The sequence below is a fragment of the Galeopterus variegatus genome, unplaced genomic scaffold (assembly GCF_000696425.1).
Source record: "Galeopterus variegatus unplaced genomic scaffold, G_variegatus-3.0.2 Scaffold1791, whole genome shotgun sequence".
Taxonomy (NCBI): domain Eukaryota; kingdom Metazoa; phylum Chordata; class Mammalia; order Dermoptera; family Cynocephalidae; genus Galeopterus; species Galeopterus variegatus.
In genome coordinates, this window is record NW_007727902.1 from 51,993 (window position 1) to 124,081 (window position 72,089).

Genomic DNA, 72,089 nt, shown 5'->3' on the forward strand with positions numbered 1-72,089 from the left:
TCAGTATCTCAGGTAATTATTATGTAATTATTACAACTTTTTCTATGAGAGTGGGTGACTGTTCATGCCTTGGGCTTAGTCCTGTAAAGAGGAACCAAGGCTGTTGAGAGGAATAAAGTTCCTGCTTGGGACTCCACAGTGATCATTTATATAGGGGAAATTCCAAGTGTTGCAAATAGGATGTGTTTTAGAAATTAATGTATGTTTGGAAACCACGGGTAGGAAGTGAGATTTGAGGTAATTCTGGAAAAGGAAGGTATTTGGCTGATGCAGAGACTGAGGGTACTAATGCAGACATAGAGAAGGAATGAAGGATAAGGAAAAAAGTTAGCTTTACTCAATAGGAAAGGAATACACAGTTTAGGGCGGTGTAAACCATCCTTATCTAGAGGCATACTGGCATTTGAGTGTTTTTTGAATATTGATTAATGTGCTTCCTCATAATACATATGCCAATATTGAAGTGGATAAATGACACAAAACTCCAAATTCAGTAAATCACTCTAAGGAGGCAGATAGACATGTTTCTAACCATGCATTTGGCTTAATTCAGGCTCCACTTAAAAATATTACCCGGATTTAAGATAATCCTTAGGGGATTTTGATTCCATTAAAAAGTTTGAGCACAGGATAGATGTAATCCTTGATTCCTCACTTAATAAAATAGAAAGGGAAATGGGTGCACACACACCAGCACCCTGAAATGTCAGATGGTTAGAAGTAACTCATGATTGGAGTGCATTCAGGCAAACAGGAATGCGTTTGGAATCACTGGGTGATGTTTCAAGTGGTTTGAGGAAATGTAGCTCCCCCTTTGCTTTTCAGTCTAATGCAAAAAACAAAAACAAAAACAAAGATTTCTCTTCTACAAAGCATTAGAGAAGCATCTGCACTTATAGTTGTCGCAAGGTGCCAAGGCACAGTATTACTCATTGATTCCTGCCTTGCAAGTCAGGAAAAAGGTTGTAAGTATCTACCAAGTGGCAAACACTGCACTAGTTGCTTTGAAGATAAAGGAAATAGAAAAGAGGAAACCTGTGGTGGTAAAGGAGACAAGGCTACCCTCTGAAAAAATGTAAACTGTTATTATGTGTTAAATATATTGTGTTGTAATCATAATTGCTGGCATTTTTGTAGCACATTAGAGTTTTCAGTCATTTGACAAGCATCTTCTCATTTGATATCAGTCATATATGGAGTGTTTACTACATGCCAGATATTGTAATATATTATCTCATTTAGTCTTTCTAAGAATCCCATGAAGTAGGTGCTGTTATCTTTACAGGGAAGAGTCATGAAAGTCCTGAGGAGTCATGAAGAGGCCAGAACAAGCTTTTTAAATAGATTAGGAAACAGGCTCATAGAGGTTAAATGACTTCCATAGGGTCATTCGACCTCAATGACCTAGTTTTCTTAACCCTTTCTCACGGACAAGTCTACGCTGATACCAGCACGTGAACTTTCCAACTTTAAAATGTCCTTAACTTACTATCTTTATTGGCGCTTTGTGTTGGAAGAAGCAGGATTTTTTGCAAAGACTTTATTCAATAACACATGTGACCGCACAGATTCAGAATGAGGCATGGATGGAGGATTGCCCACCTAGATTTTGAGAGGATGGGTAGATTTGGTTAAATGGGTATCTTAAGGAGATAAATCCAAGACAGGAAACTCTCCTGATGTCTTCTCCAGTGCCATCTGCCTAGTCTCTGTGGTGATGTGTGTGAGCGCGGCTGTCTTAGATTGTGTACTGGGAAGTAGACCTTGAGACAGAGTTTCATGCAGAAAGTATATTGGGAATGTTTTCAGGAGATCCGTCTGTAAGGTAGTGGGGAAGGCAAGATTGGGCAGAGGAAGAAACTGACCTGCATTCCTGTGGCAAAGGAGGTCTCAGCTGATTCTATAGGGAGCTCTGATGCTGGGATGTCCCCTCAGAGTTATCCCATATTGAAGCATGGGGACCAGGTCTTTGTATCCCTTCATAAGCCATTGGCCATAGGCAGTCCCCTAAGAGGGGCCAACATTCTGAACGAGGCAGTTCTCTGCAGCTGAGGGTAATTCCCAGCGAGTAACTCAGCTATGAGTCACCAGAACTCAGTATTCTTAGCAGCTGGGGGTTGAGTGTCAGTCCTGAAGAGGGGATCTGGGTGGACAGCTTAGTGTGCATCACAGTCCATCCCTTGTGTCACTTAAATCCACTTACTTTTTATAAACTTATTACCCTATTTGGGACCATCTTCTATTGAATTTTGGTTGGTCTTGTTTCCTGAAAACTTACAAGTGAAGGGTTAGTAGGAAATGCTACAGCTCTTGCTGCTAAAGTTGATCTCAAGACTGCACAGTTGATTTCAAGCTTCACTATTGCCTTCTTTACCACTCATTCTATATTCCTCTCAACTCTGGCTAGCCGCTGTGCTGGTCTAGGTGGCTTACTTGCTGGAGGTAACCAAACCCTTATCCCAGAGGGTACTGAGCCCCTGGTTACTGCAACCTTCTCAGGCTATCGCTGCTATTTTTATCCATTTACCATTAAATGGTGAGCATGGGAACAGCAAGAGACTCCCCAGTGGACCACCTATTTGCCAAACACATTCTTCCCTACTTCCATTGTTTAACAGAAGCGAAGCCCCTCGTGTTGACCAGCATCAATTACCCTTGCCAGATGGTTGATTCCTTTACTTGCCTGCTGTTCTCTTGGCATAAGGATCCCAAAGCAACTGGGTGGCAGCTGCAGGTTAAAGTTCAAAGGGACTCTTAACTTGTTTCCAAGTAAAAGTATTTCTGCTTTGGGAATTAGGATCTTTGGGCCCACAAAACCTAAACTTGCTGTCCACTGCATATTCTACCTACTAGGGACACAGAATCATATAGGTCACTTAGAGTATATACTGGGTCCTGGATGATAATGCACCATCAATGCAGGGTATTATGTCCAAAATGGCCCCTCAGCTGTATCATCAAGAAGCCATTATACTGCTCTTTCAGGCCAGAGGCTTCTCAGTAGTTCAGTATGTAATAGGACCAGTGGATCCCATGGTCATATGTCCCCTGCCACACCACCTCTGCTGTAAAGTATGTCACTTGGTCTGAGATCATGTTTTGGAGAATCCCATGTTGGCATATTAAACACTTTGTAAGTCTTTGGACAGTGGTACTGTCCAGACCACTAGGCAAGAAAGGCAAACACATACCTGGAATAAGTATTTATCCCAGCCATGATGAATTGTTGACTTTTTCAGGGTAGAAGAGGTCCAATTAACTTTTTGCCAAAAGGCTGGTTGATTTCTTTGAGGGATGGTGCCATACAGGGGGCTTAGCATTGGTCTCTGTTGCTGGTAGGCTGGATATTTAATGATGACAGTAGCAGTTAGCAATAGCAAGTAGCCTTGGTTAGTGGGCTCCCATTCTGTTGGGCTCATGCATAGACTACATCCCTGTGATCATGGCTACCATGCTCACTTATGCAATGTCTCAGCACTGGGCTGGCTGATGACAAAGGCTGAAGTCAGTTGGCCAATGCATTCTTTCAACTTAGTTCTTTCATGTCTTCCACCAGAGATGCTCTCTGGTGAAAATTAACATGTAATAAATGCAAAGATTTTCATCCTTCATGTTTTCTTCTAAAGGTTATTCACATACCTCTTCTCAGACCTCCTTGTCTTCAGTCTTCCAAATTATCTCCTGCCAGGTCCTTGACCAACCAGTTAGGCCACTGCCCATGAGTTAACGTATTTTCTAGCCTTTGACTACTTCCCACATAAGGTGGATGATGGGGCATCGTCCGAAGCTCGGTCCTCTGGAAAGGTTTTCCTTCATTGCTGTCTTCTGGGCCATCCACGAATGGGTTGTAGTGCACCTGCAACTCTACATTGACTGGTAATGAGGGACTCCCTCATTCTTATGGGAATGGTGCTGACACAACAGTACCGAAGAACATGTGAGTCTGGACCACCTGCTCATGTACTTACCTGTGCTCTCTGAACCTGCTCGTGCCTGATCGCTGTTATTTCATTTCCATCTTTTAATAATTTTTAAAAAATTTTTATTTTGTCAATATACAATGTAGTTGATTATTATGTCCCATCACCGAAACCTCCCTCCCTCCTCCCTCTCCCCCCTCCCACCCAAGAATGTCCTTTCCATTTGCTTGTTGTAAGAACTTCAAAAAAAAATTGTAGTTGTTATATCTTCCTCTCCTCCCCCCCCGGTTTTTTGTTTTTGTTTTTGTGTGTGTGTGTGTGTGTATGTATGTGTGTGAATTTATTTATTTATTTTTAGCTCCCAATGGATATCCAGTTATCCCAGCACACTTTAATGAAGAGTGAGTCCCGACCCCAGTGAATAGACTTGATGCCTTTGCTGAAGATCAAATGGCAGTGAGTGCGTGGGTTGATTTCTGGGTATTCTATTCTATTCCATTGATCAGTGTCTCTGTTTTTATACCAGTACCATGCTGTTTTGGTTATTGTGGCTTTGTAGTATAGTTTAAAGTCAGGTAGAGTAATACCTTCAGCTTTATTTTTTTTTGCTCAGCGTTGCTTTGGCTATTCTTGGTCTTTTGTTATTCCAGATAAATGACTGTATAGTTCTTTCCATTTCTGAGAGAAATGTCATTGGAATTTTGATGGGGATTGCATTGAATTTGTATATTACTTTGGGTAGTATAGTCATTTTCACTATATTGATTCTTCCAATCCAGGAGCATGGGATGTCTTTCCATCTTCTTGTATCCTCTCTAATTTCTCTCAGGAGTGGTTTATAGTTCTCGTTATAGAGATTTTTCACATCCTTAGTTAGTTCAATTCCTAGGTATTTTATTTTTTTGGTGGCTATTGTGAATGGGCAGGCTTTCTTGATTTCTCTTTCTGCTTGTTCACTATTGGTGAATAGAAATGCTACTGATTTTTGTGTGTTGATTTTGTATCCTGCTACTGTGCTGAACTCATTTATCACCTCTAAGAGTTTTTTAATAGATGATTTGGGCTGTTCAATATATAGGATCATGGTTTATTTGTTTCAGAAAGATATGATGATACCATGCCATATGGGAAGGTTCAAAGATCTACAGAAATAAATCCCATATTTCCTGGGTTGAGAATTCAGTAATAGCTTGTGAGAATAAATGTTGGTGGCAATTGCCCATAGTTGAGCTGCATCTGGAAAATTTGGCCAAGGGCTAAAAAGGGAATTTCAGAGAGAGTCAAAATACCTCCAGTGTTCAAACAGGTAGGACTGGCCGAAGGCCAAATTATGAAGGAGGCAAAGTTTGTTTTTTATTTTCATACAATTTTGTGCTTGATTTTTTTTTTTTTTTTTTGGCAGCTGGCTGGTACAGGTATCCAAACCTTTGACCTTGGTGTTATACTTGAATGTTTTTATAGTAACAATTAGAAGACGCTTAGGCTTTGGTGTTCAAAAGACCCCATTAAAAATCCTATTTCCACTGTCTTCTAGCTGTGTGGCCTCAGGCAATTTATTTAACCTCTTCGAGACTCAGTTTTCTAGCCAAAGACTGTAATTACTGGTACCTACCTCATAGGGTTATTGTGAAGGTTAAATGAGATACTGTCAGTAATGTGCTCAGCATCATGCCTGACATATAGGAGGTACTTTCTAAATGCTGAATAAATGATTGGACAAATGGTATCTATTTTTATTATTTTGAGCTGATATGTACAGGGTACCCAGTGCACCACCTATTGTGAAGAAAAGGCAAAGGGGGAAAGAAAAAAAGATGAAGATGAGCTTCAGGAAACCTCAAATGCCAGAGTCTGCAAGCTGGGAGGTGGCAGGTACAGAGAATGGTAGACAAGGACATTTTAGAGGTGAAACTGGTGACATGTTTTATATTTCTTGAAGCTCCTCTTCTCCCAAATTCTCTGTCTTGCATTTGAGGTCCCACCGTCTAGCCTTTGTTCTACTCGATGTCCCACCCCTTCTCAACTACTCCCTCATTTCTGCTAATCTTCTCCCCACTTCCCCTCTTTCCTGCACCATTTCCAATATGTTTCTCCTGTTTGGATTGCCCACCTACTTTCCTGCTTATTAAAATTTTACTCATCCCATCTCCTCCATTCAGTCTTCTGGGGTGAATCCAGCTCATGTGACTCCTTCTCCTTCCCCTTCTCCCTGCTACCTTGTATCAAATATTCAGGCCCACAGTTAGTACAGGATGGATGTTGGCTTACTTTATTTGTATATTTCTCCTTTCCCTGCAGAGAGTTTAGGCTTCTGGAGAGCAGCCATCACAGCGCTCAAAAAAAAAAAAAAAAAAAAGTACTGGCTCAATATGTATTTGTGGAATAATTATCTTTTTTTTTTTTTTTTTTTCTATTTAAGCCTTACAGCAAAACAGAGAAGTTCTTGTGTAGAGAATCCTGAGTAATTCGCACTGTGACTTTGGAGATGTGTTGCTTCCCTGGGTCTCAATTTCATTATACATAAATTGAGAATGTTGGGTTTGAGTTTGATCACTAAGGCCCCTTCTAGTAAGAAAAGTACATGATTCTGTAAAATGCAAGGCAATAACTCATATGCTGACACCCAGATCTTTGCATGGCTGGCTTCTTCTCATTCAGGTCAGCTACTCTAACATATGACCACGGCTTTTAATTTTAGATTGTGATTAAGTGCAAAGAAAAGGTACCTTCCTCCCTTCCTTCTTTCTTCCCTTCCTTCTTTTGTTTATTGTCTGTCTCCCCTCCCTCACCTAAAATATGAGTTCCAGGATGTCAAAGATTATGTTTTATTCACAGTTGTATCCTCAGCACCTATAACAATGCCTGGCACACAGTGGGTTATCTCAATCTGTTTTCTGCTGTTCTAACAGAATACCATACACTGGGTAATTTATAAGCAATATAAGTTTATTGACTCACAATTCTGGAGGCTGGGAAGTCCAAGAGCATGATGCTGGCATCTGGTGAGGGTCATCCCATGGTAGAAGACAGAAGCGAGCACATAAGACAGAGTGAAAATGGGAGCCAAACTTATCCTCTTATAAGGAACCTACTCCCGCAATAACTAACCCATTCCTGTGATTATGGCATTAATCTACTCATGAAGGTGGAGCACTCATGGCCTAATTAGTTTGTAAATGTCTCATCTTCCAGCACCTTCACAATGGCAACCAAATTTTAACCTTATGGATTTTGGAGGGGATATTCAAACCATAGCATAGATGGTCTGTAAATATTTGTTTAATAAATCAATAAGGTTCATTCGACAGGATAAATACAATTATACTTAGACTATTAGTAGTCCAGATTCTATACTACTAGAAGACTTCTTATAGCTCAACCCATATTCCATCTAGAACAGCACATAAATTGGCCTGGGTAAATGTCAGGAAGAGCCGTAGCACTTTCAACTGCTTAGACATTATGTTTGCCATGTTGTTCATTTGCTTTTATATTAGTGCATGGCATCTTATAGCCCTAGCTTCAAGAACCACTGTGATGGTGGCTCCAGCCTTTTAGAGGTGATTTGAGGATTTATCTAAATTTATGTGTTCTTTGGACGAGGCTTTCTCCCTTTCAAAGCAAGTCTAGGATCATCATCATCTAGTAAACCATGTTGATACCTTTTCATCTTCCACTGGCCGGTTCATTGTGCTGTCTGATTTACATGGTCTCCAAATAGGTCGTTAAGATCATTTGTATAGTGGTTTGTTCCATCTTCAGTGATTCATTATTTTAAAAGAAAAACAGTATTCACCATTGAGCATGGCTATGGATCTTGTTCTGCTGCGATTCCGGAGATATGATAGTTCTGCAGGTGAATGCTTGCTTGAGGCTCAGGGCTAGTGGAATTTAATGCATTTCTGAAATTGAGTGCTTTGTGTAGGGTGGTTATTTGGAACAGCTAGAGCCTCTAGGATGGAAACAAGGGTCAATCTTAGTCAAACTGTAGAACCAGGGCAAGGGGAGGGTGAGAAGAATGACAAATATGAGCCAGGGACTCTTTTGTGCACAATTATCTCATTTAATGCTCTGGCAAAACAAAGGAGAAAACCAGTGCTTATTGATTTAAATATCTGCCAGCAAATAGACTGAGCTAGTGACTGAACACAGGCCTGGCTGACATCAAAGGCCTATGCTCGGAACAGTGCCTGTTATGAAGTAGGCACTCAGAAAGTGTTTGATGAATGAATGAATGAACGAGCGGATGAATATTGGCCAAGCTTGGTGCTGCTTCTTTGCTATCTCCATCGTGATGCCCTCTCTTCTGCTCTCCTCCAGGACAGCCTGCTACTCTGCTCCCCTCCCCAACTTCGTTGCTCCTCATGGGGTTGCCACCCTCACTCCACGCTCCACCCCTTACCTCACACATTCAGCCTCTTTCCCACCCTGCCCCCTCTAGACCTTCTGGTCTTGACCCTACTCTTTTCAGGACCCTGTCTTTGCTAGGAAGTTGGTAATGTGTATAATGCTTACTGTGTACTTACCAGGATCCTTCTGGAAGAATTGCTTTAACCTAAAGTTGTATCTCTGATAGCAGTTGTTTCAGAAACAGTTGCAATTAAGTACAGGAGCTAGACTTTGGGTGAGAGGGAATTCGAATGTCTTTCAAATCATCCCAGGCTGTCTGCTGCTTATTCTACTTATGCTGAATGAAGTAGAATTGAGAGAGAAGCCGAGGTGCAAAGCAAGTGTGTGTTTGGGAGATAGAATAGAGAATTTAAAGGACATTCCAGCTGTGAGAAAGGAACCACCAGGCGACAGACCAAGACCGTTAAGTTTCTGATGCTGAAGAATAAGAAAAAAAAAAAACCTCTTCCCAAACTTCTTCTCTTAGTGAAAGGATTTTGTGAATAGTATGGGGATTTTGTTTTCCTAATCCTTTAGGAAAATGTGATTCTGTGTAGGACAATCTACTCTATCATATGACCCTCCCTATCATAAGCAGGGAGGTTTAGTAGCAGAGCTTTTCTTAATGGCTCCAAAACCACTTCCTCAATGGTGCTCACTTCACCTCCACTCCCAGCCTTTCAGGGTGCCCGCTTGCTGAATCTGAGAAGGTGAAGGAACTCCAGAGGCTGGCTGCTTATGTTTCTTCCCAATGCAAGAATCTCTCTAATAGTTGCTGTGATACCATCTTGAAAATTTCGTTACTTCCTGAGGCAGCCCATTCAATTGCTTTCAGGCTTTTGGGGTTAGGAAGTTCTCTTATTTGTAACTTCCACCCCTTGGTCTCTGGCTCTCAGGAGGACAGATTCAGGCTTGAGCTTCTACTTGAGAGCTCCAGCAGTCTGTGCTGCAATTACCCAGCTGCAGAGGCTTAATTATAAATGCAGCTCTTATCTGCGAGGAAAAGCACAAAAGGCAGTGCCGAATTAAATTCACAGAACAGTCCTTTCTAGCGGAAGGCCCTCTGCCTCTCAACCCCAGATACAGAAAGGTAGGCAAAAGACACAAACGTGGAATTTAGTTTTCAGTTGACTGTGTGATGGAAGTTCAGCAGTTTCTGTTGCTGAGCCTCTGCATTTTCATTTGGAGTTTCTGGTCTAGGTTTAGTTACTCCAAACAATCTCTGCTGTGTGTGTACACACGCATGATGAGGACTTGGATGGGGAAGGGTGTTAGCAGGGGAGAATGCTGGAGATCTAGATTTTTCTATAATTGACAAAGAAGGAAGACCTGTCTGAAAATTGTTAAAGTCCTCAAGTAAAATCTCTGCACACACCAAAGCCATAATCACTAAATTTGATTGATCATTGAAGATGGAGCCCAACTTTCAAATGTTCTCCCTCTGGACATTGCATCGTTTGCATGTTCAGTTGGTATTTATTGAATGTCCACTGAATGGATAATCCTATTGCTGGTTCTACACAGAATGTATTATCTAAACCACCTGTGAGTGTGAGACTGACTGGGAGAGAAAAGTCAGCAATATTGGTAAAATAATAATAATTGTAGCCACCATTGATTGAGTGCCCATTCATTAGATAGATATTGTATAATTCATATAATCCCTCCTCCCCCATCCCCACCAGTGTAACATCTTCACAAGGTGGATAGTATCAGAGGTTCTGAGACCAGTATGTACCAGAGCTGGGACTGGAATCCAGGCTTTACTGATGGCATAGCCTTGGTTCCATAAAACCACACTGCCTCCTCACAGGAGCAGAGGCAGAAATCAGTCACAATGCAGCAACAGCAAACTTTGTGCTGAAAACACTGAGTCCAATTTAGTCCACATGGTCTCATTGAGGATGCAAAGATCTCAAGGGGTAAGTTTAGTCCAGGCAAACATCCTGGAGGAGGTGTCTTCTTGGCTAAATCATACAATGAATGAAGAATTTGAATTTGCAAGGAAATCAACTTGGCCTTGACTTGGTTTGGGTTTGCTCAAAGATCAAACAAAACTGCCAAATAGAAAAGCTACCCTCCTTCCTCTCCCTTTTCTTTTTCCTTCAGTAAGGAGAATCTTAAAGAAGGAGGAGTGGTCTTCTGTGTCTGGGTGTCTCTTTTTGCTTGTATTGAGGTAGGAAACCCAGTCTCCCTATTCATCTTCTTCCTCCCTCTCCCCTCAGACTGGAGTTCCCATCCTGCACTTTGTGGTTTTCATTTAACAAATGTTAATGAGATGGCATTGTAATCACCGGATTTTATAAATATCGCATCCACAAATTGGACCACAAAACCCAAATGAGCCAGCTGAGCATCTATATTCCATGAGCCTGTGTTTTCCCCACAGTCTTAACCAGAGGATATAAAACGTGTTCCTGCTTTGAAGCTGCTCAGGCCCACGGGTGTCGGATGCCGGAGACACTGCTGTTCGCCTGGTCCTAACTCAAGTGGCTTGCTGGGTATGAGCCTTTCACACAGTCCTGGGTGATGTAAGGGATTTAGGCTTGATCAATTATACCCTTTTCAAGTTAACGCTAGAAAAATGAGAAATTGATTTTTTTGACGAAACAATATTTTAGAAATTCAGGATATAAAAATGGGATTTGACCTCTCTTATCAAGTCAGCTATCATCATGATGATTACAGTCTACAATTATGCCATATTTTGTAGTCACAGCCTAATGTGATCAGCTTGTCAGATTTGTGGAGGGAGAGGGGAGAGAAATGATAAAGCATCCAGCTGTGACTGCTTTGTGGGGTGAGGGGGAGAAACCAGAGGATCCATCTTGTTCAGTAAATCTGCTCGAGTGAGCATCCTCAGACACCGCATCAGACTCTAATAATCCTGCTTCGTCTCTGCAGAGATCTAACAAGCATGAGTACTTTTTCTGGAATTTTAGATTTTTACCTGGTATTTTACATTTTCGCTCAATGTGCTGTTATTGTTATAGCCAAATTATAACTAAACTATATGGTTTCATAATAAGTAAAGAGGTGATTTATATGTTGCAGACAGTCCATCAAGTAGACTGATGGGTTAAACAGCATTTTGAAGGTAGGACTGAGCCTTACTCATTGCTGTATCCTCAACATCTAGCACACTGCTTGGTTCGTAGAACAGGCTTAATCCATGTTTGTTGAATATTTGTAAATAATATTTCATCACTGCAAATGTCTGAAGACTATTCCTTAGTCTTTTCCATTGCAGCTAGTAATATGAAAGAAATCCCAATTCTTTCAAATCTGCCAGTAAAAAATGTCACTTACTTTGGCTAAGTGACTGTTAGCAAGGTGGTTATTTATCCAAACATTTGAGTAATCTGGTAAAAATCTCCTGGTAAATGAAACAAAAAAAATAAATACAATGGAAGGAGGACATGAGAGATTGGGTTAAAAACAACAGTACAGACAAAAGCAACAACAACGCCTCTTCAGATACAGGAATCTGGGTGACTGTATTTTAACTTTCTCATTACTTATTCCCAGCTGCTTAGCTGTTTTTCTCAATACTGTTTGTTTAATCACTATTTAAAATTTCATTACAATCATATGCTGAATTCCTGCATCTTCTTTCAGAATTTCTGTTCAAGAACAGAATATATAGATTCTTCTATATACTCATCCACTAGTAATACACTTTTAATCGTAGTCACTTTTTAATATATTTTAATATCTGCCAAGGCTAGTCATTCATTGCTAATTGTTTTTCAGCAATTTTGGGTTATTTTTTCATATTATTCTTCAGCCTGAACCGAATGGTCACTTTGTCACGTTGTTCTTTGCCTTGCTCTCTGCCTTCTAATCCCAAAATCTGGTTGGAATTTTTATTGGAATTGTGTTAAATTTATTTATTAAATTGTGGGAAAATGGACTAATTTATGATGTTGTATCTCTGTTTGATGTTACATCTCCCATCAATGCGATGGACACAATGCAATGTAGCAGGAAGACAACTAGACTAAGAATCAAGGCATGTGAACTCCAGTATCTCCCGTTGCGACTGTGTGCCTGTTTGTGCCATGGTTATTTCATCTCAGATGTTGAAAAACATAAATATTTTTACAAATCTGAGGATTTATTAATCATGGGCTTTTCCATGATTTATTAACCTTCTCTGTTTGATGAAATGTAGATACCCTTCCCTCAATTCTAGGATTTTGTGTTACATAAAAGATGATTTTATAATTCAATACATAGAGGACTTCTAATTCTGTTTAGGGAGTAGGAATTGCAGAGACCATTGCTTCTACCTTTAAAAGAAAAATCTAGATAAGTTACAAAATTATAACTTTAAAAACACATCAGAGACAATAGCTAAAAGGTGTAAGCAACCCAAATGTCCATCAACAGATGAATGGATAAACAAAATGTAGTGTACATATATCTAAGTATTATTCAGCTATGCGAGGGAAGGAAATTCTGACACATGCCACAGTATGGATGAACTTTGAGGACATTAAGCCAAGTGAAGTAAGCCAGTCACAAAAAGAGAAATATTATATGATTCCATTTATATGAGTTACCTAGAGTAGTCAAATTTAGAGAGACAGAAAATAAAATGGTGGTTTCCAGGGGCTGGTGGGAGATGGGAATAGAGAGTTATTGTTTAATAAATACAGAGTTTCTGTTTGGGAAGAAGAAAATGTCCTAGAGGTGAGTGGTGATGATGGTTGCACAACAGTGTCCCTGAACTATACACCTAAAAATGGTTAAAATGGTGAATTTTATGTTATATATATATATAAAAAGTCAGAGAGCTAAGGACAGAAAGAAACCTAAAGGACATATATTCTGGAAAGTGATGAGCTTTTCCTAGGAGGAAAGAATAGAGCAGTGGCAAGGGGAGGACATGCTAAAGGCAGGGATAAGAAGCCAGCTGAACTTCAAATAACTTAAGAAAAGGTGATTAGAGTTTATTGAGCTATAATTGACATACAATGTCATAAATATATATAGTATATAATTGTTAAGTTTTGACATTAGTGTACACCCGTGAAAACTTCACCACAATCAAAATAATAACTATATCTATTACCTCCAAAAATTTCTTTGTGAACCGCTGGTGATCCTTCCTTTTCATTCCTCCCCTCCTCTTTTTCTCCACCCTCCAACTCCCAGACAACTGGTGATCTGATTTCTGTCACTATAGATTAGTTTGTATTTTCAAGTATTTTATGTAAATGGAATCATGCAGTATGCACTCTTTCAGGTTTGTCTTATTTCACTCAGCATGATTATTTTGAGTTTCATCTATATTGAGTGTATCAATAGTTCATTCCTTTTTATTGCTGAGTAGTATTCCATTGTATGGCTATGCTGCAGTTTTTTACCCATTCTTCTGTTGATGGGCATTTGGCTGTTTCCAGTTTTTGGCTGCTACAAATGAAGTTTCTGTGAGTATTTGTGCAAAAGATTTTGCATATATGCTTTATTTTCTTGAGTGAATACCAAGGAATGAAATGGCTGGATCATAGAGCAAGTGTATCTTTAACTTTTTAAGAACCTGCCAAACTGTTTTCAAAAGTGGTTGTACCATTCTACATTCCCACCAGTACTGTAGGAGAGTACCAGTTTCTCTATGTCTTTGTCAACACCTGGTATGGTCTTTTAAATTTTAACCATTTAAGTTAGCATGTACTGGCATTTAGTGGATTTTAATTTGCACTTCCCTAATGGCTAATGACATCGAACATCTTTTCATGTGCTTATTCGCCATCTTTATACCTTCTTTGATGAAGTGTCTGTTCAAATCTATTGCCCTCAATAAACTTTTAATGGCCACAGATGGTCTAGAATGGCCAATTGGTATCTTGAGGAGCCACAGCCACAGATCAGGTCTGCACTTACCCATAAATGCTTTCTAATGGGCTCCATTGAATACATGAAGGTAGTACACTGTATTAGTTTGCTAGGGATGCCATAGCAGAGTACCACAAGCTGAGTGGCTCACACAACAGAAATTTGTTTTCTCTTCATTCTGGAAACTAGAGGTCTGAGATAATGGTGGTAGCAAGGTTGGTTCCTTGTAGAGCTGTGAGGAAGAATCTGTTCCATGCCTCTCCTGTAGATTCTGGTGGTTGCTGGCATTCCTTGGCTTGTAGAAGCATCACCCAATCTTTGCCTTTATCCTCACATGGCATTCTCTCTGTGTTTGTGTCTGTGTTCCAATTTCCTTTTTTCGTAAGGACACTGGTCATATTTGATTAGGAGCCCACCCTACTCCAGTTTGACCTTATCCTAATCAATTACATTTGCAATGACCCTATTTCCAAATAACATCATATTCTGAGGCACTGAAGGGCTAAGACTTCAACATATAAATTTTGGGGGAACAAAATTCAATACATACATACACCAAAGGCTGGGAGCAAAATAGGAAAGCTAAGAGAAAACCTCCCTGCATATGGATTATTTCCTAGTGCAAGGCCATGTTACTGAAGGCTGTGGGTGGGGCACAATACCTGAGAGAAGTCTATCTAAAGCACTCTGGGTCTTCATTGAATGTACTACAGCATCCTACTGAAAGCTGGGGGCAGAGTGGAGAACATTTGGAGGTGTACTGGCCTCCAACAAGTAAAAGGAAATGCTTGCTGAATATAGGGAATGGGCAGGAAAAATCCCTCTAGGCACTTCAGAATTCCATAGAGTGCATTTCAGCAGCCTTTTGAAGGCTGAGGGCAAGAAAGCATGACAGGGAGAGATATATTTCAATATACATAAAGCCAAGGGAAGGACTGCAGAGCAAAGAGAACTTCACAGCTCCCCCGAATCTGGTACCAGGGCTGTAAAAAAGAGAAATATTGCCTATGGATGGAAAACTTGCAGCTAGGCTTTCAAGTGTGAAGAGGTATTCAGAGTCTTGCAAGTATTCAGATCCTAAGTCCTGATGAATGAAAAATTTTGATCCTGTCCACAAAACATCTGAAGCCAATTGACGAACTGAAACTAACTAAAGCTACGGGAAAGTGCAGACTCAGCTCAACTCTAGATTAGATTGACTCAGTTCCCCATGCTTCAGCTTGAAAAAGTGTACCCTTTTCTGGTAAATATTTTAACTTCAGTCTCTACCATTAAAAAAAATACACATTGTCTGGCATGCAAAAAAAATTACAAGACATGTGAAGAAGCAAGAAAATGTGATCCACAGTGAAGGGAGGGAACAGTCAATGAAATTAGGCCCAGAGAAGGACTAGAGTTAAAATGATCAGACAGGGGCTTTAAAATAACAATGGCAAATATGTTAAAGGAACTAGTAGAAAAGGTGTACAACATGTGTGAACACATGGGAAATTCCAACAGAGAGATGCAAATTATGACAAACAAACAGAAATGATAGAAAGGAAAATATAATATCAGAAATTAATTTATTTGACATGTTTAACTGCATACTGGATATAGTAGAGGAAAGAGTAGTAAACTTGAAATGAGTCAATAGAAACTACTCAGACTGAAGCATAAAGAAGAATTTATGTAAAAATAGAAAAGATGAGTGGAATAGAAAAGATCTTAGATCAGGGTGAAACCAAAAAGTGGTCTATTTTATGTGTAATTGGAATAACAGAAGGGGAGGAGAGAGAGAATGGGATAGACAGAATATTTGAAGACATAATGGCCAAGAATTTCTCCAAACTGATGAAAGACATTAATTTACAGATCCAAGAATCTTTAAGAACCCCAATTCAAAGAAAACCACACCTAGACACATCTTAGTCAAGATGGTTGAAACCAAAGATAAAGAAAATCATCTTAAAAACAGTCAGAGAGAGAAAAAAAGAATAATTACACAGGAGGGAATAACACTAAAAAAATAGCCTGACTTCTCATAGGAAATGGATTATAGGAGACAATGAAAACATAACTTTAAAGTACTGAAGGATAAAACAAATACTGTTCATTTATAATGTTATATTTAGTGACAATAGCATCTAAAAACTAAAATAAAATAAAGATATTTTCAGAAAGACTAAAGCTGAGAGAATTTTTCTTTAGTAGCAAGAAATGCTGAAGGAAGTTCTCCAGGCTAAAGGGAAATGATACCATATGGCAGCAGAGGAGGCCGTATTTCTAGTTTCCAGATCCTGGGGTTATTCAAATAATTGTCTAATTGTTCTCCCTAGATGGGCTTGGTCTTGGGGTGCTGTAAACTTGATCATTCTTTCCAAGGGCCTGTCTTAGGCTTCTGGGTCACCATCACAAGCCTGAGATTATGGCTTGTGCATCTCAAGGGTGGTCTCTGATTACAAATCAAGGTGAATGAAGTCTGCAATTGGAGTTACTTAATCCATATAGGAGCAGATGAGAAGGAGCCACCAAGATGGGAGCTGAGTGGGTAGAAAACTACAGTCAATATGTGAGGAAGATCCGTGTAGGCAGAAGGAAAGCAAATGAAGAGGACTACCCTGAAGCAGATGCTGGGACCATATCTTAGTCTGTTCAGGCAATAATAACAAAATGTCATAGACTAGGTGTTTTACAGACAACATAAATTTATTTCTTATAGTTCTGGAAGATGAGAAGTCCAAGGTCAAGATTCAGGCAGATTTGGTGTCTGGTGAGGCCCACTTCCTGGTTCATAGATGGCACCTTCTTACTGTGTTTTAACATGGTAGAAAGGGTCAAGGGAGTTCTCTAGGGTCCCTTCTATAAGGATTCTAGTCCCATTCATGGGCCCTCATGATCTAATCACGTCCCAAAGGCCCTACCTCCTAATACCATCACATAGGGGGTTAGGATTTCAGCATATGAATTTGGGGGGGACACAAACATTCAGACCATAGCAGATCTCTTAAATGGGCTGTCAGAGAGTAAACTCTACCCACAACAGGGAAATTGTCTAGATATTCAGCAATAAGGAACATAGGGAATTACAAAAGGCAAAGAGAATTATAATGATCTCTGATCCCTTGTCCCTGGTTGATAGTTCATGATTCCCTTCTTTAGATAGGATCCAGATCAACCCAAGCCTCCTCCTTTTATACCAGAGACTCCCCGAACTTGCGTCTTCCATCACCCCTCCTCTCTTCTCTAGTGTTTGCTGGATTCATCACATGGAAAATCTTCTCTGTTAGGGCTGGATCAAAGAGAACTAATAAGCCATGTAGTACTCCCTGGCACAAGAGGATCGTTTCCTGGTCTAGATATCCAGGTTGGGTGTGTGTGATGTGGTGTGTCTCCCATCAGGATACCCCAGGCTACCAGTGGGAAGAATCAGTTAGGCCATTTCTTCTTAGTGGCCTTCACATTACCTATAGTTTTGTCTTCTAAGAATGAAGGTTCCAAGTAGTCATTCTGGTATTGACGTCCTTGGAGGCAGAAAACTTTCTTGTAAGCGTTCCATTTTGAAAGACATAGTTCTTCCAAGGGGAGGAAACAAGTCTTGTGGCCATTTTAGTTTCTGATTTTCTATTGAACTTGGACTTTTCTCTCCTTTAAGTCACTCAATCAGTCTCCATTACTATTGTCTGCGTGTTGTTAAAGATAGTTTCAATGTGTCCCATTTCTGAGAAAAATATCTCTGACTAAATTTCCACCTTAGTTCCCAATAGGCTTTGTTTGCTTATTAGGTCACAAAGGTTTCTGGAAGCTAAATCAGACATATTAGTGTTTGTGACTAAAGTTGCTTAGATCTATATCTTTCTATCTGTGATACCCGCTGCAAAGATGAGAATGAGTTTTAAATTGATCTTTACGGTGTTGAATAACTGCGTCCACTGAAACACTGTAGACACTTCTTCTGAACTTATCACTTCAGGTCATAGGCTGTTCACCTTTCATATTTTCTCCATCCACATTTTGTTTTATTTTATTTTGTTTTCAATGTGTTGCCTGCACCTTAGCCAGAAAACTCACATACATAAGATCAATATCCTTGGCACTTAGCATTGCTTTGGTGTAGGAAATGAGTTCTTGTACATTAGGAATGTCTACAGAATTTGTTGATATTGGAAATGATGTTTGATTTGTTTCTGAACCCGTTGTTGGAAGTACGTCCATTTACTGTCTACTGATAGTGAAGAGTTTTGTAAAATATAATTTGAGGACATAACTTTTGTCACCCAATAATACTGTCAGGCTTTTGCTGGATGGATTTGTTACCTTTGAAGAGGAGTAATTATGCCTGGAGGATATCTGAGTCTGTGCGTCACTGAATTGCATTCCATGGGCTCTATCCTTTCGGTCCTTGAATTATCTGGTGGATGGATACTGTGGTAAATGGATGTAGACGGTTGAGTTGTGGCCCCCAAAAGATATGTCCACATGGAAACTTGGAAGGTGACCTTATCGCAATAAAGGTCTCTGCAGATATAATTAAAGTAAGGATCTTGAGACAAAAATCTTCCTGGATTTGAGTGAGCCCTAAATTACATGGTGAGTCTTTATAAGAGAAAAGAAGGGGAGACAGACACAGACACGCAGAGAAGGCCATGTGAAGATGGAGGCAGAGACTGGGGTTATACATCTATAAGCCAAGGAATGCCAAGGTTCTGGCAAGTACCAATAGAAAGGACAGAAGCAATGAAATGAATTATCTCTCAGAGCTTCCAGAAGGCATCAACCTTGCTAACACCTAGAGTTCACACTTCTGGCCTCCCGAACTGTGAGGGAATAAGTTTCTGTTGTTTTAAGCTACCGAGTCTGTTCTAATTAATTATTGCCATCCTAGAAAACTAACAGAATGAAGGACAAATGAAATATTTTATATACAGTAAGGAGCTTGTTACCTAAACCAGGGGTTGGCAAACCATGGCCCCATGGACTAAATCTGTCTGCTGCCTGTCTTTGTAAATAAAGTTTTATTGTAAAACAGTCACACTCATTCATTTATGTATTATCTATGGCTGCTTTTGTGCTACAACTGCAGAGTTGAGTGGAGTAGTTGTGACAAAAATTGTAAGACCCACAGAAATGAGTATATTTACAATTTTGGGGGGGTGCAAATACAGATTTACTTGAGAGAGAGACAATGGTAGGTAGGAAATTCTGTGGTGATTCCTTTGGCCGCCCTAATAATATCTGCTTTGAAAATCGGTGTGTCATATTTTGAATTTGTTTAGAGTTACAGCTCTCCTATAGAAGTGGAGATATTGATTTAAAAAGGTTCAACAAAAACAACTGATCTATAGGATTTGTGTAGCCTCAAAGTAGATTGCTTAGTTCAACCTCTTCTTTTTGACTTCCTGGGCTTAATGTGAATTGGAAGCATTATTAGGTTGGAAGGATTGAGTAAGCAATAAACATACTCTCAGAATAAGGAAAAGAGCTATCTATCATTGTATTGAAGGTCCGTCTCTCCCAGATGGTCCTGGGTGCTTCTTATTTGATTAGTAATGAGAATGTGATTGGATGGGCTTTCTCCCTGGAGTGCGTGAAGTTGCCTCAGCTTCTAACCAAGAGAGGTTGTAACTAAATTTAAGTAGCATACAACAATAGCTTATTTATTTACCTTAGGTTAGTACACAAAAGGCATTATTCCTCTGTTGAGGAAGTCGTCCTCAATGATGACGCATGCTTTCCTCCTAACCTTTTTGCAAGTTTTCTAGGGAAATAAAGATTTAGAAATTTGGTCATTGACATTCTGTTTCTGACTGGCTTTCAAAAAGATGCCTCTTAGAAAAATTGTTCATACCCCTTGAAAATTAACTTCACGGGATTTATCCAAGGAAACAATCAAACATTTAATTATGAAGAAGTTCATCAGAACATTGTTTATAGCAACGAAAAATTGCAAAGAACTTACCTTTGAAGTCCAATAAAGAATTTGTTAAGTTATAGTACTTTCATACTGAGTTTATCATAAAGTATTTAATGACATGGAAAGATGCTCTTGAAATATTTTTAAGTAGAAAAAAGCAGAAAACACAACAGTGTGTATGTTGTACAGTAAACATACACAGAAAAACAGGTGAAAGGTTTAGGTGATTTTTTTACATTCTTTTGCTTATCTCTATTTCTAATGCTTTTTCAATGAATAGTTTTGTAATAATAAAAATTAATTTAAGTAAAATGAGCAGACTGTCATTTTAAACACTCTTTTTTAGAGTTGAGAGTCATTAGTTGATATAAAAATAACTTTCTTTTTCTTCTTGTAAAAATAGATAAAGTACTTAAATTTTTGCTCTCTATAGCAATATTTGGACAAGTCACTTTCTCTCCCCAAGCCTGAGTTTGTTTCTTCATCTGACAGTAAGAACGCTGAATTCATTGAATCTCTAAGTTCCTAATCACCCATGACATTCTGAACGGTATTAATGTTCACAGCAAGATATTCCATCAGCTCACCCCACTTACCAAGAATCACACATTCAAAATTGGGGATACCTCTGAAGCTAAGGCTGGTACCAGCCACCCTCAGACCCTTGGACCCTGTGGAAACACAGCTGGAGAAGAAACTCACACTCCTGCTTGGACTGAGACAGAAAGCTGAGCTTCATCATCGGCCGGGAACCTTGGTCAGGTTGGCACTTTTATGAGGGGGATTTCTCTTTTTTAAAAATCCTCTTTGTCTTGATCAAGCTGTGGTAATGCATTTTCTTAGAAAAAAAACATTCTACTTTTAAAACTTAATTTGTACTAATCAGCCCCAGGCAGAAAGCTTTCAATAAACCTGGTGTCAATTTCATGTTTTGCCTAAGTTAGTGAAGTGTTTTGTTTTGTTTTAGAACAACTTACCATTTCTGGGTGTGGGGGGTGGGGAGTGGGGAGGAACATCAACCTGGCAAATAGTTTTCAGAAAATATAAGCCCTGAGCATTGCATTTGGCCTCTAAAATTTTTATTGCCTTCACTCGAATTTAATGGAGCCATCCTTTTCTCTCTCTGCCTCTCTCTGTCTCTCACTTGCATTCCCAATATTCCCTGAAGCTTCCCAGGATAAAAGATTTCCTCTTGTAATACAATGAACTGTTTCCCCAATAAGACTTTTAAGTATCTTCGGGATAGGCATTGTGATTTTGCTAATTTTGTAACATGTTCATATCCTGCCCAGTGTGTATATAGTGAACAATAAGGGCTTTAGATTTGAACTAAAGAGCTGCAAGCCCTTTCAGATGCAACCATGTCCACTGAAGGTGGGGTCTTTTCAGTCACACTTGTAGTTTCACCCTACTCGAGTTGCTTCCTTTGTAATCAGCCAGGGACAAGAAAAGGATGTGTTTGGGTGCATTAATATGCTGGAACATTTTTGACGTTGGAGCATGTTTATCGAGAAAAATAATTCCTATGACTTCATTCATACATTCAGTCAACAAATGCTTTTTTAGTATTGTTCATAGTGCTGAGGCAGCATGGTCAGAGACGAGCCAAGACTTTTTGTGTCTGTGCTATAGGCACAAAAAACGAGGAGATAATGAAAAAGAGTTGAAGAGATACACAGACTCTGTGGTGCATCTGTTCAACCATCTGTCCATCCATCCATCCATCCTAGAAATATTAACTGAAAGCTTGCTAAGCTCCCAACATTGTTCGAGGCATTGGGGGGCATAGTGTGAATAAGACAGGCAAAAGTTACTCACTTTGTAGATGGTGGAACTTATAATATTATGGGAGACACAGATAAACAATGAGTGAACAAATTAATAGTGTCATTTCAAGTGACAAAAGAAAATACTGTGGAGAAAAATAGCATAGGTTAAGGGGTTACAGGCTGATAGCAGCAGTCAGGGAAGGCTCTTTGAGGGGGTGACCTATGAGAGACTGGAATGGGTGGAGCTGCAGAGGAAGGAGCTCTGGACTGAGAGCCAGGCTTAGTTCTCATTTTGACTCATCACTAACCGTGCAGCACGAACCAAGTCCAGCAGCATTTGTCCTTCATCCAATTACTGATTAAATAAAATGATGTATGTGGTCGTAACATTCAAGAGTAGTGCATTATTATTAATAATGTTAAGGCCTGTTGAAAGATTTGCATTTAAAAGACCTACGGAAAAATCGTGCATGGGGATGCTTTTGGTATTTGCTGCTAGTTCATGGATGTAAGATAGCCATGCCCAACCTTTCTGGAGTCCTACAAATCTCCAAAGAGAAGACTTCAAAACACTAAGAATGAAAAATAAAAAAGGACACACTCAGTGTCTTCACTGGATGAAGTGTGAGTGTGTGTTTGTGCATGCATGTGTGGGGTCTTCCAAATGGGACAGAGACAACCAGCAGTGTTTTCCAATGCACATCAAAACAGTTTATTTAAAAACAATGCATTCAGTACTGTGTTTGGCACATGAGGCAATGAGGCAGGCACATTCACACATCACAGGTGCATTTGGGGAGCTGTCGAAGCAAACCATAGCGTTTTCTTCACAAACTATAGTCACAATATACACGCAATTACCTCTATGAAAGTGATTGTCCTTGGTTGCCGGGAAGGCAGAAGATATTTACATGGTCCTCAGTCCAGCAGTGCCAGCTTCCTTCAGGTCTCTGTGGCCCTCATAGTCTAGCAGCTCGTTTCTGAGGGCAGGTGAGGCTGTCTCTCCCAAGAGAGGTGAGTCCGATTTGTAAGGACTGTGGCTTCTTCCAAAGAGTAAGAGAAGTTCTGATGTAGCTGGGAAGGGGTGAAGTCTTCCACCAGTCTCTCAGCATAAAATGGCATTTTCCAAAATAAATGCACCAAGGCTGTGTGTGTGTGGGGGGGGAGGTCTCCATGGTAATAACCATACAAGAAGCACATATTTTCCCATGCTTCTTGCTCATTTAATAACTTACATCCACTGTTCTCCTGCCTTTTGACCTTTTGGTTTCATTATTACTCTATAAAGAGCTTTGTTCCTCATTCTACACTGCTATAATAAGCTTTAAAATTATTCTAAAATGAAGTGGTGAAACCAAAGTAGGCTAAGTGAGAGAGGTATCACAAATGTTCTTTTGTATCCTCTTCTAATTGATGCTTTTACAGTGGATTGTCAACTCCCCATCTAAAGAATGGAGGCTGCATAGTGTGGTGTAGTAGAATCAGTGATTGGGAGACCCAGACTTTAATTCCAGTTGGCTAGCTGAGCCAACTTCTGACTTTCTGAACCTCAGTTGTCTCATCTCCACATTGAGGATGTTGATCTGCAATGTAGACCTAAGACAATGTCTAGATCTGTGAAGTTCTGCTATGGACTCAGGCGACTATCCCATGTGAATGAACAATACTGCACTGCGATGTTTCAATACATTTGTTCTGTGTCCCGATAGAATTTCATTGCTAATTACTAATGCTTCATGATTAGATCTCAGCCCATCAATAAACCCTTTCCAGGGCTCTTGGCTGTAAGGCTGTTTTTCTGCGTAGTATAGACTCAGATCTGGATCTTAAAATGTAATTAGAAAGCATTTCTAATAAGGAGTCCAGTTATTCTAAGTCTTGCAAAATGGTCTAGATTCCAGATTTCCCCCTCCTTTTTGCAAGCGCTTCATTGACTTTATTCCACCTATATATGCTGACCAAAATTCTCTCCCATTGTCGATCAATTTTTCTTCCCCACCTTCCTAGCCAAAAATGTTAAGGGAGTAGCTGGTTTTGCCGTGAATTTGGTCATAATAAAAAGGAGGTCTACCTGTCAAATCCCTTGTGCTTGTAGCTTTGGACTTAATCTCTTTGGTGTCAGGAAAACAGCCAGAAGATGAAGGCTTACTTTGTGCCAGGCTATGTGCAATTTGTTGAGAATACAGAAAAACATCTGAACGTGTACCTGACTCATTAAAAACCAAGTGTAGCTTGCTCAGTATAGAGAAAGAAGCTCATTTTGATGACTGTTAAGAACAGAAAGCAGAGGTATATCCTGGCCTTTTAAACATAATATGGAAAATGTTCAACTTGAGTTTCAAACATTTACAGTCTAGAAATGCCTTGCAGAACCTGTAGGATGTTTTACTACAGCAAGGAAAGTAGATTTTGTCCTTCATGATCTAATTTTATTTACTACATGCAGAATAAAACCTATGGCCATTCATTGTGTCCCTGGAATGAAGTACATACATTTTTTCCAGCATTACTCTCCAAAGGATTTAAACACACCTAAGAATGACTCCCACCAGAAAAACTTTCAATTTGCAAACAAAGCTTGTTCTGTGGACTCCCAGTGTATTTGATTTTTAAGCACTCAGTAGGGAGTGCACTCACAACTAGTGATCATGAAGGGCAGCTGCTGTACTGCCCAGTGTCAGAGAACTGCAGTGGCCAAATGTTTGTTCGTAAATTTTTTTCTTCAGGGTCCAGCCTTATGCTAGCTTAGCTGAGTGCAAAGCATGTCATGACACCTTGCTTTAAAAGTTTGCCCAGTCAGCTGCGGGAGTTGCCCAAAGATGTTCCTATTTGGTGATGTTTCTTGACCATTAGAAATTTTTCTCAGGGCAATCAAGTCCAGCTGAGTGCATATGCAAGCTCTGGGGATGAAGCTTAGCTGGGTGTCCCCTGGTAGGGTACAGACCTTGAACCACAGAGCCTCTTCAGGTGTGTGGAGACAGGTAAGTCTAGCGGGTGTCTTGTTCTTCCCCTGCTCCTTTGCAGGCACTATTTTACAGATGCCTGTGAATTTTGTGCTGTGTCAGAAGGATGAGGAGCAAGTAGACAGTGAACAGTGAAAACTATAGAATCGGGGAACATGGCAATACAATATAGGATATGAAAAAAAAAAATTCAGCCAAACATGGCACTTAAAAAATGTTTACCTGAAAGGTCACCCGTAGAAATCAGGAAAGCAACTGACCATGATGGAAATGGGGGGCATTTGGGAGTCCCTCCAAAGCTACTGCTAACTTCTCAGGTATTCACAGACTCAAATTGTTTGGGTAGTGCTGTGCTAGAGCTAATTTATACTGACTCTTGAAAACAAATTGCTACCTTTTCAACTGGTTGACATTAAGTTAGTAGCTTGAAATCGGCTATGATGAGAGTATCTACACAATGTAAATGGTTAAGTGCTACAAATGAGGGTTCCACTCTTCTCCAGAGCCAGTTGTTAAACATTTAGCAGCACACCAAAAAGTTAAAACTGTCTCTGAATCACACAGAAGGGAAATCAAAGAAGCCATTTAGTAAGTTTTTGCATGTGCACAGCTGTAGAAAGAAACCTGGCCAAAACTTTAGTAGGATGTTGGCACCTTATCCAACAGAGGCCAGTACATGGCAGCTAGTAATAACTGACCACTTCTCTTCTACTGGATTTGTCTTAGAATTTTAATGCCTTGAACTGGTGATTAAAGGTTTTGCATGTGCACAGCTGTAGAAAGAAACCTGGCCAAAACTTTAGTAGGATGTTGGCACCTTATCCAACAGAGGCCAGTACATGGCAGCTAGTAATAACTGACCACTTCTCTTCTACTGGATTTGTCTTAGAATTTTAATGCCTTGAATTTCCTTTTTCGATTGGTTTCATTTTGGGCATTACCTAGAGGCTGAGAAATCAGACCCCTTGAGGAATATTTTAGGCTCTGGCTGTGATTTCTAAATTGAATCTGAATGAATCATTTAACTTCCTGTTTCTCAATCTATCCATTTATAAAGATTAATGACCTAAGATATGCCTCTCAGTTTGAATTATAAAGAGTGAAATATAAAGAGCTGGTCTTGGGATAAAGTAGATTAAAGCTGTGCTCCCCACTTTTTCTTCAGGATTGCATTCATTCTGGCTAAATTGACAAGTTATTCTTCACTTGCAAATTAGGGACTAGGTCAATTTAGCCAAAGCAGTTGAATGGTTGAATCACTAACTGTGTCTACATTGCCATGTATAATGATAACTTCAAGAAACACCTGATACTAATTGCACAAGAAGTGAAAAGCTTTCAGCTACTTTGGCCAAAATGGTATCTATGACTGTGCTATATATATAACTGGTTTCCAAATGCTGGCCATATCAGAATCAGTTGGGAATCTTCGTAAGTTGGACTTATCCCAGGACATTGTAAGTCAAAGCTCTGGAGTGAGGAGCAAGGATTGTATTTTGAAGAGTTCCTCATTTCACATAGCTATGTTTGCTGGTGGAACAGCAGCATAACCCATGTCCTAGCCCCAGAACCCTACTGTAATCTTAAACTGGAATCAGTTATTCTGCAACGAGCTCTCTACCGTGATTCCACTCTAATCAACAACAAAAGAATGAGCTTCACTGAGGGTAAAAACATCTATTCAAACACATATGTCTTCAGTAATAAGTCATCACAATAAAAATAAATTTTCAGAAATACTGCATAATACAATAATGACATTCAAATATTGTATCTATGTAGCAAAGCAATCAGTGTGAGCAAGGCATAATTAGTGGCTTTGGTCCTTGGTATCAACTCATCTGTGGCTTTGCTTGTTTGGGCCACAGAGTCCAGACAGGTCAATCGGTTGGCCAAGGTGCCCTAAATCCCAGCACCTGTGATGTCCCACCTGGGCTCTTCGGCCGCTTACCCACAGCTCCAACTCTCTGTAAGCAAAAGGACGGTTCTACACATTCAGGGAGAACTAGAGGCTTAAACAGAAACTTTTGCCTAGTGCATTCAAACAATTATGGGAAAGAAAATTTGAGGATCCAGAATTATACAGAATATTGCTCAGTCTGTTATTTTGCACATGAAAACCCACCAAAGTTATTCATTACTATTTGTACATCTTTTTAGCATATTGAACTAAATGCAATAATTCAAAGTTGAAGTGACTTATCATATGGAAGGAATTTCTTAACTCAAGGGAGCCCTGCTGAAAATTATACATACGGAGAAATACATAACCATTTTCAGGTTTCAACTGCTAAATTATTCATATATATTACATAAAACAAGATTTTAAGCTGAATAGATCATTGGTTAAGATTCCAGCTGTCAGCTATGAACCATCAGTAACAGAATTGTGATTTACCAAACCGTGATTTCCCAGGCATTTCAGTGGAGAATAGAAGTGATTACCAGGGGGCTGTTTTATACCGAGGTAAGAATCTCCTTTGTTGTTTTACATTGAGAAATAATTTTTTGGAGGGTGAGAATCCTTTTTCCTCCTTTACAGCTTTTCTAACTTATTTTATGTGCCCTGTGGATTCCAGATCAAAATCACTTTCCCTTTGAGTCTATTTTCATGTGATGCAGCTAAAGCCAAAAAGTACTAGATAAGGAGTCATAATTTCTCCACTAGTTATCCATGTGATCTTAGGGAAATCACTTAGCTTCTCTGCTTCTCCACTTCCTCATTCGTAAAGTCAAGAATTAGGACTGGAGAAGCTCAAAGCCTCTTCCATTTCCAGTGTCCTAGCATTCCGCAATGTTGCCCTTGATTCCTTTGGCCTGAGGTCAACATCACTTTGTTATCTAAGAATGTCTAATAATTAGTGCCTAGCCTAAAGTCAGAAGAAATTTTCTTCCGTTCCCCAGCTTCCCCTCCAAATTAGGTTTGTCTTGGCATTCACATTTGTGGACAACTGGTGGGCCTGGGCACTAGGGGGATGGGGAGGGGACTCTACCTTTGCACATCCTTGCTGGTAGCCCCATGGTCATGTGCCTCACATCAAGGTCACAGAAAGATGGCACAGCAGTCACAGTCAGCACTGCTAGGCACACAACACTACTCAACACACAGCACTTTTACAATAGTCAAGGACACTTAAGACACCGACACAAAGGTGGAGGAACCACAGATGTTTTAATTATCAAATATGGGAAAGATTTTTTTGGGTGCAGGAGAAATTCTTGATACCCCCTTTTAACCCAATCTCCCCTGGATCTACATGTCTGCACATGACACACAGAATCACCGATGAGTACTGAGGTTCTAACGTCAGATTGCCATCCATGTTTGTGGTTTTGTTTCCCCCCTCTGTGACTTAATTGGTCATTTGTGTTGGTGTCATGTACAGACAGCCTTGGGGGCTTTGTGGTGAATTTTACTCTCATAGCTAAAGGTGGACTCTGCTGTGAGTATCCTAAAAACAAAGAAAGGTTCTGACAAAAGGATGTACTCAGTCTAGAACCAACAAATGAGGTCAATTCCAAAGCCAGGGATATGTATCTGTAGCTGAACCAGGAGGGAGAACCCATTGGCCCAGTCTGCCCAGTTCACTGCCCTTGATTATCCAAGCCTGGGAGCTGTAGGAGAGCCAGCACATTCTGGTTGCTTATAATGTTGCCTTTCTAAAGAGGACACATGGGACCCATCAACTCTTTTGGTTGTGAAAGTGGATATATAGGTTAATCTTTGAAACAGTTGTTAAAAACAAAGAGAGATTTTTATGTGATCAGCTAGAAGCTGCTTTTCTTACAAAGGAAAGAGTGGTCTTTGGGGATTATCTCCAGGAAATCCTGCCTAGAAATAGGGCTGAGCCTGATCTTTAGGCCCTTCTAGTTCTGGAGATAAGTCCATTTCATTGTTTTGAATTTTTGTTAAAATAATAGATGAAATGATGGTAAGGGATGAGAAAGTCCTCCTACTCTAAAATTAAGATGAAGCCAGGAGTGCACTGAGATTTTAAAAATCCCTCTGAATTTAGAAAACAAAAAACTTTGGCATTATGATGAGATCAAATTTAAATAGTCTACCATGGAACAGTTAACTGGTTTTAGGTATTCTGGTCTTTTGCTCTTTTAACTTGCCTGTTCAAAGTATCTATGTATTTATATTTAGTGAAAACTAATGGGCACATAGGGATTAAAACTCCAGAGTCAGAATTTGGGCCCATGTAATATCGGCATTAATATCACTTAGCTGTAACCAAATGAACTAAGTGCTTAGGAACAGCCCACTAAATACTAAATACAAGATTGTCAGTTATCAATCTTGCAGTGATCCTAATGGAACACAGCGTGAGAACGATAGCACTGCCCTCGTTAAAATGACAGGGAACAAACAGAATGGTTTTGACGCCCATCGAATTATACCATTGAATTTAGAAATATTTTTCTTATTTCCCCTTATAATTGTTTCAAGTATAGAGCTGTTTTAGTGTTTCCCATCTCAAAACATCTATTCCTATTTTTTCCCATTTGGAGGATTGTCATTCACATGACGTTGTAAGACGTATCACACTTGGTTACATGTTTGAACCTGAATGGTTTTTCTTTCACTAGTTCATATCTGGATCTATGTAAGCTGCTCTAATTAGTTAGTTTTCTGAAAAGAATAAGACAGCTTTAGGACCAGGCAAAACATGAGCATAAGAACTGTGTCTTTCCTTATTGTATTTGGTTTAATTTTAGGCCCTTCTCAAAGAGGGGCAGTGACCTGATTACTGAACTACAGCAATGATTTTTAATAGTATTTGTAACACTGTAAGCAATCTAGATGAGATTTCTGGAAAAGAACGAGCTACCCTTCAAGTGTATAACAAATGTGCTTGACTGGCATTTGGAAAGAAGAAAGAAAGTCTTATTAAAATTTAACATCAACTTGGCCAGACTTTGGGCTGAACTGGAAGAATAAAGTGCTGCTCAGTAAAAAGCCAGGAATGGGAGTGATGTGATTTCTACTCCTGAGGCTGAAATAATGAAAAAGAGAATGAGAACGGCCAACTAATTCCTTCGTGGCAGGGCTACATAATCTCAAATTCCAAGGGCTATTTAGTGCCAAATCTTGCCAGTGCACAATGGCTTTTCCCTTTGAAATGTTTAATCTGTACGTGTAAAGATCTGATTTCATCAGAAAGAGGGAATATCTAGTGTCTACAATTGTCCTGAAGAGAACAAACAGTTGTGGATGGATGGTGGTGAACACGATCCTGAAAATGACCTCACCTCTCGAAGCTTCTCCTCCACCCTAATCCTGCTGGTTCTCAAAGGCTGTGAATGGGCAACATAGTTACAACACTTTAGGGGTATATAGGACTCCATAACAACTTCTAAACATTCTTCTTCCTTTCCCTTTCTGTCTCCCAGAATCTTAAACTGACTCATTGCTTCTATATTCTGAGAAAATGCCCAGCCCAGTACTTGGGTTGTGATTGTGGGACACACTAAACCTAGGCTGGAATGCCCTTGCAGATGTGGCAACCGTGCTATTATTTGCCATAACAGCATATTTGCACTCATGTCAAGAGATGCAATGCCCCCCACGACTCCGACTTTCTTTGTGACAGTGAAGGAGGCACTGCATTAGGTGCCACACACCACAGAGGGAGCACACTGCTGTAGCATGGCCATATGGACTAATGAGGACTTCATAAGAGGCATTTCTTATCAAAGTAATATGAGGGGATCCTTCATGATTTTCTCAGTTTGTCATGAAACAAAGTTACCCAGAGCCTTGAGCACATCAAGTACAGATGCAACACATACAATCAAAGCTAATTCAATAGGATTCCTAGCAAATTATTAAACTCCACAGTGGTGGGGCAAAGGAGTGATTGCAGGGAGAGGGAGAGAGATAATAGAGATAAAGAGATAGAAAGAGAGACAGAGATAGAGATAGAGATGAGATAGATAGAGAGAGAGAGAAATATGAGATATGCAAACCAGTTTTTTATGTTTCCATTTTGAAGTCTGATCCCACCAGCAAAATTGAGATCCTGCCCCAATTGTCCAGAGGGCTCTGATTATGAGGACTATATCTGAGCAGAGCTGTAGAAACTATAGCTCTAGTCCTCATAAAAATGGGAGGCAGTTTATTATTAAAATACAAACATGAAAATACTTCATACCATTTCATTAGCAGCATAGTTCCAAATGCAACATTCCCTTTATCAATCAAGTTTAAATTATCTGGCTTCAACGTATCTGTCCTGCTAAATCTGCTAAGACCCTTAAAAGAGCAGTGCAAAAGAGGGAGAAATGGCAGACAAGCCTCATAAGACATTCTCTAGGGTTCTATTCCAAAGACTATTCAATTTGATTTGGGGCACTTTTTAAATGCCACTTGGCACTTTCCGTTGGGAGTTCTTAGGCACAGTGTGACAAAGTCAGCTTGGTGAGCCCCTCCCCATGCATCCGGTACAGCAGCTGAAACTCAGCAGGCAGCTGGTGGGACTCCTGCCACTTGGTGGTAAATTTGGTTCCTTTTTTGTCATAGTAATGGTATGGAAGATCTTCCCTCGTGTTGGGGTCAAATCCAAAAGGCCAAAATCCATACAAGTGGATCTCTTCACATATTGCTGATGCAAGGGTGTACATAAGAATACCTGTACTCAGCCGTTTGGGCGACAAATGTTTGTTTTTCCAGTACCTGTGGAACAATAAGTACACGTGGATTCAGAGGCCAGTGCTGAAGGTGTCAATCAGATAGGTTCAATATAACTGAGCTGGGATGTGGATTTGCCCATGTAACTTAAAGAGTACTTGCTTTGAATTTATCTTTTAGAACACAAAAAACCTGTGGGCAGGACTGGCTACATAATTTGTGAGACCCAGTGCAAAATAAAAATGTGGACTCTGTTCAAAGATTCTTGATAATTTCAAGACTGTGAGAGATGAGTATTAAACCAAGTGCAGGGCCTTCTGAGTGTGGGATCCCACGTGGTCGTGTACAATGGCTGCCCACCTTTGAACCCTGCTCTGCCTCTGGGTCTTCCTTAACACTGATGGTTCTGATTAAATGGTGACACCACAGAAGACCACTGATAAGGATGACTATACTTCTCCTACATACAGGGCCCTTGTATATATTAGAGGAGGTTGTTTAATCTAAGTGCACCTTCTCTGTCACTTTCTTTCCTAAACCTAGAAGTAAATCATTCTTCCTTGTTTGGAAAGATTATGGGGTCTTATTTTTTTCCAGCCTCTTATAAAATATTGTATTTCTTGCTCCTTTATATTCTAGCTAGCTAGGGGTATGTATCTAAAAGGTAGGGGATACATACCAGTTAGATACATACCAGTTTATTAGTTTATATTCCTCCTTCTATGATAGGTCAACTAAATAGATCTTAAATTTGGAAGACTTTAGGAGACTACAGGATGGAATAATCTATTACGGGATAAAAATCTTTAGAACTCTCTGTTTACCAGGTCTCCCAGAACCCACTCTAACTTGTAATAGTATCTGGGCTATGTTAGGACACTAGGGCTACTTACATAGGGGAAATCAGAGCTGAGATAATTTGCTTTAGCATGCCAGGACCTAAGGGGAGTATTTACACACTTTCTTTTTTTTTTTTTTTGTCTTTTTTCCGTGTCCGGCAACGAATCGCAACCCTCAGTGTTGCCCCCGTACCGGACCGGGACCGGCAACGGGATCGCAACCCTCGGTGTTGCCCCCGCGCCTCACTCAGCCAGTGAGCGGGAATCGGTCTGTATGTGGGATCCGAACCCTCGGCGGGAGCGCCGCCGCGCTCTCAAGCGGCGCACTAGCACAGTGCGCCACCGGGCCGGCCCCACACTTTCTAATTTTTTTTTAAAAGGGATAAATCATGGTGCTGTTCCTTCCATGTTTAGATAGTATTCTGAAGCCTTCCTACACACACTGCCAAATATTTGAGACTTCCGTGGTGTGCATATGTATTTGTCATTGGCTGTGCAGGAAGAGTTAAACTGGTTATGAATCAGGTGTCTATGGACTGTATTTCCTCTTACTTTAAATGAATCCATGTATTTAGTTCAAGCCTGCGTGGCTGTGGAGCATTATGTTTAATTTCACAGGCCTTTGGTGGCAGGAAGGCCACACAGGCCAGTTTCTGGAAGTATCTAAGCACATGAAGTTCCTTCTTCATTACTTGAAAGCTTCAAAGACAGACCTTTATCCTTCCAGATGAAATTTAAAAGTTCAGTCTTGGTTTTAATACTTTTAATTAAGGAGTCAGAGTGACTCTGACAATCCTTTTGGTAGAGTTGAACTTACATTCAACTTTTGGTAGGAGCAAAATGATGAGGTTAAAAGACTATGGAACAGGTTGGCAGGAAACCTGAATTCTAATTCAGTTTTAGCCCATTTTGGGTGGATAACTCCTGCTCCTCATACCTCAGTTGATTCATCTTTAAATTAGGAGTTGAGCTACATTGCCTGTTAAAAAGATGACCACCCTAGGAAATGTGGACGGTCGCAGATCATGTCTGTTATCCCTGTTATAGGTATTAATGGTGCCCCTTTCAAAGAGAAAGTTTCAGTTTGGACTATAAATTATGGCATCACCCTGCCTTTTAGATACATACCAGGTTATTAGTTTATATTCCTCCTTCTGTGATAGGTCAACTAAACAGATCTTAAATTTGGAAGACTTTAGGAGACTACAGGATGGAATAATCTATTATGGGATAAAAATCTTTAGAACTCCCTGTTTACCAGGTCTCCCAGAACCCATTCTAACTTGTAATAATATCTGGGGCTGTGTTTGGACACATAGGGGAAATTAGAGCTGAGATAATTTGCTCAGATGATTTAAAGGAAAAAAAAATCCTACAATTAATCTTGCTTTATAAAGTGCCCTGGATTAGCAGCTCTCATTCTGACTGCACATTAGAATCATCTGGGGAGTTATTAAAACATATCCAGGACCTGGTCCCCACCTCTCTCTGCACCAGAAAAGTTTTACTAGAATCTCTTTGGGTAGATCCCAGGCAATGGTATTTCTTAAAGGTTGCCAAGTGATTCTAATGTATAGCCAGAGTTGAAAATCACCAGACTAAATGAAAATATTGCATCTCTGGTCAATCTCTCTATCACATCACAAGGGATTATAACAAGCTCACAAAATCTTTTTTCATGTTTTTGCATTCAAATATCAAACTATGAAGGCAGATTATACAATGTATGATTTATCTAGGTGGCTTGCTAATCTTGGACATCTGCAAAATACCCTAACATCAAATAAAAGGGAAAATTTTAAGGTAATTGCATCGTCTTTAAAAAACCATTTGATCTGTCTAATTTGTCTATAGGCATTATTGGAATATAGTTATCCATTTAAAAAATTTTTTTGGTTCATGTTGATTTCCATGACTATGCGGTAGGCATACCACCAAAGGAGGGGGCAAGGAATAGAGGGGAGACTGATGAAACACCCATCCCACCATTTTGCACTTGGTTCCCAGCTGGGGGTAGATTACACTTCTTACCTAGAATGATTCATTCATCCATTACAAAAGATAAGAGTTTGCTCTAAAGTACTAAACTAACCACAACTAACTAATTGGATAGCTCCCACCCCCAAGAGGTTACAATATTGATTTGTCGCTTGGTGGGGTGTGAGTAAAATGCAATAAAATATACACACCTGTTGACATGTTGCATTATGTTTCCCGGCCAAGCCAATTGGACCTTTAACTGACCTCTGTGTTCAACAAAAAAGTCAACTAATGTTCTGGTAACAGTTGCTGAAGTGTGGAAGAAAAATGCAGGAATCCAAAGAATGGCCCCATCAAGCTTTTTTAAACTGAGGAAAAAGTTGTTACGGTCCTGAATGGTCAAAAGATTGTTGTAATATTTTTCCAGGATGCTGGGGTTGAAGGTGGTAAGGTTGGTTTTCCTTCCAACATCTCTTTGGAAAGCCTCCGTAGGGGCAAAATTGCAACGGAAAACAAAATCTGATTTATCTATTTCTTGTCCACACTGGCTCCCTGTCAGGATCCCACTATTTCCAACCACAGCACAAATATTATAATGCTTATTCATAATGGGTGACACATCTGGAAGCAGGGATCGAAAGTTATTGCTAATAGAGAAAACATATTTATGGCTGGAATAATCATAGTGCATCAGTTGTCCAATCCGAACACTATTCTTGGTCAAAGAAAAATTTTTTATTACATCGACATGCTGAAGAATTTCTTGCCTAAAATAAAAAAAAATTCATTAAATTCATTCCATTCAAAAGAATTGATTTTCCATCTTACGTCTTATGCTGCCATTTTATTCAGACAAGAATCTTAGGCACGTTGAATCCAAGAAAGAGTATACATTCATAATTGTGGTCTTTGAAGAGTGAACTGCTTCAGAATCTACAGACATATTCTAATCTTTCAGTCAAGTTCTGAATGTAATCCATGGGGGCTTGTAAGTGCAATTTACAGTTTTAGCTGCCACTCCTTGGTTTCCTGCTGTTTGTAAAGAGTATATTTGATCAGGGGTGAGGCAGAGGACAAACTATGTCAGAAAATACAGGGAGAAAATTTACACAGGCCCCAAAGAGCTCACATTAATGCACAAACATTAGTGTCTTAGAATTTGTAACTAGGGACTACTTGTCTGCTATTGGACTGCAGTGTTCAAGGAATATCAAATATCACTGGTGTCTAAATAAAAGCCAAATAGATATAAGTCAATGCAGCACTATTATTAAAATATAAAGATGCTAATAGCAGTGGGTGCAGTTGAATATTTAATAGAAATGATAATCTCATTAAGGTCCTTTGAATAGTAAAACAGGGATATTTTTCTAGTTGATTATATAGAAACACAATTTAGTTGGAGAAACCTAATCCTTAGAAAACAAGGCTATTGTAAATCTTGAAAACACGTGTATTCTAACAATTCAGAGCATCAACAAGGTGAGAGTGATACGTAGAACTAATTTCATGTTGCTTTCATATTGAGCTTTAAAGTAAAATTACGTATCTTAAAGTTTCAACTATTTAAAATATTTGAGAGACCAGTAACATGTTACTTTGCTACTAGATTCTCCAATGCTAAGAAATCACATTGAATCGCTTATGTCTTTTGCCTAAAAAATAGCAGGAATAAAACAAAATGCTTTGCATATCATAACTTTGCTTGGAATTTTATTTTTAAAAACTCATTTATTTTAAAAACTCATTTTATTTTTAAACTTTCATTCTTTAAAGTATAGAACAATATAAACTGAAAACTTCAATCCAAAACTTCTAAAGTTAGCAGTGCTTTTCTTACAAGCTGTTAAAAAGGTAAAGCAAGACTAAAATGAAACTAGTAAAAATTAACTAAAGGTTACCTACTAAATGGAATAAAAGGAAGGAACTTTTGTGAAGAAAATAGTCTTCCAACAGTCATTTGGGTCACATGGCTTAGTGTGGAAAGAATATTTTTATCGAGCCAGAAATAAGTTTTGGGGAAAGATGTTCTATCCATGAAAATTTTCTGCGTTGTCTATAAAATTAATATTGGATAAAAATCCCTAAATATTTTTTTAAAAAGCACTTCTAGGGTTTAGAATTGATCAATTTTCATGATTAAAATTTCTAATTAAACATAAGTGTCTAAAAATTTTAATCATAATCATATAACTGTATGTCAATTTTTCAGGTAAAAAACATTTTCATGACACCACGGATATGCATTGAATTTGTTTTAATTCTGCCAGTAGATTAAAATTAAAAAAGAGAGAAAGCAATAACTAGAAATGCTACGACCAAAGCACAACTTCCTAAATAGAGTGGTTAGTAAAATAAGTATTCGCCCCCCTAATGAATACACTAGATGGCTCACATTCCATTTAGCAGCATAATAATCTCACCAAGAAGGAAGGTGTAATGATCTATCTGGGATTGCTAAGAGTAGACCAGAATCACTGAGAAGAATAAATAAATTTGAACAAATCTCATCCTTATTCCCCCCACCTAAAAAATTACAAAAATCTCCTTCATGTATAAAATGAGGCTGCTACAGCTAATGAGAATGAATTTAGGTAACTTCACAATAATTTAAAAGCTGTGAAGGTTTAATGAAAACAAACAGGCAAAACCAAAACAAAACCGTACTTAAATATCTACATATATTTGGGTCAAGTTTTCACTAGTAACGTGGTGAAGATGGATTACGCTATTTTCTGCGTGTTTCAATGAAACAATACCATTTTATTTTATTTTTTCAAATTTTCTTTTCAGTGAGGGAATGAAAACGCATAATGCATTGGGTGGTCTTTTTGCATTTAAACTTTTTTTTTTTTTTAAATAGATGGTTTTGGCAGGATTAGCCAGACTTGTTCACTGTAAATCATGGTGTTCAATCAAGCCCAAGTTAGGAAGGATATTGGAAATTATCTTTTATCCCTCCATTCAAATTGTTCCTCCCAATGTTTCTTTTTGAGAGGGCACCACATACATATGAGGGTTACTGATCATAACTTTGTGCAGTCAGGCCAAGAAGATGGTGAAGGTGGAGGGGGGTAAGTTTTGGTTGTTTTGGAGTTTTTGTTTGTTTGTTTTGTTTTTCGAGCTCCAGAATTCAAAAACACCTTTGGATGTTTTCTTCCTATCCTACCTTTGATGTAAAAAGGCTGTCCGATTAAATGTCCACTTAGAAGGTTTCTCTTGGAGTTCCTGGGTGAGAGAATTCGTAATGGGCACAAACGACGGGTCTAGAAACTTCAGCGCAAATTGGGACCTGGAGAGGAGCATGAGTACAGACAAACGTGCTGGCCTCAGCTCGGGGAAGCCGAGGTAGCCATTAAAGTCCCAGCCAGCTGGGGGCGGGGGGCAGCCGGCACAAGCGCTGGCTCCAGCCCGCCCCAGAGCCCCCTCTCATTTGGCCCACCCTCTGCACCCACATACACCCGGGAGAAAGAAAGAAAACTAGGGAAAGAAACCCATCTCCATTGTCCATCCCTCCGGGTACGGGAGAGACCATAAAATGGCCGTCACGCGGCGAGCAGGGCCGGGCGCCGGGAGCACCGCCGAGCCCGGGGCGCGCCGAGGACGCGGAGTCAGCACCGCGGACAGCGGACAGCGGCCGCGCCGCCGCGAGCACGAGAGAATGGGTTTTGGGAGAAAGGGCAGAGGAAACCGGAGACCCAGGGAAGGCTGGGGGTGACTCCTGCCTTAACCTCTTCCTTCCCGAGCCTATGTCCGATTTCACTTCCTATCCCTTGACTGGGGACCCCCGGAGGCCGCCCGCCAGCTCCGCTCTCCTGCCTAGATGGGGCTTCTCTAGGTTCAGCACCTCGGGCCGGTCTGGACCACAGTTCGTATTTGCCACCTGCCCGTCACGAGGCCCTGCTGCGAGAGCTCCTGGGGTCACAGGTAGGGGCGGGGGTTCTCGATGAGCTGCGCCTGGCGCCTTCCCAGTCCGGCCCCGCGCGCGGCGGCGACTTCGACCTGGGCGAGGGGAGGCGGCCCTTAGGAGGCGCGCTTCCCGCAGGGGCGGGGGAATTGCAGAAATCCCGGAAGGGGAGGGGGTGACAGCGGGGAGTGGGTCGAGGGAGAACGCCTCAGGGGCTTCGTGAGTCTAAACCCGCGCATCACTCGATGGGGGGTGGAGTGGGGGAAGGGGGAGGGCGCGAGGAGAGTCCGGCGCCTGCGCCATCGGATCGTCCGCACCGCCCGGAGCCTCGTCCGCCGAGTCTGCGGACAGGGCGCGGGGAGGGCGCTCACCTCACGCCCGTCCATCTCCCCGCTCAACGCCCCTCCCAAACACACACACTGCCTCTCCGTCCTCCCTCACCCTCCTTAAACCCTCCCCCCATCTCAAGAATGGGGGGAGGGGTGCCGAGGAAGAATACGAGAAATGATATCGCATCGATTAGCACAACGGCTTTTAGGGGCTTTGGGTTAAAAAATAAAGGGGAGGGGGTAGGGAGAATCAGAGAGAGGAGTGGAAAGACCACGCAGTTATCTTGCTCAAAGTGTCTCGGAGAAGCCAAAACGCCCCCCCATCAACCCCCGCCCCCAACATACCATCAACCAGGTACCCCAGGGCGCTCAAATAGAGGCCGCACTCACCGGAATCCCGCGTGGAACATGTACATTCGGGGCGCCCCTGGGCTGGCGTACTTGGGAGTGGTGAAGATGTTCTCCTTTTTCAGGGACACGTAGCTGATGAGCGATAAAATCAGCAGGGCGACGCTGAGCATGACCAGCCCCAGCACACTGGCGACCCGGGCCATTTTGCAATTTCTCATCCCGGGCTGGGCTGGGATCAGGGAACCCGGGGAAATCGGTCCATTGAGCGGCCAGCAGCTCGCTGGCGTGTCAGTGTGTGTGCGTGTCTGTGTGTGTGTGTCTGTGTGTGTGTGTGCTCGCGCGCGCGTGTGAGCGTGTGTGGCGGGGGAGGGGGGCCCGGGCAGGCAAGCCGCGGAGGGCCGGGCAGGAGCCCCGGAGGGCAGCGGGACCCCCCCAGGCAGGGGCGAGCGGGGCCGGGGCGCTGAGCAGGAAGATGGAGGGTCTGCGCGGCGGCGCGGAGATGGAGCGCGCAGCGCGGTGCGTCCGCGGCCGCCGGCTCAGGCTCCCCCGCGCGTTTCCAGCGAGGCTGCCATCTCCGCCGCCGCCTGCAAGATAAATGTGATTGGAATAATGTTACAGTTCGATCTAAGCACAGGATTTAATTAATGAACTCTAATCTCCCAAATAAGCGGGGGAGGGGGTGCGGGAGAGGGAGGGAAGACGGGGAGGTGGCGGAGGGAGGGGACATCAGGCTGGAGGGCTGCAGCCCACGCCGACAGCCTCCCCGGTCGAGGATGCCGGCGGGGAGGTGGCTGTGGGGAGTCACACGTCCAAACTTAGTTTAATGGACCATTCCTTACTTTATAATATCACGGAATAGGGAGCTAAGTAACCGGATTTGCTGCCCTGGAGGATAAACAACAGCTGGCTGCTTCTCAGAGATGCCCGGAGAGCGGTGTTAGAAAGACGAACGTGTAAAAGCTTCTCTCCGCATCACCGAGGCCCCGCCCTGGGCTCCGGCAAAGAAGCTCCAAAAGGGCTGGGCTGGCCTGCCTTGGGAGCGCTTAACACCTCCTTAGAATTTTCGAGAATGTCTTCCCTATCTGCCTCCTACGTCCATTACGTACTTCACTTATCCCTAAAAGGTGGGCGGTGCCTAGAAAGTAGTGAGCTGAACTGGGAGTGTGGAGGGTCTGGTCCCGGTCCTCCCAGCTCTGGCCCCATGCACACAGCAGGTGGAATGTGCTGGCCCCTGAGCTGAGGCCTGGAGCAGTTAGCCTACTTTTCTTAGGCCTTCTGGATGGGTTAGGTGGCCTGAGCTACCCATAAGTTGAGGGCGTTATAAACAAAACTCGCTTTGGAAGGAGCTCAAAAACCAGGTAAGAGAGGCTGCCTCTGAGGCGGGAAGGAAAGCTCACTGCCTAGCACTTTGTGTTGCTTGACCTTAAATTTGTTTCAGTATATTCACATGTTGCCTGTTTTAATATCCTTTGGAAATACAAATCAATCCATTTTCAGTCGAGTTATTGGGTGTTTAGGGGGAACTCACATGTTTCTTTAGCTCTTGTCCTTTGCAATTACTTATGGCCACTTCCACCCTAGCTTTACCCTTGGCTCGGTCCTCCCGGTACTGGTCAATAAGCACTAATGAAAGAAGCTGGAGGTAAGAAATTGGCCTTTGAGACCTTTGAGAGCCTTTTCCAATAAAACACGTTGAGATTTTTCGAAGGTGGTTATGATTTCTTTCTCTCCTGAACTTCTTGCCTTTTATGGGCTTTGGTGGACCTAATGTTATGGTCTGTCTGAGGTCTGTAAATTCCTGCTAGGAGTGAGCTGCTGGGCAGTAAGCTCCTGCAGAGCAGGGACCATGTCTTTTTTCTCCAATACTGTTTCATATAGACAGCATGCTTACTAAATGTTTGAGGATCAGATGAGCTCCCTTATGAAACATATGTCTGGCTGTGAACAGTGGTACACAAAATGTTCCTGTCTGTTTCCAGTAACAAGAGGTGTCACTTTGCACCCACAGGAGACATTTATACTAAAATCTAAAAATGTGGGTCAAAATCTAAAAATCTTCTTTCGCCTATGGGCCTTTTTCTTTTACTTAAAAAATTTCAGAAAAGACTTGTGTGAATATGATGAATATTTGAACCATTTTTTCAAAAATAATTATTATCTTTTAACAGAGAAGATTGTATGAGTATAGTGTAAAATGCCAAAAGGAGTAAGATCTTATGAGAGCTACTTAGGAATTTTACATGTTGGAAAAATTCTTCTTGAACAAGAAAAGTCAGGGGAGCACACAATGAAGAGTCAGCCCAGGGGAGTGGATACATCCTCAGGCTCCAGAGCTAGGCAGAACTGACTTCAAAAGCTCACTCTGGTATCCATGAGCCATGTGATCTTGGGCAAATTATCAACATCTCTATGCTTCAGGCTCTACATTTGCAGAACCAATATAAAAACCTGCCAGGGTTTGGGGGAAGATTGTTCTCTGTCCTGTATTAAGATGTTAATAAATATGAGCTAAACAGCTTCTGCAAGTTTTTAGTGTCTTTTTCTTTCTTTTTTTCTTTGGAGAAGATTTATTTATCTATCTATCTATCTATTTATTTATTTTAAATTTTATTGAATCATAATTGATTATACATATTTTTGGGTTCAATGTTGAGATATGTTGATCAAATCAATATTACTAGTATAAATATAGGTACTTACTCTTTATGCCCCTTGTCCAATCTCTCCCCATCCCTCTCTCCCTCCTACCACTGATAACCCTAGATTTCTTCTCTCCCTCTGAAAGAGTAATGGTTACTCTGTTGATTTGTTGCCTAGATGATCTGTCCAATGCTGAGAGGTGTGTTCAGGTCACCCAATATTATTATAGAGCAGATGCTTCCCCTGTCACTTTGGAATGGGCTTTGTGGAGAGAGACATCCTCTTCTTTTCTTTGGTCTCTGCTGATGACTCTCCTGTGTCAATACACTCCAGTGGCTGGTGGACCATCTACGTGGTGGTTGTGGTGTCTAGCCACTTTTGCGGCAGCTGTGGTTATTGTGGTGGCTGTGGTGGGCCACCCACATGGAAGTGATGTTTTTGGCATGCTCCTTGATGCTGGTGGTGTGTCTGGTTGTGGGGGGTGTCTGGTCCCTGGCTCTATGCCTCAGGATCCTGGGTGGGCCCCGAGGCACTGGCTGTGTGCCTGGTTGTGGGTGGGGTAGTGTCTTTTTCTGACTCCGTATATGTCCTGCTACAGAATGCATAGGAATGGATATACTTGGGTGAAGGATTTTCCTACAGAGAATGGCGAGGATTAAGAAACTCTCCAGTTCCTTTCATAAAGCAGCATTACAGGCTTTTCTGGGACATATAATATGGATTCACTCTGCCTGGACTTAAAAATTGATATATTACTTATACTTAGCACATGTCTGTGAATCTTCTAAAGAAAGTCCTAGCAGGATGACTCCCATATTCCAAATGGGTCACTGAAGGTCACATGATGTAAAGGGACCAAATTAGCCAGAAAATACATAGGCAGGCAGGGATTCTTGTTACATGTGCCAGGCCTGTAGGTGAAAATGGATTGCTCAGTAATTACCAGGGGCATAATCCTGGTGGTGGTGTTTCAAAGAGCAACTGCAGCTCAGGATAAGGGATTTTTCAGGCCCGGGATTATAGCTATTTAATAAATTAAAAAATAATTAGGAACTTTTAAATAAAAATATTGTGTATCGAATTTCACTGGAAATCAGCCCTGTGTGAGAGTATAGAATGGTGAAAATAGGAAATACAGAAATAAAAAATCCCTTTGGATTAATGTTTTCTAGAGAAGTTGTTATTTTGGACACAGGCACTTACTTCCCTTCTCCCATCCCCCAAAGTGCCCACCTTTTGCAAACATGGCTTTGTTACCCTGTGTAGTCCCTCACCAACCCATACCTACCAACAGTAATTTCCAGACACCACGTGGATGGGAAGGTGGAGAAAAATGGTGTGTTTTGTTAGAAACAGCATGCAGTGGATTGAATGTCCCTCCCAACTCATTGAAGCTTGATCCTCATTGTAACAGAGTTAGGAGGGTGGAAGTTGGGGCCTTTAGAGGTGACTGGATCGCAGGGACTGTGCCCTGGTGAATGGATTGATCCATTCATGGAGTAATGGGCTGATGGTTTAGAGGGTGGTCATGGGTGTGGTTCTGATGGCTTTGTAAGAATAACACTGAGGTGGTTAGCTCTCTTGCTCATGCCATCCTCATCATGTGATACCCTGTGTCACCAAGGGACTGTGTAGAGTTCCTACCCAGGAGAAGGTTCTCACCAAATGTGCCACCGGACCATGGACTTCCCAGCCTCCAAAACTGTAAGAAATAATTTTTATTTTTCTATAAATTACCCAGTTTCAGGTGTTCTGTTATGAGCAACAGAAAATGGACTAATACACAGCATCATTCATTCATTCATTTGTTTATTTCTGTTTTCTTTCATCAGTTTATGAAATAAGATGTGTTGGTTATCAGATACCATGCTGGGCAGACTCATGGTTTATAAAATCATCCATGGCCTCATGAGGCTTATTGTCTTGTGGGGGAGAAGGATGTAAACGTAATGGAAGTACTATGTGAGAAGCTCGACAATGAAGGACTAATGAGAGAACTGGGCAGTGAACTCTCTCTGCAAAAGGTTAGCAGAGTTCTTTATAGGGGCAATGTTTGAGCTGGGTTTTAAAGCATGAGTAGGATTCATTAGGTAACGAGGTTAAAGAAGGACATTCCAGGGGCCGGCCTGGTGGCACACTGCTACAGTGCGCCACTTGGGAGCGCGGCGGTGCTCCCGCCGAGGGTTCGGATCACACATACAGACCGGCCGCTCACTGGCTGAGCGAGGTGCGGGGGCAGCACCGAGGGTTGCGATCCCGTTGCCGGTCCCGGTCCGGTACGGGCGCGACACTGAGGGTTGCGATCCGTTGCCGGTCATGAAAAAAAACAAAAAAGGAAAAAAAAAAAAAAAAGAAGGACATTCCAGGTGGAGGGAGGACTAGAAGGCAGGGAAGATTACGGTGGGCTTGGGGAACAGCAAGAGGTAGGAGGTGACTGCCCCGAAAGAATAGCCTAGAAAGAGAGTTGGGTCAGATTGTGAAGCACCTATAGGATATGCTAAGGAGTTGGCTGGTATCCACCAGCAGCACTGCTCAGAACTGTCCAAAGTTTGTAAGGAGGAATGACTCAATGTGATTTCCAGTGAATGGAGGTAGAAGCCACTGGAGTTGGGTCTATAGGGAGATGAATGACTGGCTGCTCATGCAGCAGTCAGATGAAGTGTCCAGTGGCCTTTCGTCTTGTCTACATGCTAGAAGACCCAGTGTGTCTTAATTTATCAATGAACCAATTGACCATTTTCTGTTATGAGACACTCCTAAATAAGTCATCAGGGAGTTGACTTTCAGGAGGGCAGGTAACCCCTCCCAGACAATACGGAGATCATAGTGCAGGGAGCTCAGAAAGAGCCCACTGGGAAATTGTTTTTAGACACATGTGACTGGAATTCTTTCTGCACGCTGTTGCCTGACACTTTGGTTGCTAATAAGCTAAAAGTGGTCACAGAGGAAGGATCTTGGGATCCATTTGGTTTCCACCTGCTATTTCCCCAAAGAAGTTAAACATTTTATGAGTTCAGTGGTGGGAAAAGTCACTGTGGTTAGAAAAAGCATCACAAAACCTCTCAGATGGAACAGAGACTAGAAAGATACATGGAAGTTTCTAGAGATGGAGATGGTAAGAGAGGGCAGGGCAGGCAAGGGTAACTAGGCTGAACAAAGGGGTTGAGGCAGAAGAGGGAAAGGTTTGTTGAGCAGGGAATAGATAAGCCCCCTTGGAGCAAAGTGAAAACAGCTGAGATGGATAGAGTACTTACTACACGCCAGGTGCTTTTTATACATTATTTGTCATCTTTGCCCCGATCCTATGAGAAAGGTATAATTATTCTTACCTTATAGTTGAAGAAATTGATATTAGAAGAGGTTACTTGCTCAAGGAAAGGCCCCTCTGGCTGTAAAGCCCACCTTTTCCACTACTCCACATAGCTTGTAAGCGAGTCTTGGGACCAAGAGCTGGAAATGTGTACTGGCCTGGGGAGATTGAAAGCATTATTCTTTGGCATTGAGAACCAGCCAATACTACTACTAGTAATGATGATGACATCATGTCACGTTTTTTGCTCACCTGCTATGTGTTGGACATTCTACTAGGCATTCTAATAACTGATCTCGTTTAATCTCTATTCTGTTTCTCTGAGGATATAATGGCTACCACCATTTCAAGAATCAAGAGACTGAGGCTCAGAGAGGTTAAGTAACTTGCCAAGGTCACACAGCTACTGTGTTCTGGAAGAGGATTTGGCTCCAATGTGTCCCACTGGTATTCCAGGACCCAGAGGAAGAGGGGCTTTAATCTTTCTCAGCCATGGTGTCTCAGGGTTTCTGAGGAAGCGAGTGCACACTAGCGAGGGTGGACGGGGGCGTGGGGGCAGTGAAGAGGAGACCAGAGTGGAACGTCTGAAAAGCAGTGGCCTGTTCTGGGGCTGGGAGAAATTTGGGTAGGGCTGGAGCCTGGGAAGGAAGGGCTAGCCATCCTGTCGGGATGGCCCCAAGACAGCATCTTATTTTCATTGTATCCCTTTAGTGCTAGTGCAGCACCCAGAACAAATCGTGCTCAGTGTGAAAAGAAGGCAGGGAATTTTTCTGCTTTCCAGCATACCTAATGGCCAGACCAGGGAGAAGGCTGGTCTCCAGTACTGATTGTAGAGAAAGATCATCTGCTCCACGGGGACGGATGAACTGGCTTGTCTATTGAAGAGGCTATGTTAATTAAATTAAGCATTTAGATTAAGTTAGGTTAATGTTAATACATGCACATAGTACAAAATATAAAACATAGTAAGGATGAACTGTGATCGGTAAAACTCCTTCCCACCTTTATCTCTCAGCATCTTGGTTACCTTCCCTGGAGACAGCCGCTGTTGCTATCTAGAGATACTCCATGCGTTCATACTAAGCATATGAGCACGTATTCATTTTTGAAATGTATGTGCTGAGACCAGTCTGAAATGATATTTATTTCAAGGTTTTTGTCTGTATCTCTGCAAAAGATATTTTGCATAGCATTTTAACATTTCAGGTGTTTGCAACGATTACATTTTCTAGAAGCTGAGGAATTACTCATTTTGCAACTACATACAAATGCTTCTCTTAAAGCTCAGTGAAGTGTCTCTGTGTGAAAGGAAAATAAGAACTTCAAATAGTCTTTTTCTTCATTGAATAAATAAAATATATTTGGAATGCCACCTTAAGGCTTAAGGCTTTTTGTGGTCCAGTCCCTAGGAAATGCTTTGGAAGGAGCTATTATGTTCAATTGTGTTTATCTCCCAGGCTCTTGCATAGAATTTTGACTTTTCAAATGTTTGCAGCGATTACTTTTTTTAGAAGCTGAGGTATACTTGAAGAAGCTACTTGAAAAATAATCTTACAGCTAAGTTTTAAGCTATTCTTATTAGCTATTGTGTCTCTTTACCGCAGTGACTGTGGGTATAGGAAATCACCCACAGCTAGAACAGCCACAATAACATTACCTGGGTACTGTCAGGGGAGGTTTTTTCAAAAGCAATCTAATTTTAGCTTTCATCTTGAGTTTTTGGGCAGTTTTTGTACCTTGTGCTTCTGAACTATAATTGTCAACAACATATCTTTGAAAGCAGAAGGGAAAAAATTCACCGTTTTGTTTGTGTGTTATTATAACAGTATAAAAATGGTAAAATTTCCATGTAATTTTGAAAAATGCATTGCCACTTTCTGATTTACTGTTGAGTACTGCTTCCACAGAGGCAGCGACAGGTGTTGTTGAAGGCTCAACTGCTAAGCGTCTCCTTCCCTGGGCACTGGAGCCTCTGCACCAATCATAAGCACGTACCTCTAGCTGAGATTTCTTGTCTTCTGCTCACAGGGATTTCACAGAGACAAAAGGTCACTAGACTTCATAATATTGAAAAACTAGGTTTATAGGAGGAAAAAAACCAAAAATAAACAAACAAAGAAACAAAACAGATTGAGCTACACCATGTTTCAAAGTGTGGACCTGCATGTTCTAGCTCAAGTCATGCTCACAATAATGCTATGTGATAGGATTTTCATTCCTTTTCGTAGACACGGGAAAAAGACACTTGGGGAGGTTAAATAACTTAGAGAAGATCACAGCAGCTTTTTAAGAGATGGGATTTTAGTATAGGATTTAAAGACTACAAAGGTATTTCTCTTTCACCAAACCTTGTTACCACCCATGCCAGAAGCTTAGACTGTGTGCACTGGAAAAAGAAATATGCTTCTTCCAAGTGGATGTTTCTCATTTAAAAAACACTATTCACAGTAGCCAAGAAATGGAATCAACTTAAATGCCCATGAAAGGATAAATGGATAAAAAAAACCCTGTGGTATGTATACACAATGGAATACTATTCAGCTGTAAAAAGAAATGATGTCCTGTCATTTGCAGCAACATGAATGGAACTGCAAACCATCGTGTTAAGTGAAGTAAGTCAGGCACAGAAAGACAAATACTACATGGTCTCACTCATATGTGGAATCCAAAAAAAAAAAAAAGTGGTTCTCATTGAGGCAGAGAGTAGAATAATGGTTACCAGAAGCTGGGAGGGGATTGGAGTTGAGGGGAGGAGAAGGAGGGAACAAAGGGTACAGAACTATGCTGTCTATCCTAAGTGAATCATTGTACAGTTTAGGCACATATTGAAACAATGCAGCGTGTACCACAAATATAAATTTAAGTAAAATTAAAAAAAAAAAGGAGCCAAAGACATAGTTCTTGCGTTGGCTTCTGTACCCCTTTCTCCTTATGCCAAGCTTTTTACAAGCTTGTACAAAGGATATTTGGACACAAGGAAAGTGACTTCTCAATGGACAAGAAAATTGATGTAAACATATGAAGAATCCCTTATATCTTTCAGAATCCTATTTTTCCTATTTTACAGTTTTACATGCAAAAGAATCAAGTGCTGTTGAAGGTGGTGTAAGATGAAGGAGAGGTTGGCTTTGGGCACCTGTACTTCTGTTTTGAGAAGGGCAGTTCTGAAGTGAGCCTTCCCAGGGGTAGAAGAGTTTGGGTGGGGACTACAGAGCAGGTGTAGGCAGATCAAGAGTGTCATGAGCACCTTCTTCCTGGTGGCAACCGGAGGAGCAGGAGCAGGGCAGGCACAGAGGGAGAGGAAGGTAACTGATCTTCCCCAGGATATCTCTGACACTTACACCAGTTATCTAACACCTGGCTTAACTCCTGGTTAGTAGTTTGTCTGTCTTTCTACTTTAGCTCTGAATCCAAGCTGCTTATTAGAAAAAAAGAAACGCAATTATTGAGTATGCTATTTCATTGACAAAAAATTGTATTTCTAATATTTTTACCTAAGGAAAACATCAAACCAAAAGTGAGCAGACAGCATGTTGTAAAACTATTCTTCACATCTATGACCATCTATAATTAAAGAAAGACTCTCTGTTGGACCTTAGTCACTACAAGCAGGAACCCCTGCTCACCTGGAGACAGGTGCTACCTCAGTATCAGTCAGAGTTTGCAGAAGATTGAGAGAAGTATTGCTTCATTTCTTGGGGACCTGGCATGACATGTATTATATTGGTGGGTATATCCAGGTGCCCAAGTAGTTCTCAAAGTGGTCGCTGAATTCTACTGCTGGTTTTGGCTCAGATCTGGAGCAATTCTTCTCCATCTGCCTGGGGAGTCAGACTTTCCTGATGCTGCAGCATTGCCTCAATCTGTCCTCTGCCTCCCCTTCTCTCTATAACCATAGGATTGACAACTTAATGGGCACCTTACAACATGAAACTTACTTTTTAACCTTTACAGCAGCATCCTTCAACTCCTTAGTTTTATGCTGGATGCTTGTGTTGTTTAGCAATTTTAAGCAGGATTTGCAAGACTCTGGAAACTGCATCTATTATAGATCTGGTGCAAGGCTAGCTGTGAAAAAGTGAGAGTTGTGAAAAGTATTAGACCTTTAGATAGTAGCTGCGAGCACTTATCAAAGGGCACTGTCTTTGGGAGCTCAGTGTAGAAAGGGATGCTGGTTCCACGTAGGTCTTTACAGTTGATAATCACTATCTTTAGGGCCATCTTTGGGGGAAAAACTGACAACCGTATAAATCTTACATTTTTATAGCACTTCAATCTTTTTTCAAAGTACTCTCACATCTATTATCCCGTCTTGACCTCTCAAGGAAACTCTGAATTGGGCACAGCAAGTATTTCTATCCTGATTTTACAGATAAGACACAAAGAAGCTAAATCACACGGTAGGGCAGAAGGAGACTGAGGCTCAGCATCCATGTCTGACATTAAGACTGCTAGTCTCTCTACTAAAAACACACACCCCTCTTTCATTCTCTGCATCTAGCTTCCACCGATACCATTCTACTGGTATCACTCTTTTTTTTGAATTGTAAACTTCTTTTAATTAATTAGTTACTTTAATTGACAAATAAAAATGGTATATATTTATCATGTACAACATGATGTTTTGAATATGTATATATTGTGGAATGGCTAAGTGGAGCTAATTAACATATGCTGGAATCACTTTCTTTAAAGCAGTGTTTCTTGACTCTATCCGCACATTAGGGTCCCCAAGCCACTGAAAAATAATACCAATGTCCAGGTCCCAATTGAGTCAGGATCTTGGGGTGGCTCCCAGGCATCTGTGTGTTTTAAAGATCCTCAGGTGAGTCTGACACAGAGTGAGGATCAAATACCATTGCTAGAAGCTTGCCAATGGCGATCTTCATGTCAAATTCAATGACTTTTCCTTTGCTACTAGCCCAGGGCCATTTGACACTAATTTCTTCTTTAAATTCACTCTTCTTTTGGCTTCCATGCAATGACACTCTCTTGGTTCCTGGTTCTTCTCTGATGCTACCTTCTCTGTCTTGTTTTCCTATTCACAAGATGATGTTTTGTCCCTCCCAACTCAGCCTCGTTCTTTTCTCTTTTATCCAGCCACACAGGATACAAGGAATAGTGTGGGAGGTTGTGCAAAGGATCATTCATTTTCAGAGGTTTGGGCATTAGAACATAAACTGTGGGGCCGGCCTGGTGGTGCACTGCTACAGTGCGCCGCTTGGGAGCGCGGTGGCGCTCCCACCGAGGGTTTGGATCCCACATACAGACTGGTTCCCGCTCACTGGCTGAGCGAGGTGCGGGCACAGCACTGAGGGTTGCAATCCCGTTGCCGGACACGAAAAAAGACAAAAAAAAAAAAAAAAAGAAAAAGAACATAAACTGTGCAAGGGCAGAGGCATTATTCTGATCACCACTGCAGCTCCCAAAGTTAGGACAGTGCCGGACACATGCTCAATAATTTGATGAAATGGTCACATCTATGTGACTGAGTTTCACTCATCTCTGTCTACACCATCCTGACCTGTGTTCCAGTCCTGCCCCTGCAATGCCATCTCTTGCATGTGCCACCATCTTCTCAAAACCAACCTATTCAGAATAGAACCCATCACTTTCCTTTCTCCTACAAAATAGTTCTTTTAGGGGCCGGCCCGGTGGCGCACTGCTACAGTGCACCGCTTGGGAAGTGCGGTGGCGCTCCTGCCGAGGGTTCGGATCCCACATACAGACCGGCAGCTCACTGGCTGAGCGAGGTGCGGGCGCGACACCGAGGGTTGCGATCCCGTTGCCGGTCCCGGTCCGGTACGGGTGCAACACTGAGGGTTGCGATCCGTTGCCAGTCACGAAAAAAGACAAAAAGGAAAAAAAAATAGTTCTTTTAAATGTTCTCCGTCTACTTCACTGCTTCCAGTAGCCTCAGCCTTCCAGTTCTTTGGATCAGCTTTGACTCTCCCTTCTCTGTTATCCTGCTCTGCATCACAGTCTCTCCTTTCAGCAGACCCTCCTTGCCCACAGTCCCTGGTGGGAAGCAGTGCTAGGCTGTGCTGTGGGCATTGACTAGGTCAGGAGTGGGCCCACCCATCCATTGACCAATTGCCCATTTGGTAACCAGAAGAAAGGCTCCTAGTTCCCTCTGGAACATGGAGGCAGAACATTGAGAGTATTGACTGACAGATATGGAGGAACTATCAGAGTGACCTTGTGAGCTGACTTGTTTGGACACCAAGTGGCTTTCTAGATTCAGCTCCAGGTCCCATGAGTTCATTATAGACACATCATTTTTCTTAAGCTCACTGATATGAGACTCTGTTCTGACAACACTCATCCATAATCAATTATATCAATGTGACTATTAACATTTCCATCTTTGAAAATAATATATGTTTTCAATTTGCCTCTTCCTTTCCTTTTGTACCACCTAACCAAGGTCCTAACCACCTCCTGCCTGAGCCAGTTAATAACTTTCTAGCAGGTGTATTTGATCCTTCTTATCTCCCTCACCCCCTCTTATTTGCTGTCCCTTCTGCCTGGACTTCTTATCTCTAGCTTAACCATCCAGGGAGCTCATATTTGTCCTTTAGGAATGTTTTTTTTTTTTTTTAATGAGATTAGAGAGGATGAATGCATCAGGGATTAAGGAACAAAATGGGTCTGGAGTCCGCGTGCCAGGGCTTGAATCCGGGGACCAGTAAATTAACTTGATGAACTAGGAAAAGCACTCTCTACTTCAGTTTCCTCACCTTAAGATGGGAACTAGTAGTAACTATGTCAGAGAGTGATTGAAGGGACTCAATGAGTGGAGTCATGTGACACATGTAGAACTGTGCATGGCTTCTACTAAATGCTGAAGATGTTTACTTTATTACTGGCATCTCTTCTAAGCAAGCACCCCCAGTTTCCTGCCCTCATTCCTCACTCTCCAACACAGAGTTAGAATTAGGCACTTCTTTCCTCTGCTCTCATCAATTACACATTTTCTCATTATCCTACATCTTAAGGCTAAGTTTTCTTTTGCATACTGAATTTCACATCTGGATCATTGCATGGAAACTTGGTTAATCCAAAAGCTTTGCATCTTCTACGTAATACCTCAGAACAGAATGCAGCTCCTGACCGGTACCTGTAACAGGCACTGTTGGTGGACTCCCCAACACCCATCTCCTCAAGAACAATTCTTGATGAGTCTAATCCCATTACGGTAATTCCATATTCTTGCCATATATTCCTTTGAGGGCAGCATGAACCCCTTCTGGCCAATAAGACATGAAGGGAGGTGTCTGGGAGGACTTCTGAGAAAGATTACCTTGGTTTTATAATAAGACCTGAGGACGAGCAGTCCCTCTTCTTCCCCTGGACACTGTTGTTTGTTGTGAAGTCTGCAATGTGACCATGAGGGCTGATAGCTGGGGATAAAACTAACACTGAGGATGGTATAGTGGAGAGGTAGAAAGAATTGTGTCTTTGAAGATGTCATCAGCCAGTGGACTAACTGATCCTGCAGCTTCCCTTTGCTGGGACCTTTAGCTGTACGAAAAAATATCTTCCTTATTGTTTAAATCAGTTGAGTCTGAGTTTAATTGGTCCGAGGCATACTGACATAGTGCCTATGTCATGTTATTTAAGCTCTGATGTTTGTTTTTTTAAAAATCTGGTCCCTAGTCTGATGTCCCTGAGACATCTTGAGGAGATACTTTCTCAGTAGTGATAGACGAGGGCAGTAGTCTCTCCCTCACTGCCTTGAACTTCTTCTCTGCTCCTGCCCCCACCTCATCCAAGCTCTATAGGCTGAAAGATCTCCAGCTGATCAGGGAAAGGGAGAAGGTCCATGCCCAGGGAGCAGGAGCAGCAGGGGGAGGAGGAGGAAGGGCAGGGAGAGAGCTCTCAGAGCAGTGGCTGCCATTCGCTGGGGCCTCTGGAGGAGGCCTGTGCCAGGCGCACTGCAGACATCCTCACACTGAATTCTCACAGATCTTCCCCGCAGCCTGCAGGTAATTACCATGTCCCCATCTATTCAATGCAGACACCGAGGCTCAAAGAGGCTAAGTAACTGTCTGATGCCACGAAGTGTAGAGGTCAAATTTCTTCTTCTAATGTTCAGGTGTTTGAGATCCATGAATCCTTGAAATCATAAGCTCAATTTTTTTTTTTTTTTTTTTTTTTTTTTTTTGTGGTTTTTGATACCCATTAATTTTTAAAAAAATAACCTAATTTTTTTTTTTTTTTTTTTTTTGTGGTTTTTGATACCCATTAATTTTTAAAAAAATAACCTAATTTTTTTTTTTTTTTTTTTTTTTTTTTGTGTGTGTGTGTGTGTGGTGTGTGTATGTGTTTGTGAGCATTTTTGCAGGAGGGGCTTGTGATTCCTTAATAAGTTTAAAGCTCACAGCAGTAAATGATGGAGCTGAGGTTCAACTCACTTCCACCTTCCTCCTGAAGCCCAGGTTCTTGCCTGTACCTGTGTTCCCCACAGGGTTTAAGGGTCAGGTCTCCTTCCCAACACAGCCTTTTCTCTGAGTCCCTGTGGCATTCCTTCCTCTCAATCTATCCGTACTTTCCAGGCATTGCCCACTTCAAAGGGCACAAACTTTTAGGATAGTGCTGTGGGTTGAATTGTGTTCCCCCCACAAGATATGTTCATGTCCTAACCCCCAGTACCTGTGAATGTGATCTTATTTGGAAATAAGGTCTTTGCAGATGTGATTAAGTTAAGACAAGGTCATACTGTATTGGGGTGGGCTCCTATCCAATGACTGGTGTTCTTATGAGAAGAGGAAAATTTGGACACAGAGACAAAGAGGGAAGACATAATGATGGAGGCAGAGATTGGAGTGATGTGGCCACAAGCCAAGGGATGCCAAGGATTGCCAGCAACCATAATGAGGGAGGAGAGAGCCATGGAACAGATTCTCCCTGGGAGCCTCCAGAAGAAACCAACCCTGCCAGCACCTTCATTTTGGCTTTCTAGACTCCAGAACTGTGAGACAATACATTTCTGTTCTTTTAAGTCACCCAGTTTGTGGTAATTTCTAATGGCAACCTTAAGAAACTAAGACAGTGCCACAGAATAGAAAACTATAAGCAAATTAATAAATTAAGTGCTTCATTTGCATCTGACACCAACATGACCTTGGGGTCCTTTTGAAGAACAGTAAGAGGCATCACTCTCTCCTTTCACTACACAGCAAACAGAACTCTGAGAGCCAAGGACTCACTCACGTGGCTCAGCTGCTAAATGGCAGAGCCAGGATGCAAACCTGTGACCATCTGAGTGTAAGGCCCATGGTCCACACAGCTCACCTCTCAAGGATGGGCCAAAGATGGGGTAGAATGAGGGCAGGTGGTGAGGGGAGGAAAGATGAAAGGGAGAAGGAAATGGAGAGGGGGTGGGGAGGACAGGAGGTAGAGACCCATGGCAGGAGATGAAGGAAAGGCGGAGGGAGAGACTGGGGAGGGGATACGGGAGTGAGGAAGCTCTGGACAGTTCCCTGCCCCCGTGCAGTCTGTGCAAAGGACAGGAGCTCCCAAGACTCCTGGGCATAAAGCCATGAGGGCCCCTTAGAGGCCAGCACCATGTCCCTACCCCGTGCTGCTCTCTCCGCCCATCCTTCAGCCCACAGGCGTCCTCCCAACCTTGTCAAGCTTCCTCCCCTTTTCCCTTTCTTCCCAATGGTCATGGCCAAAAGCCACCTGCCTGGATGTGTATTACAGGCCCAGGTCACCTGGAGAGTGTGTGAACCTGTGCACAGCTGTCTTCTCTACCACTTCCATCCTGAGTGGGCTGCCAGACCCATCGAGTATGGGTGTAGTTTGGGTGCTGTGAAAAGCAGTCTACAGATGCACGGGATGGGATGCCGTGGTCCATCTTTGCACAGGCTTTTTTGTTGTTGTTGTTGGATAATCATGCTTACTGTTTTCCCAAAGCAACCTGTTTGTAGCACAGAATTCATTCTGCCCTCCTGTTGTGAGGCGCCCTCCCACAAGAATGCACTTACTCGTGTAGAAAAGGGCAGTTTCTTCACTCCAGCTGACCAGCGACCATCTCTCAAGGAGCAACCAAGGGAGAGTGGCCCTGGGCCTTGGTCTTGTGGGGTTTTTAAAGGCAAAAACCACATCCCGTTGGCACACAGGTTTGTCCAGGTGCACAAAGCAAGCTAGGTAGCTAGGTCACAGAAGCCAAGAATGAGCCGATAGAGCAGTCAACCATACAAATTTTCATTGTGGATGGTTCCTGTTCCTGTGTAATAATTCACTGTCTATGGCTCCTGTTTCTATGCAACAGTTTTTGTTTCTATGAGAAGGTCAATGGTTTCTCATGCAGAAGGGGGGGGGTAGTCTGCAGGTCAGACAGGGGTAAAATGGAGTTACTTAGGTTAAGCAAGCAATTCTACAGGAGCAGATAGCATATAATATGAGGGTGTAGGGAGCTCTATTTCACTCCCATTCCCCTATGGGGAGTCCAAACTCTAGAGACCAGCCATCCAGGTCCTCTCTACTCTGATTGCAGTGGCTTCTGAGACTGATGCCCAACATTCCCCCTGCATGTGGATCCATTTCTTCCTTTCTGGCCAGCCAGCTTTTGACAGCTCAACAACATGAAGCATTAGCTTTGCTTATTTCCACCTTACCTTTGCATCTGACCTCTACCTTTGCTTAAAGAACCTATCCCTGCTCCCAATACATTTTTCCAAAGCCTCTTCAAGCTCACCTGAATACTATCCCTTCATTCAAAAAATACATATGTAATGAGAATATACCATGTGCCCAACAGTGTTCCATGCCCTGGGGATCTAGTGGTGAATGAAACAGACAAGCTTCCACTTTCCTGGCAGTAATATTATGTGAGTGACAGATGCAGATGATAAGTGAACAAGATTATTTTATGTGGTGCTAAGTGCCATGTAGAAAATGTCAGAGGAGATGTGATAGAGTGGGAAGTCAGAAAAGGCCTCTCTGAGGACGTGAGAGCAAGGAGCCAGCCAGGCATTGCAGGAAGAGGGAGCAGCAAGTGCCATGGTCCAGGGGTAGGACTTTGCTCGGTGTGTTGGAGGTACAGAAAGGCTAGTGTGGTGGAGGAAGTCAGGGATGGGGTTGACGCCAGATCCCGTAGGCCCTTGTGTCATGTGGGTTTGGGCTTTATTCTCCTTGCAGTGGGAAGCCCTTGGATGGTCGTAAGCAGCGGAGCAGCAGGATTGGATTTATAGTTGTGGAAGTCACTCTTGATGCTGTGTGAAGAAAGAGAGTTTAATACAGGTAGGACTCAGGGAAGCCACTAAGGGATGGTGAGGCATCATGGGGCTAATGACAATGGGGAGCTATTCCTCCCCTACTGAAGGGCAGGAGAGGAAGTGGCCACAGAACCTAGAGAGGGTAGGTGATGAAGGTGACAACTTACGGGAGCTGTGGCCTTCAGTAAAGAACGCAGCCAACCTATGACAGATAAATATCTGACTTCATGCTACTCCCAGCCTCTGATCTCCAGCTGAACCCAGAAGACAAGGAACCCGTTGATGCAGCTCAGATCCAGACACCCATGCCGGGCAACAAAGCAGAGTGGATCAGAATGGAGAGAAGCTATCGAATGCAGTCAGAAGAGAGCTGTCACAGGAATCTTGCCTCTTCCAATCTCCTTTCCTTTTGGAGCATAGACTTCAGAATTACAGAGGCTGTGTTTCATTTCAACCAGAGTAAAGGTATCCCTGTCGTCACTGTCATCATCATCATCATCTTCATCATAATTCTTATGTAGACAAAAGGAATCTGAATAGCTCAAGGTGACTTGGTTCAGAGCAAGGGTTATATCCCAGCCTTTGGACTCCTGGCTCTGTACTTCCTCCCATCACCCCCCAAATCTCCCCAGCCATGTTGCTCCTGTGCCCACAGGGATGGTTCATCTTCATCTTCATAAGCTAGCCCCCTCTCATGGCCAGCAGCTCACCATCAAGGACCCCTGCACAGAATCCCCTGAGTCTGCACAGAATCCAGCTGCTCATTATTCCTTATTTACACCACATGCAACATCACTCTAAAGCTCCTGGGAACTGGGAACCCAAGAGCTACACCAGGTCCTGATGAAATCCCAAGGCCGAGACTGGAATTACCAGCGAGGAGCTGCCTGATCTAAATGGCCTTTCCTTTCAGCAGGACACAGTGTTCTGTTGCTGTGCCTCCTGCCAGCAAAGGCTGCCTTGCCGGGATGGTTCCTCTCTAGACATGTGCAAGGAGATGTCCTAGGCAGGCAAAGGCTCCATTGGTTTTGAAATAAAGGAGCTGTTTTTCAGGGGTTCATCCCAGGAACCATAAAATGGAGACAACCTAGGGCTTCAGTCAACCCTGTGATATTAGAAACAGTAACAATTCTTGAAAATTAAGAGGACTTAAGAAGAATAATAAAAAACACCAGATAATATTTATTTTGTGTTTATTATGTTCGGCACCATTCTAAGCACTTTCCATGTGTTATCTGACTAAATTCTTGCAACAACTTTATGAGGCAGGTTGAGGTGTTACCACAACAACCCACCTATGTCTTCCAGGTCCAGTCACTCTGCCCCATTCACGTGGCTGACTCTGTCATGCCTTCTCCTTTCTCCTTAAACCTATGCACCTCCTTCCTCATTCTTCTCACCTGATGACTGCTCTGAGAAAACAGAAGCAACCAGAACAGGACTCCCACAGCTGCAGGCCTTCTACCACCTGAGCAGAGGGTGTCAACATGCCACCGTCTACCCCTCCCATCCCGTCGCGGTGGAAGACGGCGGCCATTGTTCTTGTGCACTAGGCCCTATCCGCTCTTGCCTACTCTGGGGCCCTGCTTCAGCCAACTCCTCTCCTCCACCGCCACGTCGTTGCCCTCTGCTGGTTCACTACCAACCTTCTTAATTTCTCCCATCTTAAAAATATTTCCTGTCTTGATTTCAAATACTCTTCTAGCTACCAACCTGGTTTTCTGTCCTTTTTATAGCAAAACTCAAGAGAGTTTTATATTCTTGATGTTTCCAATTTTCTCCTGAACATGCCCTCCTGAGGCTTTTGCCTACACTGTTCCACAGAATCCACTCCTGCCAAGGTCAACAGTGACTTCCATGTTGCTAAATCTAATGGTCCATCTTCAGCCCTAAATTCACCAGGCTTTTAGCATCATTTGACACAGGTCATCACTCCTTCATTGAAATGTGTTTATCTCTGAACCCAGGCACTTCATGCTCTTGTGGGTTTTCTTCTTCCCTAATTGACTTTTCTTTCCCAGAATTATTTTCTGGATTCTCGTCATCTCTTCAACCTCTCAACCTTGGAGGACCCCAAACGCAGAACTCAAATTACTATTTTCTATCTATATGCATTCCCTAGATGAACTGAACCAGTCTCATGGTTTTAAATATCTACATATGCTGAAAGTTTCCAAACTTATGTAAGGGTACTTTGAAAAGCTTATGGGAAGATTTGTATTGTCTTTTAATTCTATTTTTCTGTGAACTTTTTGAAGTACACTCATATTTCCAGCCTGTACCTCCTTCTATATTCCTGACTTAGTTTTCCTCCATAACACTTATCACCACCTGACATTCTATATATTTTACTTACTTATTCGTTTATTTTCTTCCAGTCAAATGTAAACTGTATGAGGGCAGGGAATTTTCTTTGAACTTCATATTATGGAACACTTCAAATATACAATAAACTGGATGTGAGGGCTATCTGGCTATGACATCTGTCACCCCGTTGATCGCCAGGGTTGATTCCACCGATCCGAACGCTACACCAAGTGTCCCTTTTCTCTGTTACTGCTCCATATGCATCCCTTCCGAAGCTGCATGCTCTGTTGAAGAGGACGACCATCCCCCATAGAGGAGAGGGCTATTTTTTGGTCAAGGGTACACACGTAGCTGTGTTCCCCTGCTAGAACCTCCAAACAAGCTCTCAAATATACAATAAACCCCTTGTATCCATCATCCAGCTACAATAATCACCAATTTCTGATCAATTTTGCATTATTTATACCACTCTCTCCACCATCACTGGATTAATTTGAGGCAAATCAGTTATCATGTCATTTAATCCATAAATACTTTGATATGTATCTCTAAAAGATAAGGACACTTAAAATACAGCCATAGTCATCCATTAATATCATCAAATATTCAGTCAGTGTTCACATTTCTCCAGTAGTCTCATAAATAATTTTTTATTGTAGTAAAATACACATAACATGAAATTTACCATTTAAACCATTTTTATGAGTACAGATCAGTAGCATTGAGTTCATTCAAACTTTTGTACAACCATCACCACTTTCTATCTCCAGAACTTTTTCATCATCCTAAACTGAAACTCTGCACCCATTAAACATAAATGATTTTTTAGTAGTGGGTTTGTTTGTATCAGAACATGTAAGATTCATAGACTGCATTTGATTGATATTTTTAAATTTATAGGTTTCCTCTTCCATTCCCCTTGCCATCCCCTTTGCAATTTGTTGTTGAAGAAACTGGACGGTTTGTCCTGGATCTTGCTTATTGCATTCCTGTGATTTCATGTAACACATCTCTCTCTATTTTCTGCAAACTGGTAGTTAGATCTTGAGGCTTCTTCACATTCAGGCTTGGTTTTTGTGTTTTGCTAGAAACACTTCAGAGGCTGTGCTGTGTCAGGAGTCCTATGGTGTCTGGTGGTCTCTCGTTTTGTGGTGTGAGCCACTAATGATCATGGTCCAGATCCATTCATTCATAAGGGGGTGGTAAGATGGTGACATCCTATCACTTCTTTTTCACCTATTATCTGGAATACTCCTATAGAGTGAAACTTCCCTTCATCAACTATTAAATTATCCTATTAAGCTCATTCAGGAAAGGGAGATTAAATGCTCAATTTTATTTTTTTCAATTTTCAGAATAATACATCTATCATCCTCAAAATATGACCATTTAGAAAACATCTTACTTTAAAATTTAAAAAATGTAAAAAAATCTTATTGGGTTTTAGCTGGCCAGTGTAAGTTGACTCCTGAGAAATTTGACTCCTGAGAACTTTTGACACATTTGACAACAGCCTTGTTTTCAGAGGTGACAAGATTTTTCAGGCTCATCTTGTATATACTTTGCTCTAGACCTGGGACCTTTCTCTGTTTTGCTCACTGCTGTGTCCCCAGCATTGTTCAATGTGTCAGAATAGTGCCAGGTACACAGTAGGTGTAAAATAAAAACTTGTTGAATGAGCGCATACATCCCCATTTTATAAATGAGGAAACAGAAGCTGCTCAGCTGGCCTTGGTAGTGCAGGACTTGGAGCCTGGGAGTCTGCTTTCAGACTTTGTCCTCTTAACCAAAACATCACTGGGTACTCACTGAGCTGTAAGATGGGCCAGGATGAAAATACAGCTGGCCAGGAAATAGTGGCACTCACTCATGAATGGTCAATCCAGAGGGCGCTCCTGAAAGGAGGAAAGTCTGCTGGGGGCTGTGCCATCCTTGCAGGCACCCCCCAGCGCTATTCTCGACAATGAACCTGTATTTACCATGCTCTGAAGTAGATGTCTGACATGAGTTACTTTACGTCCATTTTGTACCACCCCTGAGAGCTGTAGTATCTGGATTTGGCAGATGAGGTAGCCATGGCTCAGGGAGGTGGGGTGGCCTGCCCAGGGTCACACAGCTGGCCAGTGGGAGAGCCAGCCCAGAGTCTAGCCCTGCCTGATTCAAAGACAGAGTATGTTCTTACTGTGGTTTCTGATTCCCACTAGACTTTGGGCTGGGTATTTGTTAAGGAAGCCCCTTATGGCATATTTAGTACCTTAAGTTTGTATTTGCCACAATGCCCAGTACTGTGCCAGGGTCATGGCCGACATGTAAGTGCTTCGAATTGTTGCAGCATGTAGGCTGATGCTTTGAGTCTGAGGGTGAGGAGTAATCCTCTGGTCTCTCCTTCTCACCTTCAGACACTTTTATGCAGGTAACAGAGACATCCGTGGTCTGTAGCAAGTCAGCACAGCTGAGATGAATGGGCAAGCCGGGTGAGGTGCCTCCACCACAGTTTGAGGAATGACAGAGTGACAATGAGGCTGCTTAGAGCGGTGGCCGCCAAAGTGGGATGTATCTGATGCCTGGCTAGAGTAGAGAAAGAACACATTAGGCCTTCTACCGGCATTCAATTTTTAACTCATCCTTTGAAAATGCCTACTTTTATGGATGCTTTGTAATGTGCTCCCAATATATGTTCATTTAAACATTTAGAAATTATAGTCAATACAAGGACAGTTGACGATAATTTCTAAATGTTTAAATGAATGTATATTGGGAGTGCATCTAAAGTTTTTATTAACAGAGGTGAGTGATCAAAAGCTTTGGAGACCGTTGGTTTAAAGAAATTCCTGCCTGGCACCCTCAGTGGACCCTTATGGAAAATTCCAGGCTGCCATTACCTGAGCAGAAAGGTAAGGAAACACAGTTATCTACACCACCAATGATTTGAACAAGGATTTTTTTGTAAAATCTGCCAACAGTCGGTCTGTTCCAAGGGTCCAGACAGCTGGGTTTGCTCCTCTCTGGACAGGTGCATGAACTCGTGGTTGGGGGAGGACCAGCATTAAGTGGGAAGCTCTGAATACTTTGGTGCCCTGTAAGCAAAACCCACAGGACCGTCCCTGCAGCCCACTTTTCCTGGTTGTGCTCCGCTCTGTGAGTTGTTCATTTGTTGCTCTGCTCACCCCCCTGCCCCCACCCCATGCTACTTGCCTTCTTTCCAGCTGCCCTGGATGGTCTCTTTGGCCAGATTTACCTAGATACCAATGTTGGTGGGAGGGGTCTGGCCAGGGTGGCCTGACCCCATACTGTCCCCCAGGGCACTGAATTTTGGAAGGTGGCATCACAAATGTCCCCTCTCCTCACTGGTGCTGGGAAATGGGGATTGTGAGGGTTTTTGATTTGTAACAGGGAGTCCTACTCTGACACAAAGGGGGGTGGCTGGGCTGAAGAAGTGGCCAAGGTCACTGACCCCGAGAGAGGGCCGAGTATAATTTCAGGAGCAACAACTGGGGACTGGAAGCAGGTGCTGAAGTTGAGGACAGCCAGGCTGCTGAGGACAAGCTGCTGACAACAAGGAGGAGTCCAGAGGGAGCCCCTGCTTCTCTAACTGGGCTACTTGTACCCTCCATTGTAGGGTGGGGGGAGTGTGGTAAATGCTGGGGGTACTTTAAACCACAAAATGAATGTGATGTGGTGCTTCTTCCTGGGGGTATCAATTTTACTTGAAGAAAGAGGGGATATTTTTAAAATAAATGCAGAAACGTTATGGAATAATATTTTAAAAGCACATCATTTTTTAAAGGTAAAACCAGATTTTTTTTGGCTGTAGATTATTTTATGCCTCCTTTCCAGACTTCAGGGATTTGCCTTTCCTATCCTCTGCTTGTGGGAAGCCCTGCACTGGAACATTGGTTGGGGGCTGTTCTGTGCTAAGGGCCAGAGGCCAAGGAGACAGGCTGCGCCTGGCTCCTGGGAGCGTGTGAGAGAGATGGTAAGAAAGGCTGACGTGCTTCCATCACAGCGCCCTCTGCCAGGAGCACATCCTGGGGGTCCCAGAAATCCGACCCCACCCAGGGGTGCTGCTCTCTTTTAGCCTCACCACCCTCTGCAAGCAGCTCCTGCCTGTCAGTATCACTTGCCCTGGGAACTGGGACTGGGGAGTAGTTTCCTCTGTCTCAGAGCCGAGGGCTTTCCTGGGGAGAGGAGTATTCTTTTTAAACTGGATCAGGTGTGCTTATGGGAGGTCTGAGCAGAAGGCTGTCTGCCTTTGTGGTGTAGAATCTCTGAAGGTTAGAGCAGAGAGGGATCTGACAAATCTTCTGCCTGACTCCATTGTTATATGCAAGGATCCCAGAGCCCAGAGAGGCCACGGGCTAGCTTGCCTAGTGGCAGAGGCCGATTCAAAATACCCTCTTGGCCTCTCTATCCAGAGCTGTTTATGCTCCCCAAGTGCTTTTCATTTGAGGGCAACTGAACAATCCATCTGCTTCAATAAGGCCCAGCCTTGCCACAATGGTCAGTATTTCCTAAGACAGCCTTTGCTAGGGATTGATTCATACAAAAGTACACGCACAAGGATCTTTATAGCAACATTATGGAAAATAGTAAATATATGCAGATTGGTTATATCCATTGGGAAAGATCCATCCAACATAATGATGTTTATCATTAAAAATCTTCTCGGGGAAAATATGCACTAGGATAGGGTTTCAGTCGCAGATACAGGGTCAGTGGGAATAGCAGTGTGATCTCTGGGGGCTGGACTCTGGGTGGTTTTTATATTTTCTTTACAATTTTGTATATTTTTCAAGTTTTCCACAATGACTGTTTGTTATATTACTTTTATATTATTTTACTTTTTAAGATATAAAATATAATGTCTTTTTTGGCTGACTACAGTTACTCATTCATGAAAGTTGTCAATATGTTTTACAGTCCCTGGCTTCACTGGGTTGCCCGCACCTTGCCTCTAGTTTGGCTTTTCTTTTTGTTGAAGAATGCCCTTTAGTAGTTTATTCAGACAGGGGGTATGGGTAGTAAAAAAAAAATCTATTAGTTTTTGTATCTTTCAAATGTCTTTATTTTGCCCTTACTCTTGCACGATCATTTAACAGAGTATGTGGTTTTTATCACATTTTCCCTCAGCACTTAGAAGATAGTGTTCAATTGTTTTCTAGTATCCATGCTGCTGATGAAAAGATGGAAGTCGGTTTAATGAACATGACTTTGTAGATAATCTTTTCTCCCTCTGTCTTTTTCTCATAGCTTTTATAAGCTGATTTTGTCTTTAATCTTCTGCAGTTTCAGTATGTCTAAGTAGGGATTTATCTTTATTTATTCTGCTTGGCTCTTTGTGTACACTTTTAATCTGAAGACTCATGATGTCTCATCAATTTTAGCCATTTCCTCTTCAAATATTGCCCAGCTATCAGTTCCTCAGTTCTTCTAGAAGTCTGACTACATGCATTTTTGAATTTCTCAGTCTATCCTCTATGGTTCTTAACTGTTCTTTTTCGTTTTTGATTGAGGTAAAATTTATATACAGTGAAATTTTCAGGCCTTAAATGTATAATTTGCTAAATGTATTCACCTGTGTAACCACAATCCCAAAAAGATTTAGAACATTTCCATCACCTAGAACATTTCCTTATACCTCCTTTCAGTCAATTCCCATTTCTCATGGACAACTCTTCTGATTTTTTTCATCATAGAGTAGTTTTTCTTGTTCTCAAACTTCTTATAAATTGAATCATGCAGAATATAGCATTTTGGTCTTTTTCACTAAAGATGTTTTTGAGAGTCAGTCATGTTGTTACATGCACCAGTAGCTAATTCGTTTCTTTCTTTCTTTTTTTTTAAGCTGAGTAATATTTCATTGTAGAAAAATATCAGAATTTGTTTAATTTTCTTGTATTATCTGGGGGGAGGGGGAGTCTACTCTATGGATTGCTTTTTTTGTGACTACCAGTCACATTTCCTATGCCTTCACATGCCTAGCGATTTTCGAGTGCATACTGGACATTGTCATTGGTATGTTGTAAGGATGCAGAATACTGTTATCCTCCTCTGAAGAATTCTAACATGGACTTAAATCACTGAATTGTCACTTTGAACTTGTGGAGGCTTGGTTTTGCCTGTAGTAGGGGGGAATGTCTGTGTAAAGTTCAAGGTATTTACCAAGCCTCCCCAACTTGATAGGAACCAAACTCTGGCTCTCTTGTGGTGGGCATCTCATATCTCTTCTCAGTTTTTTCAGCTTTCCAAGTTGATTTCTTTTCTTTTTTTCTTTTTTTCCTTTTTTTGTCTTTTTTCGTGACCAGCAACAGATCGTAACCCTCAGTGTCGCGCCCGTACCGGACTGGGACCGGTAACGGGATCGCAACCCTCGGTGTTGCGCCCACACCTCGCTCAGCCAGTGAGCAGCTGGTCTGTATGTGGGATCCGAACCCTCGGCGGGAGCGCCGCCGCACTCCCAAGTGGCGCACTGTAGCAGTGCGCCACCGGGCCAGCCTCCAAGTTGATTTCTGCTTGCCTTTCTGTAATCCTTATTATGAATGTGCATTTTAGGGGTGAGCCAATAATTTAAGGGAAGTTTAGATGCAGATTTTGGTCCCCCATGCTATGGCTCTCTCCTTTCCAGCATTTCTTCCTTCAATTTCCAGCTGCTCTGAAGCTCTATTCTTTGAGACCTTATTAAGACTGCTGCTTTCTGCTAGAGTTCTAGCTACTCTTCACTGTATGGACTGGGATCTGCTCTCAGCTGAAAATGACTACCTGTCATCCAGTGTGGTTTTGTATGTTTTTCAGATTCTCCCTGCTTTTTGTTGTTCTTCAGTGTCTTCACATATTAATTTTATATATGTATATGTTTTTATAGAGTTCACAGTTGTTATGTGTGAGAGGGTTAGTTTGAAACAAGCTACAATATTATTACTAGAACTAAAACTCTCCTCTTAACCATTTTTAAATATCTCAATGTTTTGTTTCTCTGTGGTATGAGTGAATTATTCTGTCCTATCTTCCAGTTTTCTAATTCTCTTTTTAATTGTGTCAAGTTTAGTGTTATCTCTGTTTTATTTTTTTATTTTTATTTTCCAATTTTATATTTATTTTTTGTGGCATGCAGTGTGTTGTTTCAATACATGCATATAATGCACAATGATTCACTTAGTGTAGATAGCATGGGTTTGTACCCCTTAGTCAAGCCTTCTCCTCCCTTCCCAGCCTCTGGTAGCTATACCCTACTCTTTACTTCCATGAGAGACCATGTGGTATTTGTCTTTCTGTGCATGACTTATTTTGATTTCTCACTATTTATTTTTAGTGTGCCTCGTAAGTTTTTGTTTTATGGTTACAATGAAGCTTACAAAAAATACCACATTATAGTTATAAGAGATTATTTTCAACTAATAACTTAACTTCGATATCTATGAAAAAAGAAAAACAAAACAAAGCCAACTCTATGCTGTGGTGCCATTCTTCCCCACTTTTTTTGACATTTTGTTCTTTCAAGTTATGTGTTTCAATATTGCCTGTCTCTTAGATGGTGGTTGTACTTGTTGTTACCTTGTTAGTTTGTCCTTTAGTCTTCATACTAAGGATGTAAGTGGTTTATTCACCCCTCTTAGGACATTAGAGTATTCTAAGGTTGTCTATGAACTTACTTAACTAATAATTATGTACCTTCAATTTTTTTCTTGCTGCTCCTTAATGTCATCTTCTTTCAGGTTGAAGTTTAGAGTTATCTTGTCTACTCGTCTACTCTGTTCTTTTTTTTTTTTCTTCTTCTTCAGGACTTCTACGGTTATTTTTCATAATTACCTGTTCTTATTAATTGTGCTTTTTGGTTCAGTAATCTCTTACTATTTTAAAACAGATATTATTTCTTTTATTGTTTTGGGGCATTATCACAGAAGTATTTAATTAAAAGTCATTTTTTTATTGCTCAATTATTTCAATTTTGTGTGAAGTGATTTTATCTTTCAATTGTTGATTTTTCTGGTCATCACTTTTAGCATTAGTTTTCCTTTTGAGTTTTGGAATATTAGTTTGCAGACTCATTTTGAGTGAAGAGGAAGCTCCCCTGCCCCCCACCCACTCTCTTCCTGTGGCTAACTCTACTTTATCTAGTACTTTCACAGGTGTCTGTTCTTGGCTCCTGTGGTATCTCAATCAGAACTAAGTGTTGGAGTGTTGGCTTGGGGATCCCAAACCATGATAATATTTCTGATATCTCAGAACTGCTCACCAAATTATCAGGCAAAGAATATGTCCCACCTCACATGCTTTTGTTAGAATCTGACTAAAGGTTCTCAAATCAAGTGATAGGGTCTATGCCCACTTGCCTTGCTGCTAAAAAGATCTTTGGGACTCCCTCATCCAGTAGATTATGATGGAGGTGACACGGTGTGAGTTCTGAGTCTAGACCTTAATTCCGAGCACTTCCACTTTGCTCTCTTGGGACTATCACTCTCACTTTTGGAACACAGCCACCACACTATAAGGAAGCCCCAATTAGCTCACGAGGAGAGAACACATGTAGAGACTAGCCAATAGCTGAGGTCCCAAGCCACACCAGCAAGAGTATATTAGTCCGTTTGTGTTGCTTATAACAAAATACCTGAAACTGGGTGAATCATAGAGAACAGAAGTTTATTTGGCTTATGTTTCTGGGGCAGCTGCATCTGGCGTGGGTCTCAGGCTGCTTCTATTCATGGTGGAAAGTGGCAGGCAGCTGGCAGGTACAAGCAGATCACATGGCGAGAGGAAGCAAGAGAGAGAGAGAGGAGGTGCCAGGGTCTTTTAAACAGCCAGCTCTCGTGGGAACTTATAGAGTGAGAACTCACTGAGGTCCTTCTCCCCCAGGGAGAGCGTTAATCCATTCATGAGGGATCTGCCCTCATGACCCAATCAGTTTCCAACACTGCCACATTGGAGATCAAATTTTCACATGAGCTTTGGTGGGGACAACACATCCAAACTCTATCAATCACCCTCCAGACATGTGAACAAAGGTGCCTCTGGGTGATTCTAGCCATTGAGTCACCTCCAGCTGGGGCCCTGGGAGGTGCTTGCTGTGCCCCATCTGAATCCTTAAGGAACAGAATCTATAAGCAAGGTAAAATGACTTGTTTTACCTTACAGAATTTTGGGGTAGTTTATTATGCAGTAATAGTAACCAGAATGCCTGTTCTGTCTAGTAGTTTGGCCCTAGGAATACCCTCTCAGGACTAAATGATTGTTGGCTTGGGACCTGGCCCACAGTAATACTGCTAATATCTCAGAACTGGTCCCCAAGCCAGTGGGTGCTTGGCCTAGGCCCAGATATGGAGTTGAGTCTGCTTTTCCTGGCCTCCCAGGGGCACAGCTTTATCTCAGCATCAGCCCCAGGCAAGGGTGTGTGGAAAGCTCTGCCATCCTCCCTTCACAAGCAGGGAACCCCCAGCCCACCCCTGGTTTCAGGTGTCAGCCCAGCTTCATGGAACTTTTGGTTTCTTTTACTCCATAAGGACCAAACTTCTCAGCTGGCTGAGTACATCCTTCTGGACTCAAGGCCCAGCAAGCTTGGTGCCTTAGCCCTTTTCCTTCTTTTTTCTGATTCTAATTCATGGGGATGTATGCCTCATTTTGTGTCTTTTTAATTTTCTCTATTATATTTCGCTTTGTCATTACTGTGCTTGGATGGAGGTGGGGTGAGGAGAATGCAAAACATGAATTTATAACACTACTTTAGCTGAAAATCCTTTTATGCTACTCATAAAGTCAGGAGAAAAGTCATTGAAATCAATACTGTGTCACCTCTGCCTCTCAATTTTACACTTGTTACCCCTTTTTAGTACCCACTGTCCCCTTCTTCCAGTTCCTTAATCTGTCCACTTATCTCCCCTGTCACTTAGCTGGGAAGAAGAAATCTGATGGAATCACTCATTCGTACTATAATTTTGGGGAGTGTGGAAGACAGAATAATGCCTCTCTCGAATGTCTATGTCTTAATCCCTAGAACCTGTGAACCTATTACCTTACATGGCAAAAGGACTTTGCAGTATGGTTAATCTCAGGATTTTGAGATGGGGAGATTATCCTGCATTACCTGAGTAAACCCAGTGTAATCACAAGGGTCCTCATAAGACGGCTAAAGGCAGGGAAGAAGATGTAACAAAGGAAACAGAGTTAGAAAAGGCTGTGACAGACGGGGGAGGGGGGGAGAGAGAGAAACTAGAAGATGCTGTGTTGCTGGCCTTCAAAATAGAGGAAGAAGACCATGAGCCAAGGAATGCAGGAAACTTCTAGAAACTAGAAAAAGCAAGGAAACAAATTCTGTCCTGGAACCTTCAGAAAGAGCTGCAGCCCTGCTGACCCACTGAAGACTTCTGACCTCTAGAACGTGAGAGAATAAGTTTGTGTTGTTTTAAGCTATAAGTTCGTTGTAATTTGTTATAGCATAAGAAACCAGTACAGGTACTGATGATTTAACCTCCCTAGAAATGTTTGAAATCTAAAATGGGACTGTTGGAAAAATAGAATAGTTTGGTCAGGGCCGTCACCTCAGGTCCAGTTGGGTGTGGTTCAACATTCATTGTAAGCAAATTGTGTGTGTGTGGAGTTAGTGTGGACGTGCGCCAATGTATCTTTTTAGTTTTGTTGCTATTCTTGTGTTCTTGGAGGGGGGAGAGAGAGAGAGAGAAGAGAGAGGAGTTTTAGTGAAGCAGGTGGGCAGGCGTGTCTGCCTCGGGTGTCCACATGGCACAGCCATGCTTTCCAACCTGTGGCTCCAAGGACCTTTTGGCCAGTTACCTAGCTCACAGACCTGTGTAAAGGGGTCTGGTGACCCAGCCTGCTATGGGAGGGGTCTGGGGACCGATCCTGGCACGTGAAGGGTTTGTGACCCAGTCTGTGAATGGGCTTGAGGGGTCTGTGAGCTCCAGACCCAGCCCTAGTGCAACAATTGGCCCAGTCGGTGCAGGATTACTGGCAGGTAAAAGAGCCTGACAACTGGCGTGGTCACCGAGCTTTACAGTTGGTGTCATGAACAGGATTAAGAGCTAGACAGGGACCAAGAGCATTACTTAATTCCAATGAATGACTTTGTGATGGTGAATTTCAGCCACGTAGGTGGCTACTTACCTCACCTACAAGGTCTGCTCCAGGGATGTTCTTCTATGTTATGATGCCTGGACTCCCTTCATTCCTGCCATTGCTTTGGAATAGGTTTACTTCTCTAGAAGCTTCCTTCCCCAATGCTATTGAGGTAGGAGTATATTAGCACTGGAGCAGGAAGTAGTTTTATAGTTGAGACAGGTATGGTGGAGGGAGGAGGATTTGAAAACTGATGAGGTTCTCAGCCAGCAGGCTGGAGGCCTTATGGAGCCCCAGGCACCTTGAAGGAGAGGCCAGGTTGGTGCAGGGAGACACCCAAGCCCCTGGTTGGCCCAGCGAGGTCCTGCCCTTCAGTCCTGCAGGCCTAATGAGGTCATGTGGCAGCTCCTCTAACAAACTGTGTGGAGGAACAAGTTGTAGTAAGAAACAAAGGTGATTTTGCTTCAGATTCTTCAGAGATAGCAATATGTCAGCAGCCCCCAGAGAGGCTGAAAGTAAATGAATCAGTGCTAGAAAGTGAAGGATACTATCCGCGGTGAATGGTGAAAAGGACTCCCGAACAGTATCTTCATTGATTTTTCCTGTAATTGACACAGCATCTTGGTTTGCCTTCAGGCTTCAGAAGGAGAAAACGGGGAGCCCTTGTACACAGAGCTTCCTTGTGTTGGAATTTAATAAAAAAAGTTCCCCTGAATGAGCTCCATCTTTCTGCTTTCTCTCTGCTATTCCCATCTCCTTTTTGCTTCCTTCATTTCTTTCTCCTTCTCTCTCCTCCCAATCTATCTGCCTGTGCCTCTCCCTCACTTGTTTTGTTTTGTTCACAATAAGGACTTAAACAATAGATATTGCAGTATGGGTAACCTATTTTTGCTGGATGTGACTTTAGGAAGAAAAAAATAGCACATTCCATCTTTCATGCTGGCTTAAATCTCATTTGAACAGAAGCTCAGTATTTTTCTGGAAAAATTTATCACTCACAGTTGCCATGTCTGAGACGTGCCCTATGCAGTAGGATGCAGAGAAGGCCTGAGCTCCCTTCAGGGGCTCCCTGGGGTCCACCACACAGGAGATGGGAAGATCACCTCCTCACCTGCAGGGCTGCCCCCTGTACCTCGGTGGGCAGAGCCTAGGCCCTGCCATGTTGCTGGTTATGGATTTCACAGATGCAGGAAGCAGAGGTCAGTCAGATAATTTTCAGGACAGTCCCTTGAAATGAGTCCCTCTGTAGGGCAAGCCTGATAGCTGAGGTGGAACACTGTTGCCAGCTTGAAGCTGCCTTGATAAGGATTTTTTTTTTTTTTTTTTTTGAGAGAGAGAAAAAAATTAGAGAGAAGGGCTATCAGATTTATCAGCAGCTTCTGGGCCATGCCCAAGGAAAACAGGATTTGGTTCTGGGGAAGGCAGATTGTCTGATAATCTCTCTTTGTACCAGATATGCTTGCCTCAATGTACTGAGAGAAATCAGAGAGCATTTCAGACATTCTAGCATAAAGATATTTCATCAGGCCAAAAATGTCTTGGCACAGAAGAGGTTCAAAAATTAAAATGAACATTAGGGGTTTGTTTTTGTTTTCTGTTTGTTTGTTTTAGAGTTGGCTCCAAATTTGCCTTTGGGAACCATATTCATTCATTCAACAAATATTTATAAAGTTTAATGTTGTGACTACAATGGTCAGTAACAAATCAGATGGAATGTTGGGGACATAAACTTCGGTCCAAGACTTTTACAAGTAAATGTGAAACTAACAGTTTGGTAGGTGCTATGAAGAAGAGGTGGTCGGCTCACAGGAGGAATAACAGAGGGGACTGGCCTGGGTCAGGGATGTCAGGAATAGTTCCCTGAGGAAGCAGTGACTCAGTGTTGGGAGACGAAATATGCAGGAAGGGTGGGCGTTAACAGGAGTTGATCAAATTAATCAAGGGAAGGGAGTGGGAGAGTGTCTAAAAATAAGGGAGGCACATGCAAAGGCCCTGTGGCATGGTGGTTGCAAGGAACTAAAAAAAGCCTCAGCGGATTGGTCAGCACAAGGATTGGGAGAATGCAAGAAATGAAGTTGGAGAGTCAGGCCTGGGGCCAGACTGTGTTAAGGATTTTGTTTTTTCATCTCAACAGTATTTGGATGACTTTTTAGCAGCTTTAATGTGTGTGTATGCCTGTGTGTGCATGCTTGTGTGTGTGTGTGTGTGTGTGTGTACATGCCTGAGAGAGAGAGAGAAGGAATATCAGGTGTTGGCTGGGACTAGGATGGAGATGGAGAGAAATGCATGGATCTGTAGGTATTTTTAAGGGAAAATCATCTGAATTTGGTGATGGGGTAGATGAGAAATGTGAATGAGAGGAAAGAGTTAAGAATGACTCCTGGGTTTCTGGCCTGAGTGACTGTATGAAAGGATGATGGTGCCATTCACTGATGTGGAGAACCATGGAGAAGGAGCAGATTGGGGTGAACATGAATTTGGTGTTAGTCAAGTTGGGTTTGAGATGTCTTTGAAAAACCTAAATGGAGATGTTGGGTTAACCTGCCCATGTGCTTCAGCCCTTTCTCTCTTAGGGTATCTTCCTCCAAGTGCTCCCTGGCTTGCTGGTGACCTGCCCTTCCTCAGTGGCCGGCCTGCCCTGCCCTGCACTCCTGAGAATTACTACTTATTAAGAACTACTGCCATATATAATTTTATTTCGCCCTCATAATATCTAGGTGGGCAGAACAAG

At 42.0% G+C, this 72,089-nt stretch overlaps 1 protein-coding gene across 1 annotated transcript; it reads right to left on the reverse strand.

Annotated features, from left to right (window-relative positions):
- Positions 1-26,437: 26,437 nt before the first annotated feature.
- Positions 26,438-39,399, reverse strand: ST8SIA3 (ST8 alpha-N-acetyl-neuraminide alpha-2,8-sialyltransferase 3). The gene is made up of 4 exons (XM_008578957.1): positions 38,855-39,399; positions 37,398-37,520; positions 34,438-34,995; positions 26,438-31,454 (listed from the first exon to the last, which is right to left on the reverse strand). Exons 1-4 carry the CDS (start codon positions 39,031-39,033, stop codon positions 31,172-31,174), a joined length of 1,143 nt encoding a protein of 380 aa, XP_008577179.1. The 5' UTR covers positions 39,034-39,399; the 3' UTR covers positions 26,438-31,171.
- Positions 39,400-72,089: the final 32,690 nt, after the last annotated feature.

Coding starts and splice junctions, on each gene's coding strand:
- ST8SIA3 (XM_008578957.1), bottom strand. CDS start 39,033: ATGAGAAATTGCAAAATGGCCCGGGTCGCCAGTGTGCTGGGGCTGGTC. Junction 37,521..38,854: donor ATGTTCCACGCGGGATTCCG/GTGAGTGCGGCC, acceptor GCTCCTCTCCAG/GTCCCAATTTGCGCTGAAGT. Junction 31,455..34,437: donor ATAATGCAACATGTCAACAG/GTGTGTATATTT, acceptor ATTGTTCCACAG/GTACTGGAAAAACAAACATT.